Source organism: Ammospiza caudacuta, chromosome 9 (assembly GCF_027887145.1).
Source record: "Ammospiza caudacuta isolate bAmmCau1 chromosome 9, bAmmCau1.pri, whole genome shotgun sequence".
NCBI lineage: Eukaryota > Metazoa > Chordata > Aves > Passeriformes > Passerellidae > Ammospiza > Ammospiza caudacuta.
In genome coordinates this window covers 1,391,935-1,464,023 of record NC_080601.1, presented here as the reverse complement: position 1 = coordinate 1,464,023, position 72,089 = coordinate 1,391,935, and the positions used below count along the sequence as shown (strand labels likewise).

General features: G+C 42.7%; 1 protein-coding gene across 1 annotated transcript; it reads left to right on the top strand.

Moving 5' to 3' along the window:
- Positions 1 to 17,894: 17,894 nt before the first annotated feature.
- MYPN (myopalladin) lies at positions 17,895 to 71,869 on the top strand. Its single transcript, XM_058810574.1, has 20 exons — positions 17,895 to 17,972; positions 25,964 to 26,890; positions 35,036 to 35,211; positions 36,669 to 36,720; positions 38,711 to 38,858; positions 41,196 to 41,267; positions 41,500 to 41,641; positions 42,211 to 42,234; positions 44,216 to 44,332; positions 44,742 to 45,108; positions 47,136 to 47,642; positions 49,700 to 49,844; positions 58,616 to 58,837; positions 59,280 to 59,429; positions 60,272 to 60,351; positions 60,855 to 60,981; positions 62,618 to 62,825; positions 63,914 to 64,079; positions 65,971 to 66,104; positions 69,908 to 71,869. Exons 2-20 carry the CDS (start codon positions 25,965 to 25,967, stop codon positions 70,075 to 70,077), a joined length of 3,933 nt encoding a protein of 1,310 aa, XP_058666557.1. The 5' UTR covers positions 17,895 to 17,972; position 25,964; the 3' UTR covers positions 70,078 to 71,869.
- The last annotated feature ends 220 nt before the right edge of the window (positions 71,870 to 72,089 follow it).

Genomic DNA, 72,089 nt, shown 5'->3' with positions numbered 1-72,089 from the left:
ATGAAAATCAGAAACAGCATGATAAAGTCCCTTCCTATTGAGCCAGACTGATTTTGTCCTGCTACTCCATTCTATCTCTACCCCACTTACTGCATGTTAAAGCCCTTTGCTTTACAAGGAGTGAGATTTGAGAGGAAAAAAAAAATCCACCTTCCAGGCAGTGGGAATACAGGGGTGTTGGAAGGAAGGGAAGTAGGAAGATAGATGTGTTAGGGAAGTTGGAAGGTAGATGTGTTAGGGAAATAGGAAGATAGATGTGTTAGTGTACAGGAACAAAAACAGTGGAGGAAAAGATCCCAGCCCAGAGCAACGCTTGCTGATGGGGAGAGAAAAGAAACTGAAACATTTGGATATCAGAGGGCTGCTGGAATGAAGGGGGCAGCCCACAGTCTCTGGGACCAGAGCACCCCCCAGCAGCTGGGTGGGACAGCCTGTGGCCCTGTGCCCCAACAATTGTCACTGCGTGCTGGTTTGTTTTCTCTATTCCTGTGGTAGCACTCTGCAAGAGTAGCTGGGAAGAAAATAACACTGGGGCATAAACTGTGCCTGGTACATCCAAACTACATACAGCTGTTTCTGCTATTAGTTATCACTCAGAAATGTGGGACTGTTTTGCAACACAGGTATTTTTGTTCAGTAAAGACTATTGGACAGTACTCTGCAGCTTTTATAATTTAATTCAAGACTACATTTATGATTTCACATGCATTACCAAAACCCAGAGAGGCATGATTCTATAAGGTCTCCTTTGTGCTGTTAGCAACCAACAGATATTTGGTGAAGCAAGGGCTGAAATGTGTCAAAGTGGGAGTGAATCTATGACATTTGTATCAACTACAGTATAGGATTTCTCTGTTCATAAGGAGGATTAAATATTCACAGTGGTTAAAGAGTCTTGGACAGATGGAAAACTAAATTCTCTTGCAGATGTTCTTAAGGAGTTCCACAGAAATTGCACGTGAGCAGTCAGAGCTTGGAGTCCTCGAAGGACTGTAACTCTTAATTTCCTATGGAGCAAGTCTCAACCATGGCATTAGAATAAAAAAAAAAAAATTGTAAATAGAAGGTGAACTGTATGAGCTGAGCAATCAAATCCTCATAACTGTCTGAAAAATGGAATCACTGTTGCTCCCTACACACAATTCCTATGTAGAGAAACCCATGACTCCTCATGTTCCCACAGGTCTCCTAAGTCAATATTTACTTTATTTAGGAAAGAAAAATTGCCACAAATTAGTAATCTTTTGTTTCTGTTTACTGACACTGGAGTGGTGCAAAGTGCTGCCAATTTTGTGGTTGATTTTTTGGTACGAGTGATTTGGATGCTCCTATTTCACTGCAGAAGACTTTGGGTCAGTGTTCTGGGGATAATGTTTCTTTGTTTATTTGGTCTACCAGCACAGAACAAACTGCTTCCATTTAGAACTTCAAGCTTGCAAGGGGAAGCCAAAGCAGCTGAATATCTTTTGGAAGCAGAAACAGCAGAGCAGCCACTTGTGCCAAGCCTCCATTGCTTTTAGCTGTGCCTTTTTCTTGGACAGGGCAGGAGGGAGCAGCGATTCATCACCTGTGTCTGCCTGGTGAAGGCTTTCTTGTCATTCATGTCAGCACACCACTAAATACGATCACTGGTCCCAGTCAGAAATTATCATTTCAGGGCACTGGATGCTCCCCAGTCCACACATACAAACTTACTTTCATAGAAAATAGTGCAGAGATCTTTTCAGCTCCTGGTCGAGGTTCCAGAGCAGCAAAATGACTCCCAGAATAGACAGAATGGATTTGAGAGGAGTCCTAGAGCTCAGGACCCTGGAGATGTGAGTGAGATTGTTCCTGAGACTGTCTCAGGAAAAGACAGAGCATTTCAAGAGTGTCCAAATGCCACAGCAGCTTCTGCTCACCCCATGGCCCAGCGGGGACATGCAAAACCAGAAACATTACAGGAGAGCCGGCTTGAAACACCAGTCTGCTCAGAAAACAGTTACACATCCTATTTTAGCCAATAAACTTGTAAAAAAATGCTATGTCCAAATGTGATATAATTCTGTATTCTGCAAATACAAACAATTCTATACAAACACTATAAGGTGCTTCTAGCTTGTAGCAAACTCAGCCAGGCAAAATGGCTTTTTAACAGAATCAATATTACAAATTACATTCCTTTGATTAAAACTTATTTTCTTTTTTTTTAAATAAAATTAAGGAAATGAATGCTTATTTATCTCATGAACAAGTGGCTGCTTTGTAGCAAGCAGCAACAGGATTAAAAATCACTTTTCTGAGAGGCAAATGATGTGGTTTTTATCATATTCCCTGACCTCTTGTTCAAGTTTGAGTTTCTAAATAGTTCATCACCATTATAAACCTGTTTGTGTTATCTTCTGTGTTTATAATAACCACAAGCATTAAAATAGTCTGTTCATAACCATAATAGTCCTGCAGAATTATAACAGGCAGGAACCTAGAAATGTTCCATTTATAGCCATTACAAACACTTGTAATTTCCAGTGTGTTGTATCAGCAATGATCCCTCAGGAATCCAGTATTTGGGATTAAAGTGTCTGGACATTTTCAAATCAAATTTATGAACACTGTTATCTTCTGGCAAAGTTTTGGTCTAGGATAGTTAATAACAACACATACAGTTTTAAAATTTTCATTTTTGAAACTTCCCACACCAGTAGTTTTACAGCTAATTTTGACTGGATGCAGAACTAGTTGCCCAAGTAACAACAAAACAGATACTGTTATTATAATGATTTCTGATGTTTTCTTTAAAAAACCACAGCAAGTGATTTTAAAAGAAATACCATTTGACAAGTAGAATTAAATGGATTTAAAAATATAATTTAAGTATACATATTTTGAAGTGAAATTTAAAAGCTCAAGGATTATCAAATAAATTTATGTTTACAGTTGTATTTCAAGAAACTTAATTTTTTTTAAAATTACTTTTTGATAAATTAGAGATTCAAATTAGAGATTCTGCTCCCCTCCACCCCAGCCCCACTTACACTTCCCTATTCCCTCCAACACTGTAAATCCTATTCAGCAGCAAAATGCACAACAAATCCACTCCACACAGGAGGAACAGCTTTCATACCCACAGGCTATAAACATTGTGATTGAGACTTCTTGAGCTCTGTGGCTTCAAAATGGGTATTGGCATTTTGAAAAAATGGTGAGTAAAGACTTAGGTGACTGCCTCCAGTCATTTTAAATCAAACTGTTGGCCACTATGAAGGTAAACACCTCAAATGGGAATATACAAGTAGATCTGCACAGGCAATACCTTAGATTTTCAACAAAAATGTAATAAAATTTAAAGCTTATCTTTTTAACTATTTAATGAAAATATAGTCTTGGTTTTCATATCCTTTCCAAAATTTCCAAACTAGTAAATATTTCTTCATAAAATTTCTTCTTGATTTACCATGTTGTCCCGATTTAACATTAAGAGCATTACATCTAAAATTTAATTCAAATGTTGAATTTCCACAGCCCCAATCACCAATTAAGCATGGCAGAGAGGTTTTGTTGTGCTTTAAAAGGCATTTGCTAATCAGATTAAATGAAAAGCACTTACTAGGTTTGCATTTTCTTTCTAAGTATCACAGGTTGAACTCTTCCAATATTCTTCCTTTACTAAAGCAAAAGAAAAAAGTGAGACTCTTAGAAAAGGATTTCCAAAGGCACCCTTGCCAGAAAGAGAATTCCTTTCTATAACTGGTGGTGTAGCACAAGGCATTAATATATATCACTGATGTACCAGTTGATCTAAACTTGGCTTGTTATATGCATGGTTTATCAGATCACAAGGTATTTTAAATCCTGTGATAGATCTTTTGACTCCTTCTGTTGAGTAAATAATGTTTTGACTGGTAAGAAATTAGATGGTTCTGGAGACTCAACTGAGTAAGCAGAACCACTGGCCTGGGAAAGTATTCAGTCATATTTCTGATTACAAGGTGACTTATTTCAAATAAATTAGAGGTCTTATTTAAGGTCCTAAAAGAAAAGGCATAGCCTCCTTTCTTTTACTTATCCTCACTCTTTTTCTGTCTTCTGTATTTGTGAAAAAGTCACTTTGGCACAGCCAACCATCTGCTTGCCTAGTTGGAATGGCCAGTGCCTCACACTGCTGTTGCTCTGAGGGAATTTTCTGGGTCATGATCATGTAAGAGAGCTTACCTTACCTGAAAGCCATTTGTTCTTCAGCTATACAGAATGGTTCTGACACTGATGGTGTTTCCTAAGCTGGTACTAACAATTTCCTTTAATTCTCCTCTCTGTCACTTCTGAGAGTTTGCTTGTGCTTGTGTTTTGACATGAAAGATCTTTATTTCAAATGAAATCCATCAAATCTGTCAGTAGAGTCGTATCCCTAAACCCCCCTGGTGCTCTGGAGCTTCATCAGTATCTACAGATAACATTTTGCAGCACATCATCCACATTTGTACAGGTTACGCTATAATGCGAGTCAGTTTAGTGTTACAACGCGACATTTAAAGAGGGGAGGTGACTCAGTGGCCCGAGGGAAGCGTTCCAGACAGATGAGGCAGCGCAGGGACAGGGCCAGAGTCCCGGGAGGGGCCGGGATCCGATCCGGAGTGGGCACAGAAAGGTGACACTGCAGGGCTGGGACACTGCAGTGGGCACAGAAAGGTGACACACTGCAGTGGGCACAGAAAGGTGACACTGCAGGGCTGGGACACTGCAGTGGGCACAGAAAGGTGACACTGCAGTGGGCACAGAAAGGTGACACTGCAGGGCTGGGACACTGCAGTGGGCACAGAAAGGTGACACTGCAGTGGGTACAGAAAGGTGACACTGCAGCGCTGGGACACTGCAGTGGGCACAGAAAGGTGACACTGCAGCGCTGGGAACTCTGCAATGGGCACAGAAAGGTGACACTGCAGCGCTGGGACACTGCAGTGGGCACAGAAAGGTGACACTGCAGTGCTGGGATACTGCAGTGGGCACAGAAAGGTGACACTGCAGTGCTGGGACACTGCAGTGGACACAGAAAGGTGACACTGGAGCACTGGGAACTCTGCAATGGGCACAGAAAGGTGACACTGCAGCGCTGGGACGCTGCAGTGGGCACAGAAAGGTGACACTGCAGCGCTGGGACACTGCAGTGGGCACAGAAAGGTGACACTGCAGCGCTGGGACACTGCAGTGGGCACAGAAAGGTGACACTGCAGGGCTGGAACACTGCAGCTCCAGCCGTGCAATGGGAGCACTCTGGGGATGTTACAAATGAGAACCTTGACTAGGCCAATATTCAAGCAGCAACCAATTTATTAATTAATATGGTAAAGTATGAGCAATACAGCGCTGGGTACAGTGGGGGAAGTTTTCCCTCCAACTGCACACCTGTAGTTGGGACTTACAGGTATTTACAGGGGTACTCATCAGCTTTCTCAGCAGTTTCTATTCCAATATCTACTCATCAGCAGTTTCTATTCACAATGTTTATGTCACAATTCTATACACTATTGTGATTTAGTTTTCCTCAGGATGTATCCCAAAAGAAGAAAGACAAATCCCATCTGGTGAAGTCCAGCTCTCCAGATGTGTGTCCACCTTTTAATTACAAGGACTATAAATCCCATAACAGTGGTGACCAGCTTCCCTTGGTCAAAACTATAAATCCTTGAGTTGATGTTCATCTTTCTTTCTCAAGCTGTTTTTCTCTGTTTTGTTAAGGTGTGAGATAAGCATGTTTCCTTTATATATATTCCAAAGCTATAGTTTCAAGGATACAAGCAATATTCTAAAATTATACTTCAAAAGTTTATTATTGCAAAACTCTTTAAGGCTTAGCTACAAGCAAAGAGCAACATCCCTAGTGCTTTAATTCCAATGCTCCTAAATCAGCTAAGGTTAATTGCAAACAAAGGATAGGTTCAAAGGCCTTTTTCCATGCTTTACTTTCCTCAGTTATTATAAGAATTCGTCTTTATAATGGTCAGTCTCCACACATATCACAATCACAAATACACACATTGCCTGTATGTACCTGACACAAAACGCAGCTTGGTATTTCACAGGGATCGTACCCTGGCTGTGTTCTCATGTCAAAACGACCCCATAGCAATTCGAAGGAGGAACATTTTCACAGGGCTTTTCCCGTGTCGGAGCCGGCGGTCGCTGTGCACGGAGCGCTCAGCAGCTACAGCCCGGATTCCCCATTCCCGATTCCGGGCTGGCACAGGGACTGCCACGCTTTCCTGCTGCCCCCGTGTGTCCGGGAGAGCTCCCCTGGAGCTGCGGATGTAACCGGGCTGGCCCAGCTCTGTGCCCTTCCCTCAGCTCACCCTGCTGCACCTGTACTGCCATACACCACACACAGGCTCTCTGGGCATGGAGTTTGCTTCAGTCCCCTTCCCTCAGCTCATCCTGCTGCACCTGCACTGCCATACACCACACACAGGCTCTCTGGGCATGGAGTTTGCTCCTGTCCCCTTCCCTCAGCTCATCCTGCCATACACCACACACAGGCTCTGCTGTCCATGCAGTTTGCTCCTGTCCCCCGTACTGCCACACACCACACACGGGCTCTTGGTGCATGGAGTTTGCTTCAGTCCCCTTCCCTCAGCTCACCCTGCTGCACCTGCACTGCCATACACCACACACAGGCTCTCTGGGCATGGAGTTTGCCCCTGTCCCCTGTACTGCCATACACCACACACAGGCTGTTCTGTGCATGGAGATTGCTCCTGTCCCCTGTACTGCCATACACCACACACAGGCTCTGCTGTCCATGGAGTTTGCTTCTATCCCCTTCCCTCAGCTCACCCTGCTGCACCTGTACTGCCACACACCACACACAGGCTCTCTGGGCATGGAGTTTGCTCCTGTCCCCTTCCCTCAGCTCATCCTGCCATGCACCACTGCCATACACCACACACAGGCTTTCCAGTCCATACAGTTTGCTTCTGTCCTTTTCCCTCAGCTCATCCTTCCATAGAACCACTCACAGGCTCTCCCGTCCATGCAGTTTGCTTCTGTCCCCTTACCCCAGCTCATCCTGCCATAAACCACACACAGGCTCTCCTGTCCATGCAGTTTGCTTCTGTCCCCTTACCCCAGCCCATCCTGCCATAGAACACTCACAGGCTCTCCTGTCCATGGAATTTGCTCCTCTCTCCTTCCCTCAGCCCATCCTGCCATACATCACACACAGGCTCTGCTGTCCATGGAGTTTGCCCCTGTCACATTTTAGCAAACTGGTATCCCACCATGCTCTCCTGCCCCCTAAGCCACACATTTCTATGCAATCCACCTCACCAAGCTCTTCTCTCCAGCCAGCTCTCCTGGCCACCTGTCCTGGTTTAGGGCAAATTTGGGAGAAAACCCCCAAAGTGGGCCCCTCCAGAAAGCAAACCACATGGCTCCTCCCCACAACCGGGTTGGGAAGGATTCCTTGGAGAGAAGGGGAAAGAACCTGTTTATTTAACAGGCACAGCACCCCCAGCACACAAAGTGAACAGTACCAGATGACACCACTCTGAAAAAGATGACAAATTCACAAAGTCTCTCTGGGAGTGGTCGCTCTGTTCTCAGTCCCTCAGTGCTGGGGCAGCTGCTGCCCAGAGTAGGCCCCGCTAGGCCCAAGGTGCAAACTCTCGGTGTTCCCAGGGGCCAGCCCGGAGCAGGCTCGAGTGGGTCCAAAAAAGGGAAAGGAGAAACAGTTCAGGAAGAAATTTGGACTGTTTAGCTAAACTAGCTAATTAGCAGAAGCAAGAGCAAAGCAAAAAGCAAAAGCAGCACCATGCACTGCCCTGTCTGTATGTTCCGCCAGCCGTGGGGGAGTGGCTGATAGCAAAACCAAAACAAAACATTCGCTCTGCAGAGCCGTCTTGAAGGCACAGAACACGATATCCAGCATGAACAGAACACAGGGATGGGGATACAGCATCAGAACATCACCCTAGGACACCACCTCACTGAACAATCATGTTGCTGCTCCCCAGATTGTTTATCTGAGGTGATCCCATAAGTGCAGGTTCAGAGATGAGGGGGCTGTCATGGCACTACTGGTAAACACTGAAACTCTCATCTGAATGTGCCTGGAAAGCAAGAGGTCTCAAGAAATTATTTTTAAAATGTAGACTGTCCATGAATGCTCTCTCCTTTTTTTCATCTACCAACAACTTTTAAGACGTTCTAATTAGGGGTGTATCTTGTGAAGTACAATTTTGACAACTGAACTATTGAAGGTTTTGTCCCATTAAACATGTGATAGAGCTGGTATTTTGTACAGTTTTGCTTGTCTAGAACAGGTTGAAAACACCAGCCATTCTCATTCTGGGTGTGGGTTCTCCAAAATCCTAAAGGTCGTGATCTACAGTGCCACACTGGCAGCCTCAGCCTCCTGCCACCTGCCCGGCCCTCTGGGGTTAATTTGCTGTGGCCTCAGAGCCTCTGACACAGACCAAACAACACTGCAAAGACACTACCCCTAAGCAGAAAAAAGATACTGAAGATACCTATATTTTATATATAGGGTTCTTAGTTCAAACAGAAGTCAAGATTCTTTGAGCTTATTTTCCTCATTACCATGCAACTCACATTAATCAGGTTTCCACAAATAATTGTCACACTTTGTTTTGTTGTTTTATGTTAAAACCACTTGCAAATAGGCTCTCAGTAGTCTCTCTGTTCTTTCAGGGTTTGGGAATTTCTTTGCAAGGAGCCTGGGTGAAATTCTGCTCTCTTTTCTAGATGTATGAAGCCATTTAAGAATAAGGAGTGAACTGTAAATCTCTGTTTGACAAATGTGTAATTGGAAATAGAGACTGTGGTTACAAAATATGCCTCCCTGGACTGACTCTTAATCCACTTTTAAAAATACAATTCACAACATGTTGCTGTGTTAATCTCAACCCCAAGTCAAAAGCATTCGTGCTCCTGCCTCTGCACAACAGTAAGTGGTTAACAAAGGCAGACACTGCAGATGTCATATCTACTTAATACCAACTTAATATCAACCACAGAAATAGCTACCAGGAGAAAAAAAATCAATGTTTTCTACAAGTAACACAAGAAGAAGTCCAAATAATCAAAATAGAAATATATAATATGGTTTCCACTTAGCAATATTGTTGTATTTCCTTTTCCTTTAGATTTAGTTAAGCAGGTACTGCCACTCTGTATCAGCCACTCTGACAATGTGTTCAGTTGCTATTAATTATGGATATGAATTTATTATTATGACATGTTTTGGAGATGTATGTTCTAAAGAAGAGGAAAAAGAAATAAAAATTGATGGGCCTGTGTTTGGCTCAGTGCCCTCTCTTACACTGAATCCCAGGGAAATCCCAAGTCCAGTGGTGTGTCAGCTCAGAGAGGTGTTCACACCTGTGCCAGCATCAGGCTGAGGTTGGCTCAGCTGCAAACAACCCAGAAAATAAATGAGCCTTGTCTGCTACACCAGGGTCCCATCAAAAACAAGAGAAGGAAAGACATGTAAGACAAGAAATAAAGGGATGAAGTAAAACAAGATGGGGAAGGAGAGGGGTCATAGGAGGAAGGCAAATCTCACATATCACAAAGTGTCCCAAATTAGGTGAAGACACCAGAACTGGTATTATCAGATCCCTTCTCTGCTCTCTTTGGTCTAATCATGCCTTGTAATAGGGACAGTGAAATCCTGTAGTGTCAAAATGGATCCCCCAGTCTCTGGTGATGCTGGGAGCAGTGGCCCTGACTGTAAATCTCACACTTCAGTCAAGCTGGTTGTCAAATCAGCTGGTATCAGTGTCAAATCAAGCTTCCTCCTGCTCCACTTGCCTAAAGAAAGTCATGAATGGAAGAGCACATACCCAGTAATCAAACCCAGCTTCTGGTTATTAGTTTTAATCATTGTTTTCTGATCTTGTGTTTCTGTCAATCACAGTCTCCAGGACATTGAACTTTATAGATAGGAGCCCTCATTAGTTTTATCTCAATTTCTAAATTATTTCTAAAACCAATCTGATATAAGAGGTTGCAACCAACTTTTGCTTTTTTGGCAGCTACCAGTCTGTGTGTGTTGGTATTTGCTGTGTGCTCTGTGAGTCACTGAGGCCTCAGGGTGCTGACCACGGGAGGAAGGCTGGTGTGAGCCAAACTCTGCACCCAGACATGGTGCAGGGCCACTGCCAGGAGATCCTGTCAGAACCCATACATCCCTCTGGCTGTCCTGAGCAGCCCAGACCCTGCCAGGGGGCTCACAGACCCTGGCACAGAGCCCAGAATGCCCCTGTGGGTTTGATTGTAACCCATGGAGCAAATTACCAACCTTAGATGAAGATCTGCAGGCCATGACAAATTAAGTAGAATGACAGTGAATTTATCACAAGATGAAAAAGTAGATTTTGGGGTTTTTAGAATGGGGGTTCAGGGGGCAAGATGGAGGGATTTGGGTGTGTCCAGTCTTCTTCTTCTTCTTCTTAGCCTCCATCTTCTGCTGTGATGGTGGCACTTTTAGATTGGTTTAGAGTCAAGTTCACTGTCTAACATAGATGATAGGTATTGGAAAGTGATTGTAAATATTGTACATGTAGTTTTTAGTATAAAGACACAACACCACCCTGGGGCAGGCAGAGTGCCTCTGTCTGTCCTGCTGGACGGACCTTGGCAAGGCAGGAGAAAGAATTTTATAGATAAGGAACAATAAACAACCCTGAGACCGAGAAATGAAGAGCCCTGACTCTTTCTTCAAGTGCTGGGCTGGGAAAAGAGACTTCCCAATTTTCTTGGGGTCACTGTGAGCAGCAAGAGACCCTGAGACAAGATCCTACTCAGCCACATGAGCCTTTCCTGGCAGAGGGCATGCATGTTCTATTGGAACCATAGGGGAAACCTATCCACTTAAAATCTGAATGCTGGCAGCTTGTAAAATGTTGGTTAAATTACCAGCATTCAAACAAAAGTAATTTCCCTCAGAAAAGGAAGAATGTAGCAGAAGCTAAGGAAATATTAACTGTACAGGAACAGTGAAATGCCTGTGAACACTTTTTGATAACTCTTTAGTATCACAGGCATTTTTGAAAGGCTGATATTTTACAAGATAGCATTGTGCAAGGGCTAATAACAGACAAGAAAAAATATCAGAATTTAAAATAAGGACATGGTGTTCTCCCTGTTTTTAGACAGGGAATCTGCCTTAAAGAACCTGATGCTCTTACAACTGAGTAGAAGCTTTTTACAAGAAAAGGGATTTTACAAATCACCTTGTATAATTGCCACCCATAACATCAATTACTTCATGTCCTGGAGATTATCTGTCTTTATAACATTTTTCAGCTGTACCTTGTCTACTGCAACAAAGCAAATTACTGGTATATTTTAACCGATTGAATAATTTTGAAAAGCAAATAGATGGAATACTGGGGTACAGGAGATTGTGGTCCTGTGTGGATGACTGGAAGATTGCTTTCATTACTGTAGTTATAACTTTCTGGAAAAGTCTGACTCCTCTCCTGTTGATGACAGTGACAGAACAAACTCTGATTTCATTGGAAACAGCATCAGGACCCATAAATCACAAGTACATTTCATCTAAATAATGAATGACACTGAAAAATTATCTGGTAACACTTGGGCAATCCTCAGATGAAGTGAGGATTGAAGCTGCCTCATGCAATGATAAAGTCTGGTTTGGGCTGGGTGCAGAAGAAATAGGCACTCAAGGAATTTCTAACATCATTATTTGTACTTACCATAGAAAAGAGGTACCATTTCTATCATCCTTCTAATATGTCTCCACTTCTAAAATTAGAATCCAAATTAGGATTACACAATACATGGCAGACTCATGGTAAGAGATGTGCTGCATAGTGATATGAATAGAAAATACCCAACTCATCTTGCACAAGGTTTGTAAATCACTTGAAATAGCTCTTCCAGGAACATCCAGAAATTTGCTGTTAACACTTTTCTTACCAGAGGAACAATGGCCTCACAATAATTTATTAAAGTCTATAAAGGAGAAATAGGGCTTGCCACTGCTGTTCAGATTACCCAGCCTCTAACTGTGGTTATTAAAGCAGCAACACTCACTGATGCTTCAGGAAAAGCCATGGCTGCTCTTGCCCAAAGCTGCACAGGTAGGGAGCAATTAATTCACTGCCCCTGGAACAGCCTAGTCCAGCAAAAGGCAAAGTGAACATTCATCCTTGCCCAGCACAATGGTCACAGCCTAAGACATGCCATTAATAGAACAGTAATGATTTCATCCTAATATCTAGAAAATCAAGAATTTTCCATTTATGATAAACCCACAGGTTGACAAACACAGTTGGATAATCCTACTGAGGAATAACAGCCCACCAGCCATGTACAAAGTTCCATTTTAAACTCACCTCTTGTGAGTCTTGTTTGAGCTTGTGAAGGTAGTTTGGGCTTTGGGTTTTGGGCCAAAGAAGAAGGCTTTGGGCTTTGACAGCCAAGATCTGGAGGGAAATAGTGCTCATGTAATTTATTCTAGGACACTATGCCTCACTCCTGTGCCAGCCGGCAAAGACAAAGGGACATGAAGCTGGAGGTCATCATACTTTGAAGTGTTTTCTTTAGTGCTCAGTAGGCAAAAGCCTGATTTCATTTTTATTCTATAGATGCAGACAGAGGAGTCACAGTATTTTCATTGGCTTTGCACTGTTACTTACAAACTAGTGAATCTGAAATTCTCTGGTGTTGCTCTATCAAAATGCCAGCTCTGCAAGACCTGGCACATTGTGTAGGCTCCAACTTTTTGTGGTTCTGGAATTTTTGGCCTTGTACCATCTGCTATTACAATGGTCTGTCTGCCACAGCAAAGGCTCATAACTTTTTGTGGTTTCTCAATGCTGTACTTTCTACATAACCCTGAGCTTATTTACTGCTCAGATTATCCAATGATTTTGCAATTCTAGCATCTTAAACTCTGTCTTAAAGTGGAAGCTTTTTGCTTTTTTTGATCAGCTTGAATAATTTTGCTTATCATGCACAAACAGCACAATGACAGCAAGACTCCACGGTAAATAATTGCATCTCAGCAGAACTCCCCGTAGATTTACAATTATTACCAGACACATCAGACTTCATTTTCAAGCTGCAGACTTGGTACAGACACTGTCCAAATCACAGCAGCACAGGGTACAGCATCAACAGGCAGCTCCTGCAGCACTGTATGGCTCACATCTACTGTAACAGATACCATGAAGAATATCTTAGATCTCTATTCCCAATATAAAGTCACATCACACCCACCCAACCCATAAAATGCCTCACCTGTGCCCAAAAGAATGGCTGGCTTCACTACACAGCCTTTCCCTGTCTTCACCACAAACTCATGCTCTAAGGTATTCTGACAAATGAATTTGTGCTGGTTTTTGCTGGGGTAGAGTTCAGGAGTTTTCCACAGTGGCTGTGCTTTGGATTTGTGCTGGAATCAGTGTTGGTAGCACAGGGATGGTTTGGGCATTGGTGGCACAGGGATGGTTTGGGCCTTGGTGGCACAGGGTGTTGGTGGCACAGGGATGGTTTGGGTGTTGGTAACACAGGGATGTTTTGGGCGTTGGTGGCACAGGGATGGTTTGGGTGTTGGCAGCACAGGGATGGTTTGGGTGTTGGTGGCACAGGGATGGTTTGGGTGTTGGTAGCACAGGGATGGTTTGGGTGTTGGTGGCACAGGGATGTTTTGGGCATTGGTAGCACAGGGATGGTTTGGGTGTTGGTAGCACAGGGATGGTTTGTGTGTTGGTAGCACAGAGATGTGTTGGGTGTTGGTAGCACAGGGATGGTTTGGGTGTTGGTAGCACAGGGATGGTTTGTGTGTTGGTAGCACAGGGATGGTTTGGGTGTTGGTAGCACAGGGATGGTTTGGGTGTTGGTAGCACAGGGATGGTTTGGGTGTTGGTGGCACAGGGATGGTTTGGGTGTTGGTAGCACAGGGATGGTTTGGGTGTTGGTAGCACAGGGATGGTTTGGGTGTTGGCAGCACAGGGATGGTTTGGGTGTTGGTAGCACAGGGATGGTTTGGGTGTTGGTAGCACAGGGATGGTTTGGGTGTTGGTAGCACAGGGATGGTTTGGGCATTGGTAGCACAAGGGAGGGATGGGATGCTGTGCCAAAACTGGAGGAAATGAGCACTCACAGATCCCTCAATCTGCTACAGAAGGTGTTGGCTACAAAGCACCACACCTAAAATGTTTCCACACTAATGCACACAGTACTAGGAGCAAGCAGGAGCAGCTCCAGGCTTTGGCCTTGCCCCAGAGCTTGACATCATTGTATGGGTGAAACCTGGTGTGATGAGTCTTGTGCCTGGAATTCCCTGTTGGATGGTTGCAGGCCCTTCAGGTGGGAGAGGCAGGGCAGAAGAGGCACTGTATGGAACAGAAGGGCTGGAATGCACTGAGCTCACAGCTGGCAAGGGCACAGCTGAGGGGCTCTGGATAAAACTGAGAGGCAAACAAGTAACAGAGATGTCATCCTGGGAGTCTCCTATAGACCTCCCATGCAGGACAATGACAGTGACAAACTTTCCTTTGAGCATCTAAGGGACACTTCCAAATCAACTGTGGCCTTATGGGGGACTTCTACTTGCCAGAAATGAACTGGTACAACCTGGGCCACAAAATTCCTAAAAAATCCCGGATGACAACTTCATGGAACAGGTCCTGAGGGAGCTGACTTGGAAAGATCCCCTCATTGACCTGCTGCTTGTCAACAGAGAGGATCTTGTGAGCAAAGTGGGGATTGGGGCTGTCTTGGCCACAGTGACCATGAAGTGATTGAGTTTAAAATCTCTGTTGACAGGAGGGAAAGTGCCAGCAGAACTCCAGCCCTAGCATGAGGAGAGCAGACTTCAGGCTGCTCAGGGAGTTAGGAAGCAAGGTCCCCATGGAATATATTTGTGCAGGTGATGGGGTTGATCTGTGCTGATTGCTTTTTAAACATCACCCCCAAAGTGCACAGGAGGAGCAGCTCCCAAATGCTGAAGCTAGGCTGGTGAGGGAGAAGGCCAGCTCGGCTGAACAGGAATCATCTCTCAGAAATAAGGCAAAAAAGGAAAGTGTATCCCCAGTGGAAGCAAGGCCAGCAGACGTGGGAAGAATCCAGATATGCTGCTTGCAGCTGTAGGGATAAAATTCATGAGGCCAAAGCTCAGCTAGAGTTGAAGCTGACAGAACTCCAGGGGACAATAAAAAGGAGTTTTTTTCAAATGTAATTGTGTCAGGAGGCAGTGTAGAGATAACACCAGCCGTTCCAGGATGAGGCTGGTCACCTCACAATCAGGGACACGGACAGGGCAGGGCTGTTTAATGCACTCATTTCCTCATTTCCATGGATGATGGACCAAGGGGGTCTCGGTGCCTTGAGCTGGAGGACCATGACAGAGACAATGATCAATTCCCAGCTAACTCTGACAATGTGCAGGATCTGCTGCTCCAGTTGGATCCCTACAAATCCATGGGACCTGATGGGCCCCATCCAGGAATCCACACAGAACTGATGATGTCATCTCAAAGCCTCTTCCTGATTTATGAGCTGTGTTGGGAATCCCAGGTAACTGGAAGCTGGCAAATGTCGTCCCAGTTTTCAAGAAGGGCAAGAAAGAGGACCCTGGAAATTAAACCTGTCAGTGTCACTTCAGTGCCTGGCAGTGTCACGGAGAAGATATTCTGGGAGGCATTGAAAACACCTGAAAGAATGCAGTCATTGGTCACAGCCAGCACAGCTTCATGAGAGACAAGTCCTGCTCATCAAATCTGATTTCCTTTTAGGACAAGGCAGCCCACCAAGTGATCAAGGGAAGCCTGTTGATGTAATCTTCCTGGATTTCAATAAATCTGAAGTTTTGGCACTGTCTCTTCCAGGATTCTTCTGGACAAAAGGTCCATCCCACAAACACATTACGGGATGGGTGAACAACTGGCTCACGGGTCTGGTGCAAAGGGTGACAGTGAAGGGTGACATCAGACTGGTGACCTGTCACTAGTGGGGTTCCACAGGGCTCCATCCTCAGCCCTGTGCTCTTCAACATCTTCATGAATGCCTTGGACACAGGACTGGGAGGGACACTGAGCAAGGTTACAGATGATCCAGAGCTGGGAGAGGCTGCTGACTCTGCTGAAGGCAGGGAGACCTTGAGAGAGACCTCAACAGGTTAGAGGACTGGGCAAGCATCACCCATATGAAGTTCAACAGGGAAAGTGCTGGATTCTGCACCTGGGACAGGGCAAGCATCTTTCCTCTGTGATGATCTGGGTGCACAGCCTGAAGCTGTGCCTGGATTTTAGAAAAAGGTTCATGACCCAGAGGGTGGCTAGGCCCTGGAACAGGATCCCCAGGGAAATGGGCAGAGCCCCAAGCCTGACAGACCCTCAAGGAGGGTTTGGACAATGCTATCAGGCACATGACTCTTGGGGATGGTCATGAGCAGGATCAGGAACTGGACTTGATGATCTTTATCAGTCCCTTCCAACTCAGTTTACTCTGTGATTCTATGTGAAAGTCTTGCTTTTATTTGCTTGTGTTCACAACTTTTGTTTCATTTATTAAACTGGCTTTATCTGAGTCCATAAGTTCCCTCACTTTAACTTTTCCAATCCTCTCCCCTCCTGCCAGGGGTTGGGGTGAGGCCCTGTGTGGGCCTTTGTTACCAGCTGGGGTTAAACCACGACAATGTCTTACAAAAAGAGAGGGAAATAATAGTTTTACACGAAATAATTGCCTTTCCCTCTGACTTTCCATACTGTTACAACTCATAAAATAGCATTCTGAAGAACTGCATTCCACAGATGAACTCCTTTTGTAGCACAGGTGCTCACTTGATAATGTTTTGAGAGGTCTGGGAGAAGGTCAAGAAGCCAGCTCTTACATCATTTGCTATGAAAAGGCTTACATATCAAATCCCCATCATGAATGCATAATATTTTAGTAATCTTTTAAAATCAGAATTGTGAAAAGCATTTTTAACAAGATATCAACAACTGAGCAGCATGATGAACTGTTTAAAATTACAGGCCACTTTTTGTTGCTTGTGCATAGGAAGAGTAGAAATTAAAATCTCATCTCTGTGTTTACCAAGTGGTGTTGTAGGTTTTGGCCAAGTCGAGGTTTTAAGCAATGAAATTCTATATAGTAACAGGGTTTCTCTGTGTACTGGTTCAAGTGTGTTGAAGTTATCCCACCTATGTTTCTTCCTCAGTTTTATTTAGAGCTTCGTTTCAATTGCCTCTTTGAATTGCTTTCCCCCCAACAGCTCATTTCTGTGCCTTCGGTAACAGATGTAGAAGTTCTAGCCCTTTGAAGATCTGTAGTTAAGGGTCACCCTGAAGGATTTCTGCGCTGTTCACTGTGTCTATTAAACTGAACACTCCATACAAGTCAGGAGTATTTTACTATTTAAATAACACGTTTGCTAGGTTTGCCTTTGGAGTTGCAAAACGTTTATGTTGTTACCAGCTGATGGGTTTCCCTGTGACTGAAACCTTTGAGTTCTGATGGAAACGTAAGGAAAGAGCGATAACGAGCACTCTGAAAAGGCTGAAGTGCACAGCAGCTGCCAAGAGCGATCCAATGCCACTCCAGAGGCTCTTGGATGAATCAGCAAAACCCACAGATGCATCCATAGGGGCTGTGGTGTGAGTGGGGAGAGGGCAGTGGGTGCCCAAGGTGCTGTGGGAGCAGTGGATTCCCTGTCCAATGAGGTGGAATGCTCCGCGGGCACATGGTTCACGCTGCTCAAAATAACTTGGGACCTGCACACTGACAAATGCTGCTGCTCCGGTGGTGACAGGTTGTCCAGCTCCTCACGGCCATCCTCACAATAACCAAGGTTAACTCCCCTCACTGGATGGACTCCTAACTCTTTCTGTTCCTGAGGACTCGAGAATCCCCTCGCTGCCTTAACTTTAGCCTCGCACTTCTGGATAACTCTCGGCGCCACTCACTGCCACGCTGGGCAGCAACACCTGGAGCAATTAAAAAAGGTAATCCCTCCTTCCCAATTTCAGATTGGTCTGCATTTTGATTTTGCAGAGTGTAGCAGCAGGGTTTGATAAGCATGTATATTTGAATGCTAATTATAGCTGGTGAGGCATATACAGGGAACAAGCACGTTTTAAACTAACGTAGATTATACTGAGGTATGTGCATTGCAGGGAAAGGGAAACTGTGTTCTGCAGCATTATAAAGGACCTGAATAGCAGTGGTGGGGTTCTCAAATCCCTCGGAGCCAGTCTGACTCCTCTGAAGAGTCAACGAGACTCTAATGACCTGAAAAGTTCCTTGCCGGGACTCTTTCCTCTTCCTGCTCATCTTCCCTTCATGGAACAGCGGAGGAGTGAAATATACACATTCTTGTACTCAGCCTTAAACCAAGATGCCACCATTTGGTAGTTCTTCTTAAGCAAAATCCAGCCTAATTTAATGCGACCCCCATAGTTAAATGCTTTCTATTTATTTAATTATTTATTCTGTCATGTAAAATGACCCCCGTGGCTATATTTAGTGCAGGGAGATCTGCTCTCTGGATTAATGTACACAACAGCTGCAGAAACAGTCCTGCTAGAAGGGCATAGCTCTCACCCTTGAGCTCACTATCTCCTTTGCTCTCTTTCTCTCTCTCAGAAAAGTATTTGACTGTCAGTAGCAAATGTTTGGCCCAATATATTGCAACATTAAGCAGTAATCAGAAGCCCATGTTAAGTTACCAAATAATACATCAACAATTGACAAGAGAACAGAGTAGCTCCTGAGCATAAGTTAACAAAACATTGTAGAAATCATGCTAAAGACACTGATTACTTTATCAGCAGCTTTGTTTCAGTTTGAGGTTTACATTTGTGAACATGCTCTAGAGTTTAAGAGTGAAAACAAAATCAGCAAGTGTTAATGGAACAATTTCATAAACTTCAGCTCTGCTCTTCTCCCTCCCCTACACCTCCTGAAGGTTCCTAAGGTCAGGATATTTCTTTGGTTTTGTCTGTCTTTAATTTTTTTTTTTTTTACTTTCAGAAACAGCTAACAAAATTAAACAGCAATAGTGTGGTAGTTCCTGTAGCTGAGCAGAATAATATTTACATATCAAAGAATATTTATGGTCAATTCAGGAGATAGGTCTTGTACATGGCAGAGTACCAAGCACAAAGGGGAACTGTGTGATCTGTGCTGGTTTTTATTCCTGTGCATTCTTTAGAGATTTTACAGCAGGTCTTGCTGTGGTACTGAAGGAATGTTTTTCTATCCACAGCTGAAAACTATTAGTAGTCAAGGCATATTTGCACATAAACACAACATTAAGATAATTTGTCAAAAATACACACAGTACCATAAAGGTAATTGGGCAATGCAACCTCAATTGTAACCTAAACCACAAGGTGAGGGAGGAAAGAAAAAAATTAAGTTTACTTTTCAGTTTAAAGCTTAACTGGATTTGTGCTTGTTTTCATAAACAAGAATGGGCAAATTATTCCTGTAGAATATAAACCTCATTTAAACATTGCAGTTTGAAAATATGACTAAAATATGAAGGCTTTTATGTTACAATGTTCTTAGGGAAGACTGTTGAAAAAACGTAAAAAAGGACAGTGGACAGAAAGAAATATAGTGAGACTGTGAGACAAGAAAGGCACAAGTGAAAAACCTGAGCAGAAAAACACAATTCAGACTTCTTTTGTGTCTAATTTAACACTGAAGTTCCCTTTTCCACTGGGAACCTGCATTTGTAGAAAAACTGACTCTCATTTCAAAACCAACCAGCCCATGGATTTGAGATGTGCAAATGCCACGTGCTTTCACAGCCCTGCTGTTTCAGGGTGCACACACCGGCAGGGCTGCAGCCAGCAGCACCCGTGTGTGAGTCCCTGGCACTGGTGCCACTCACACACAGGGGACGACAGAGATTTCTGCTCAGCTTTTGGGCTGCGCAAACTCCCATGGCAGTGCCAGGGCAGGGCTGGGATGTGTCAGCCCAGGCTGAGCCTTTGAACACTGGAGCTAAGCTGGAGTTCAGTCCCAAGCTGAAATCCTCAGCCACGTGCAGGTGTGGATTTCTGCTCTGCTCCCACACACTGCCAGCAGGAGCCACAGACACGGCTCAGTTCCGATCATTTGGCTCACAATCCATGAAAATGCATTTGAGTCTAGCAGAGTGGTGTGTGTGTGTGTGTTTGAACCAGGATAAAATGAATATTGTTACCTGCTGGTTGTATTTTCATTGAGGACTTCCATGTGTACATTCAGCATCAAATTGTGGATCTCTGCTGCAACTCTTTTTTGGCCTTGCATATAAACTTTTTCTCATATGGGCAATCCTTGAAGGAAAGAGGACACATTACTTGAATCAATAAAAACTTGTCCTGCATTGAGAGCACTTGAAGTTCCCTCAGAATTTGTTCTCATATCCGAGGCCTGGCTGCACAGGGCATTGGGAAAGGAGGATGGACAACCATTCCAAGCAGGCCTCAGAGACATCACCTGTCTTCCTGCTGAACTTTTAATTTAAAAATCAGTTGAAAATGTACTTGTTTCAATGAGATGTGGTTTCTTCAGGATATTGTTTGCCTTGCAGTTCAAGGAGAATCACTGAGGAGGAAACGGGAACCTGAGACATGGGATAAAGGGTCTCAGTTCTCATTTTGACGACTACTAAGGGACAATATTAATTATGAAATAACGAAGATCTTTTGTGATCAGAGTGAAAAATCAAAGGTCTTGTCATTATATGAGAGTACAAAGGAGATGTTGACAAAGTTAGAGAGCTCTTAATGAGCTTTTCCTTTGAAGCAGAGTTGAGTATTTCCTCCTGCTCAGGGTGTCCAATACTGTACGGTGAGGTCATGGGCCAGGGCATGACTCCAAGTGCACACAGGGCTCCTGCAGTGTCTGCTGCAGAATACCTTGGAGAGAGGATCGATCCCATCCCATTTCTGAGGGATTTTGTTTCCATGAGAAGTTGTTACACTCCTGAGCCTGGAGATTCCCATTTTCCATATTTAATTCCATTATTGAAACTGGGACTCTGGTTATCTGGCTCAGTGCAGGGAATGGAAATCAAAGCCACTGAAGTGTCTAGAATAGAAAAGTAAAGCACCCTCTTGCACACAGCTTTCTAAACACCATTTAAAAATACCTCACACCCACGCCCCCAAACACACAACCTCAGTCCTCCACCCCAGCCCAGCCTTCCCTGTGTCTGGAGCCTCAGCCCCTCTTGCAGCAGCCACAGCTTGTCAGCAGGCAGCACAGAAAGGGTGACAATGGCAACTGCTAAGTGAGAATTCCTGCAGGCCCAGAGAATGTGCCTGTGATCCTCCAAGGTCTGCAGGCACAGCACTTGTGTCAGCTCTTACCTTGTTTTCCACAGCTGCAGCCATACAGCTGCAACACCCCCAGAAACGTTAAGCTCTCTATGGGTAAATGCAATTTATGTGCAATTAAATTAACCATGAAGCAGACAGAACCTAGAATATTTGCTAAACTTTCCTCTTGGCACACTGAGGTGCTGGGCATGCAGAGTGCTGCTGTGCAAAGGGCACAAAGGCCTCTGGGCAGAGCAGGATCAGAATCAGAATCAGAATCAGAATCAGAATCAGAATCAGAATCAGAATCAGAATCAGAATCAGAATCAGAATCAATCAGAATCAGAATCAGGAGTTTGTGTGCTTGCTGCTCTGCTGCTGGGGTTTCACACAAAGGCACTCCCAACAGAAGGAATGGGAGCTTGAAAAGACAGGAACAACCAAAATTTCTCCTTTTAACTTCTGAAACACCAAGAAGATGTTCCAATGCTTTTTGCATCAAATATGCTAGTTAATAACCTCTTTATTCTGATAGAGAGAAGGAGAGTTTGAAAAATTATCTTTAGGGCATCAAGCATTAGAAGCTGTTCTCACCGAATAGAATGGAGACATATCAGATTTATCTGGGATTCCCTTAAGCTTGCTGAGATTTCACTAGTGCTATTTCTGTAGGAAAAACTCAGATTCTTTCAGTGGTGACTCAGGAATGAGTCTAAGAAAACTCAGACAAGAAGAAATGAAAGTGTTTGGTGTCACACTATGCAAGACCCCTGTGGTACACATTTCCTCCCTTCCATGTCAGGATTTTCAGGTCAAGCCACTGCCAAAACAAACTTTGGAAACTTATTCTACCTTTGTGAATGTTTAATCCTAAAGATCCCTTGGCTAATAAGAGAACATTGCCATCAGCAGAGGCTCCAGGAAACTCAAAGCTTGTTCAATTAGTTGCCTAATGGAAACTGAATTAGCAGAGTGAAGAAATTCCTGGAATCAGTTTTGTGTGTGGCATCCTCTGGTGCCTTTCAGGACAGCAGGAGCCCAAGGTCACTGCAGTTGGTGTGCCAGGAAAGCCAAAGATGCCCTTGTGCTGTGGTTTGGTGCTCATGAGCCGGTCAAGAGTGGAGAACTGCAGGCTGCTGGTGGCAGTCACCCCATTTCCCCTAAATAAAACCAGTTCAGAGACATTACTTGTAACCAACACTCGCTGAAACTTAACATTTTCCATTAAATTAAAAATACAAAATAATTCCAAATATTTTGAAACTTCAGTAGACAAGCACTGCCTCAAAGTGCTACATTTGACTAGAACCCAGAGACTTCATTACTTTAAATTGAATAAAAAGTTATCTTCTACACAAGCTGAAAATAGAGAAGAGTTAGATATAAAATTCTGAGCCTGGGTGAGCTCTAAAGAAAAGTGATGGCCCTCTAAGTAATAAGAATTTGGCATCAGATTAATTCCCATGAATATCTTGATTCCCAGCTCTAGAAGGAGAACTCTGCTCCCTGTTCCCTCTTCTGCTCCAATGGGCAGGAGGAAGGAAATTGTTGCAGCTCCATTGCTGGGGAACTGTTTGTTTTCCTCCCTTTGCTATCAGACAGTGGCTTCCTCACTGGGGTTTTTCAAGCTAGAATTATAAAATTATTTTGCCTGAACACATCTTGGAGAGTAGCTCCTTCTGTTGTAGTAATACTCCTTAAGCAAATTGGCAGAAATTATTTCTTTCATGTTTCAATGCTTTTGATTCATCAAAAGATGAAGAGAAGACATGCAAGAACAAAGTGTCAAACATACCCAGGATGAAGTCTCTCATAACCGTGCTGAACACACAGGTGCTTTACTATGGTTTCCTGCAGAAAAGCCACACTGTGATTAACAAGCTCTGTTCAAACAGACATAGCACTGTGAAATAACACTTATGTCTGTGCAACACAGCAAATGAAACCCTGAACACTCTCAGTCAGACAATTTTCATATACTCTTTAGACAAAACCATTAAAGGAGTTCTTCATTTGACTTCAGGTTTTGATCATACTATTCCTTCCCTCCTTAGAGCATCCAGTGTCTCTAAAGATCTGCATCATCTTTTTCCAGCTCTGATGACCTTTACAGGCACTGAGATGAAGATGTGCCATTCTGAAATGCTGCAGAAAGAGTGGCCAAGAAATGCAGCAAGCTAAATTTTGCCACCTTGTAAAACACACACTTCTCCAGCCATGTAAAACACAGCCTCTCATTGTGTCCTGTGAAGCTGCAAAGAGCTGCATGCTCCAATTCAGCCAGAGCCCCACGTGGAGAGGTTCTAGGCTGCAGTTCATTCATGGGACAGGCCTGTCCTGCAGGCTGTAAACTCCCCATGGCAGAATGTATTTCAGCTCCAGGGAGCTGAAACTGTAGCTTTGGCAGTGACCTTTAGAGCACAGAGTCTGTGATCAGCACATAAACAAGCAAAGAGAGCCCCTGAAACACGTTCAGCTGCACCGAGGGGGCACAGCTGCCCAGCAAGTGAAAGCTGAGCAAGCAAAAGCACTTTCCACTGAGCAGGAGCTTTAAGCCTCATGGAGAACTCTTTGTACTCTTAAGAGGTTAAATAATAAACTCTGTGCAGTCATGAAACAGCTCACGATGTTATCTCGTGTGGGATTCCCAAATCAGTGTTCTCTGTGTGCCACAGCTCCGCTGAAACACTGCTCCAGATAATGGAATGCCAAGTGTTCAGTGGGTATCACAGAGCTGGCTCAGTGCAGGGACTCCATGGTGTGCTAAAAGCCTGCAATTTATATGGCATTTTATTTCCAGCTACAAATTTAGCAATATTTTGATCGGGTGCCTCTGTAGTCTTAGTGATTTTCTTTGTTTATTACTACGAAAATAAAGCAAAATCAATAAATATAAAATGCCCAATGTTTACATAAGGAAGAGGATTTCAGTATTAAGAAACTTGCCTCAAGCAGAGGGATTAAGGTCTCAAAATGCACATCAGATTATGATAGCTGGGTGTCCATTCATTGAAGAAGAATAGAAACAGTTTAAATTGAAACCTTCCTTTTTGTAAATAAGGAATAAGGGCTGGCACTCACATTCCTGGAAGAAATACTGCAGCAGTATGAGACATTACCACTTCATTTGTTCTTAAGCATCCCTTTTCCAGGGACAACTGTCCCAGTAGAAAGCCCAAAGCCTTTCTCAGCAGCAATTCCTTTTTAACTTTCCCTTCCCTGATCACTTCAGCTGCTACTCAAAGCTGTGAATGGAGATGGCCAATGCTGAGGCATGGATGTTCTCTTGATGTCAGGACAGGAACAGAACCTTCTGCAGGGTGACAAACCACACAGCTTGGGGCAGGAACACCTGAAACCACTGCAGCAAGGCTTACCACACCATAAACAAAGCAGGAGGGAAATAATGAGCACTGAGAGACAGATCCAGGGAGATCATGAGCACTGAGAGACAGAACCAGGGGGATAATGAGCACTGCATACTCTGAGAGACAGATCCAGGGAGATCATGAGCACTGAGAGGCAGAACCAGGGGGATAATGAGCACTGCATAATCTGAGAGACAGATCCAGGGAGATCATGAGCACTGCATAATCTGAGAGACAGATCCAGGGAGATCATGAGCACTGCACAGCCTGAGACACAGATCCAGGGACCAGTCCTGCACTTGTTTCAGTACCTGGGAGCAATCAGCTCTCTCAGTGGGGTACAGAGTACTCATTTGTCTCCCTATTTAGGGCACCAGAAGAGGAGGGTGTTGTCAGGGTGTCTGAATCCCTCTGCACTCACCATGGCTCATGTAAATAAAGGGAGAACCCCACACAGTTACACTTGTTCAAGTATCAAAGGGGATGCTTTAGCTTTGCTTACCAGGCATGCAGGTTAAGTTTGGCTTCCTGATGCTCTCATCTCATGTGGTACATTTTTTCAGAATCAGGACGGCCTAAGAACATGATTCTGAAAGCCCTGTAGTACAAATTATGTTTGCCTCAAATAATGACACAGTTCTCTACTTACTTTCAATAAATAATGGCATAGTTCTCTACTTACTTTAAATAGCTTATTAGAAATAATGCTGGATTTAAGAAGCTGTGGAACATTTAGCACCATTATACCTTCCTATAATGCAAGAAAAATTGTCATTATAGAATATTTTTGTTTTTTTCCTTCCTCCTCACATCCGTCTTATGATTTTGAGGGTTCATTTACTTACTCCTTCAGTGCTTTTCAAGCTAAATTTACTTCACTTTAAAGTACTGTTATTCTCAACAACTTTCAGTCCCTGAAATATCCAACACTTCATCTAATCTGGTGAGATTGTTTCTTAGCTGAGGAACACACGTCAGCAATGATGAAGATTTGACATTGAAACTCAGTTAATAGCTCTGTAGTTGAAGTTTTGCCTTGAACAGAGTAGAAAACACCCCACTCTCAGTTGTTTTATGTGAGGTCACTGACAGTGGAAAGTGATGAAGGATGAACTTTGCTGGCTGAAGGCAGAAGGAGCCTTTAACACAAGGCCATCCTTATGCTTCAAGTACTCCAAGTGCTCCCAAGTATTCAGCACACAGGTGCAGTTTGAAAATGTTGTGTTCTGCTTTCCAGAAGCCTGTCATTGTGTTCAATCACAGTAATTGCTATTGATAAGGCGTGGTCCTGTTTGTCCTTTTTGTTGGCAGCATGCAAGACGACAGTTTAGAAACCTCCACTTCAATATCTCAGCTTCTGAGAGAGAGCTATTTAGCAGAAACCAAGCACCAAGGGAGGAGCGAAAGAAGCAGGTCAGAGCCAGTTTCTCACAATTTCCACTATGGCAATGCTTCTGGTGATTCAGATGAGGTAGCTGCCCAAGATGACCTCCCAGATCTGTCTGCCTTTTTGAGCCAAGAAGAGCTTGATGAAAGCGTAAACCTGGCAAGACGAGCTATTGATGAGAGCCCGCTGGAAACGAAGCAGGATGAGCTTCAGGGCCCCCCAGAGCAGCTGAATGCCACGGGGAAACACAAAGCGATGGCCCAGCCCGCGGCTCTGGAAACAGCAGACAATGGCCCGCGCTCCGGCTTCTGTCAGGAACGCGTCAGAAACACAAAGGGGTCCAAAGGGAGCTCCCAAGACCTAAAGAAACACCACCTCCCTTCCGAATCAGAGTCCAAAAAGGAATTCCTGAACAAGGCAGCAGATTTCATCGAGGAGCTCTCGTCACTTTTCAAAGCCCACAACTCAGAAAGAATACGGCCCCGAACGTGCAAAAACTACAAGAGCAAAATTGAATCCAAGAACAAGTCTGCTCAAAAAGGCAGCTCTAACCCGTCTCTCACATCAGAAAACAGAGAAAGGCTTTCCATTCCAACACCTCAAGACTTGGAAAACAAAGCAGAGAAAGCTTTGGAACAAACAGATGATCAACAGGCAGCACACCTGGAATCTCTCAGTCAATTAACAAGTGCAGAGCTGAAAGCAGAGTCAGAATCTGCCTCTGTATATTCTGATGAGCCCCTTGGACAGCCACCACGCTTTACTCAAAAACTGAAGAGCAGGGAAGTTCCTGAGGGATCCAAAGTGCAATTGGACTGCATTGTGGTAGGAATCCCAGCACCTGAAGTCAGGTAAACACATTCTGCACTTGTCATTTTGTATTTCTGTAATGGTAGGTGTGTGCAAGCGGGGAATACCTTGCTTGGGAACAATATTATTTCTACTATGTTCCAGTCTAAACTCACTGCTCTTATTAACAGTTTAGAGGCATTCCCATGGTGGAGCCATTACAAATGTTGTATTGTGTTCAGCCCATAAACTCATAGAGGAGTCTGACTAAAAGATAAAACAGTGCCAGAAATTAAGGTTTTTGTTTTTTTTTTTTTTTTTTTTTTTAACAGAAAACAAACATATCCCCTAGATATTAGGGTAACTCTCTGCTTACAAAGCAAGACTCTGAACACTTCTTTTGCTTATTTCTCCAGGCACTTGCCTTGATAAATCCTTTTGATAATAAAAATGGCAGTAGGATCCCTGGAAGTCAGAAATTATTTTCCCCCTTTTATCATTCATAGCTTATCATGCAAAGACAACAAGTGAAATCATCTTCTCTTGTGGATCTGAACCTGTACACAAACTCAGTCTGGCTTTCTTCATACTCGGAACAGGTGAACACTGAATTGCTTGTTCATAGACTGTACTCCAACACACAATGTTCAATTCAGGTGTTTTTCCAGAAGGCCACAGCGCTGTCCTTATCCCAGCGGTCATGTCTGTGCTGTTGACATACATAAAAGTGACAAGGTGCTCATGTCAGCCAAGTTTAGGTGTTTAACAACCCCCAGAATTAGAAGCTGACACTGTGGAGTCACCGCAGGCTCACGAGGGCAGATTGGAGAAGCCAGGAGTGATGGCTCATGCTGCAGATACCCAGGGCTGAGCAGAATGCCTGCACACCCCATTCAGGAACCACTGATCCCACAGAAATGGAGGATGGATATCTTTGCAACTTGGGTCCATTTGTGCCCCAACAATCCTGAAGGTTTTTAGTTGAAATTTCTATTTCAACATTTGATTTTGCTAATTTTGATTAATTACATAAGTGACTTATGTGAATACCATTCAGTACAGGAGCTACCACACCTCTGTAGAAGAAGTATCCATCAGATATAGGAAATGAGGGACAGGGAGAAAGAAATCCCCTAGGGAAAGTTAGTCCCAAGCAGTTACAGCTTAAGAAAAAGATCAGACTCAGCTTTCAGTTTCACAATTTTAACTAAAAAAATAAAAGATAAGTCACAAGGGGGGAACTCTGAACTCTCTCTCCCTTGTGTTTTGTGTGTATGTATGTGCTATATTAAGGAGAAAGCTGGGAATGTTAGCTGCTGGAAGAGTTTCCTGATCATAATTATTTATTAACAAAACTTTGTCATGTTCCTCAAAGATCCTTTCACCTCCACCACTGTGCAGAAGTAACACTGAGAGAGGGTGCAAAAATTGTCACTTGGCTGAGTGATAAATATTCACATGCTTCCATGTGTGGTGGCCTTGTTAGTCACTGCTGCAGCACAAGGAAACCAGAAACCAGACTGTACTTTGGGGTTTGTGTGCCATTAATCATGGGGACCAGAAGAATGTGGGGTTTTTTCCCTAAAAATAGTGCTTATTTTTAATCTGCTTCTGAAAGAGTGAGGGAGGCATCTTGCTGGCCATAGCTGTGGGACTGTGAGCAGAACTCTGCTCAGAATTGCCAAATGTCTTGCTTGGAGGGTAAGAGTTTTCCAAGCTTTATGGTGAGTTCAGAGTCTGTGGAGCTGGGCAAGGACAGAAGGATTTTAATAGGTAAAAGAAATAAAAAAATCAGAGTCCCAGGAAAGGACCAACTGGCAAGGGAGCAACTGCTGAAAGAAATCTCAATGACCTTTGACTTGAAATGGACTTCTGAGGCACAGAAAGGGACCCCAAGGGCCTTAAATGCATCTATTAGACACAATGACAAAGTGGGAGTCACTGTGGGAACCCAGAGCACTGTGAAACAAGAACAGGATTCAGCAAGCTCTGCAATGCAGTTAATCAGTCAACACCAGGAGCAGACTGATGTAATGGGGATTACAAGAGAGAAATTAGAGACAGGATATTTAGAAAGAAGCTGATCACAGGGATAGAAAGGACTGGAAAATATGAAGGGCAGATACCATGTTTGAAAGCAAGATAGTACTAAACCAAATTGATGTAAAAGATGGTGTAAATGACATTTGTGATGGATCAGGGTCAAAATACCATTTTGGTCATTCATCAAATAACCAAAGCATGGCAATGATAAAGCATTACAGGTGTGGTACATAACTATCCAGCACAAGGGCTCACTGAGGGAAAGAAAACTGGATGGTGGAGCAGGGGAAGAACTGGGGAACTGATCTGAAACACCAGGGCATGGAAAGCCAAGTCCTCCGGGCTGAATTCAGAGAGACCTGCCCAAATGTTCTTAAAGGTAACTCAGCCTTAATGCAACAAGCCCACAATTCAGAGGAAGCTCATTTGGCCAGCCTGTCTAGAAATGTGTGTGAGAAGTGACTCATTTTTCAGTGTGACAGCACAGGATGTGTGCCTCAGCTAGCTCCAACCTCAGCTGGCAATTACAGAGCACTGCTGCAATTCCTGCTGGTTGCCTTGCTCTGACTGCACTGTGGGCTAGAAACAAACCTCGAGAGAAATGCAGGGTGTACTTCCAAAGTGTTTGATGACCTCCTTCTCATGCTCCTTCTATGAGTAATGGTAGGTGTGACATTTACTCCCCTCTGTGAGGAGAGCACTCCTTTTTCCCTCAAGTTCAGAGGTGCCTACATTTTTCCAAACTGTTTGGCACATCACTCTCAGGTTAATTTTACTGATGAATCACATTGCATGGTTTGGCATACACAGCTATGCTGGAAGTGTCATGAGGATTTAATGTTCTAAAAACAGGCTGTATGTCATAAGGTTTCTATGAAAACATTCTTTAACATAGGCATGCAAAGCCTAAAAGCTGCATTTTACGCTGCTTTGTTTGAGGAGACCAGACCTGCAAGTAATCACAGATTTTTAGAAACTCTGAAACCCTGCAAGATTAATTAAGATTTTTCTCCCTGGCTGCCAAATGAAAGCATTTCTGTTTTAGTGCTCTGTCTATAGCCAAACTTCTCTTACATTCAGCTGCAGTCAAGTGAGTGGATCGGGATCTGGGATGAATTTGGCACGGGGATGGCAGTGCTGTGCTGAATGTGAGCCTCCCTTGCAGGAGGAAGCTCTCCCTGCAATCCATGGCAGGGATGAAATGTCAGTGCAGAGCTCTGTGCTCAGCCACGGCACGTAGCTCAGGGCCAGGGCTGCTGGGGCTGACATTTCATTGCCACCACGTACAGTGTTCTCATGGGAAGTGTAAAACCAAATGTGAGCAAGGAAGGAGTAGCTACACCACCCCAAAGGTTTCCGTGAAGCTTTACTTCACAGGAGACCACTGGTTCTGATTTATCAGCATTACAACCAGACAGCATCCATACAACACGCTCCTCTTTCCAACTTAATCTCAAAATACTTGAACATTATGCTGAAAAGAGTCGCTACAGAACACACTGCACACAGAACTAAACACAGGTTTATTCCTGAAGTTTTAAATTACTGATGCTGCAAATTTGGGACTAACCAAAGGAAAAAATAACTGCAAAAACCCCAATTAACTCAATTCACAGTTTGAGTCTACTTAAGGAATATAATACTTGTATACTAACAAGGGAAGTGTAAAGATTAGCTTACATGGTGTTTTAAAATTTGCTTGTAGGAAAATTAAATTGTGCCTCACAAAAGGACAATACAGACTTAACTCTGCACAAGCACAACAGGTTAATTGGAAAAGCTGATCAGTAACACAGTGAGTTCTACATTAATGGCAATTATATCACAGCATTTTGTGTCATGTGTTTTGCCCAATGTGCCACTTCACTAAGGAAACACATTTAAGTGGACACAAAAATATAATATCACTGTAGTATGCAAGTTATTTTAATGTTCTGAAAGGTGCTGCTGGAAATGAAATCGAATTCTAGAGCATGGGTATTCTCCTGAATGCTTATTGATGTCTGCCAGGGCTCACACACTCAAACAAGGCTACAATATAAGGAAGAGGCATGGGGTGGGAATATAAAAAGACATGAGTAAGTGCCATGACTCATGTCCCAAAGTACACAGTTGCCTACATGAATTACACACCTAAAAGGCAACTTGTACATTTCACATACCAAATTTGTGCCTGCAGTCACACAGCTGCATGGACCTTCTCTCCTGGTAATGTGACCGTTTTCAGTGATCACCAACTGCAGCTCTTGACAACAACAGTAGAATAAACCATAATGTAAACAGAATTTTTAAAAATTCTCTCTTCAGTATCACAGGAATCTTATGTAATTCCCAAGTCTGGACCTTGAAAAGGCACTAATAAATGTCACAGGATATTTTCAATGGACCCTGTAATGCACATTACCATGGTTCTCCCTTGGGGCTGTAAACATTTCCTCTGCTTGCCCCTGGTGGAGTTGTCCATCTATCCCAGGCAGGGGAGGTTTCTGCCCTGGATCCCAGCTATGAGTTATGGTGTCTGTACCTGTGTGAGGACAGCACTGAACAGAAAGAAAAATGTGATCCTCACTTCTGAGGAACCTGTCAAAAAAACCCCCTTTGTATCCAAGTATTTGTGGTAAAAATTCCAGATTTGGGCAAGCCATCATGGGCGAAGTTTAAAATAGGTGTAGCTGCTCCTTCTGTTTGAAGGGTTTTGTGTTAGAGGATCTGACAGAACTGTGACAGAGTGTGACCACTAAAAGCTGATCAGAAGAAGGTAGAAAGATAATTATTTTTAAAATAAAGGAATTTTGAATGGAAAGGCAAACCAATAGTTTCAAAATAAAGATAACATAAATAAAGATTTGTATTTTCAAAATAACTGTTAGCAAGGAACCATACAGTCTAATCTATTGGAAAATAATGATAATGGTACTGTGACCATTAAATTCTTAAAGGGAGAGGTAGTTCATAAATTATGATTTTAAGACCAGTGATTTCACATTTTTAGAAGTGTTTTTAAGTGCTGCTTCACACCTTGGGGAAGAAGTTAAAGAGACTGGTTACACACTCCAGGGCAATGAGTGAATATACACCCAGGTGTAGAATATACACACATGTATAGAGTGTACACACAGGTGTGGAATATACACACAGGTATAGAATGTACACACATGTATAGAATATTCTGTACACACAGGTATAGAATATACACACATGTATAGAGTGTACACACAGGGATAGAATGTACACACCTATAGAATGTACACACATGTATAAAATATACACACAGGGATAGAATATGCACACATGTATAGAATTTACACCCATGTATAGAATATGCACACATGTACAGAATGTACACACATGTATAGAATGTACACACAGGTATAGAATATGCACACAGGGGTAGATTATGCACACATGTATAGAATATGCACACATGTATAGAATGTACACACAAGCATAGAATATTCTATGCACACATGTACAGAATGTACACACATGTATAGAATATGCACACATGTAAGAATGTACACACATGTATAGAATGTACACACATGTATAGAATATGCACACGTGTAAGAATATACACACGTGTATAGAATATTCTATGCACACATGTACAGAATGTACACACATGTATAGAATGTACACACAGATATAGAATATGCACACATGTACAGAATGTACACACATGTATAGAATATTATATGCACACATGTATAGAATGTGCACACATGTATAGAATATAAACACAGGTATAGAATATGCACACAGGGGTAGATTATGCACACATATATAGAATATGCAACATGTAAGAATGTGCACACATGTATAAAATGTACACCCATGTAAGAATATGCACACATGTAAGAATGTACACACATGTATAGAATGTACACACATGTATAGAATATGCACACGGGTAAGAATATACACACGTGTATAGAATGTACACACATATATAGAATATACACACATGTACAGATATACACACATGTATAGAATGTACACACATGTATGGAATATGCACACAGGTATAGAATATGCACACAGGGGTAGATTATACACACATGTATAGAATATACACATGTATAGAATATGCACACATGTATAGAATGTACACACATGTATAGATAGACACACATGTATAGAATGTACACACATACATAGAATATACACACATGTATAGATATACACACATGTATAGAATGTACACACATACATAGAATATACACACATGTACAGATATACACACATGTATAGAATGTACACACATACATAGAATATACACACATGTACAGATATACACACATGTATAGAATGTACACACATACATAGAATATACACACATGTCCAGCTCATTTTGCTGTTTTTTCCCTCAGTGTCACTCTGGGCCAGTGCCAGGAGAGCTTGCTGGGTGAGGTGGGTCTGTGATCTGAGCCACAACCCCCAGGGTCTTCCTCCTCCTCCTCCCACCTGTGCCAGCTCACCTGGCACCCCTGGATCTGTGCTGCTGGCACTGCTCCCTCCTGTGGGAGCACAGCTGGCTCTGCAGCCTCCAGAGGTTTGGTTGGTGGCCACTCTCTGCAGCTTCAGCGTCTCCACTGGGGTTTGGGAAGCAGCATGAGTGGCTGCTGCAAGCTGCCCGGAGTCAAGTGCACTCCTGGGAATTGTCCATGGGCAGGAGGCAGCTGAGGGCAGCTCTGGGTGAGTGAAATTCAGGAATTCCCTGCGTGCTGTGAGAAAGCTGAGTTGGATGGCTCAGACTCATGGGCACAAACAGGGCCTGCTCTTCTGCTCAGCTACACAATCAGCATTTAGTGCTAGATCTGTGTTCCTCCATACTTGAGGCTCCTTCCTCAATTCTGTGTTTTACTTCAGTTATATTCTGGGTTTCTGCTGCTATGGACTGCTTAGAGGTTTTTTTTCAATATATTAATTTGGTGTTTTCTTCATGCTTAATTTGTAGCACAAAGTTTTTAAAAAGTTCTGCAACCGACTCATCAAAAAAATTTATTCATGTTTTCTGAAAATATCTGAGATGGAAATATATTAAAGTGCCTCATAGTGTAAGACAGGAGGTATTCATTATTACAATTTTTTACTTAAAAACCTATCCATATCCTTTCTATAAAAATCTTATTTTCTGTAGTACCACTGAAATGTTGACAGGTTCTTTTACCAAGGTACCATAAAAGATGGATGAAATTATTAATAATTTTTAACTCAATTGAATAAAATATATTGCCAGTATGACAGCCCTCACCCTCACATGCAGCAGATGCAGTAGCTAATCACATGTAATTAAGATAGTCACAGTAAGAAAATACAAATACTTTAGTGGCATTTATATCTATCTATATCTATCTATCTATCTATCTATCAATCTATCATCTATCTATCTATCTATCTATCTATCTATCTATCTATCTATCCATCCATCCATCCATCCATCCATCCATCCATCCATCCATCCATCTATCCATCTTCATTAGAAAAGTTACAGTGAAGATGAATGCACTCAAGTTTGGCTTTTCAAATTCAGCTAGTTATCTATAACTATAGGTATTTCTGAATATTATCTCAAACATTGAACTCTGGATCTTGATACACAGCACTTCATCTTCTTTATAAAGCCTAGATTTAATTTGAGTCTGTTTCTGCAGACCCACCTGCTTTGTGTGCCTCTGTTGTGCCTTGTAACCAGCATCCATCAGTGCTGCTCTCCCTCCTGAACAGATCAACTCTCTCACCTTGTGATACACTTCTGCCATCTTTTATAAAAAGCAGGTTGTGTTAAATATATCACCAAACAAAGACAAATTTCAGTCACATTCTGAATTAACATGAACTTAAGAAACACAAGTTTGAGGGATATTTGTTAACTTAGAGTTAGGTGATTTTTGCTGCACATTGAGCCACTACACGGATCTGATTGTACATCAAGAGAAATTCAGAGCTGGATTGACAGTGTTCCAAGTTCAGAGCTCCTTCACTCTTTATTGACTATTACGAAAATCATCCATGTTTTATTCCTATGACTGTTGATTCAATACTTACCCGCAGTACTCTGTCAGAATCTCCAGGCTAAACCTACCAATTTTAACCATCAGAAAGACTTCAAACATTATCACCAACTTGTTTGCATTGAAGAACAATTTCTTTTTGCCTTGCAGGTGGTACTGTGAAGGGAAGGAGCTTGAGAACTCACCAGACATCCAGATCATCCAGGCAGGAGAGCGACACTCTCTGGTCATTGTTGAGGCCTTTGAGGAGGACACGGGGCGCTACTCGTGCTTTGCCTCCAACATCTATGGAACTGACTCCACCTCTGCAGAGATTTACATAGAAGGTAATCACACAGCTGTTCCACAAACTGATGGTTGAAACTAAGATATAATTATGTGTCTTGTTTGCTGACTGTGATAGTTTTGTCATTAAAAAAACCATAGCAGGAGTCAACACTTTCCATCGTTACCAAAATCATTATTATTTTCCTGTAAAACACTCTTCAGACAAGGGACCAGCCCTTACATTTTATTGTGTTACTTCCCAGAGGTTTTATATATCTCACTGCAAGATTCAAGTCTAAAAATACTCAGATTCTGAAACTACCTTGTATTTTTTGTCTGTGGAACTCTACAGAAGTGTAAGAAACTAAACTTTGTGTCTAATTCTTATTAATCCCTTTTCCCTACAGTCATTATTGCAAATTGAATGTAGGACAGCTTCCTCTTAACTCTTTCTTGGGACCTTGTAACCAAAATAAATATGCCATCAATTTTATATTCTCCTTGCCCAGTAGATGCTGTAAATCAAACAGAATATATATTTGCAGGTTTAGTTGTCCTTTCTTTCTCCTTATGCTTTTTACTGTACATAGTAGACCTAAGAGTGGTCTATGTATTATATTTCTTTTTACACTTTCTTGGGTAAGATTTGAGATTGAATCCATTATTGTGCTAGCATGACTACAAACTTAAAATAACCACATAGAATTTTTTTTCTTTTTCTCTCAGAGAAGCATACTATGGGCACCATCACTGAGCACAGTGGGGCCATTCACAAATTAAAGCAATACCCAAAAGATGAATTTAGTTTTGCTACTATTCTCCTTCCATGACTCTAAGTTGACAGGGAAAGGACAAATCCTTTTTTCAGCATCTGCCCTGCCCTGATCAGAGGGAGATGTCTGTGCTTGGCAGGGATTTACAAGGCAGGGGCCAAGGTGGGTGCTGGATGGGAGCCAGGGCTGTGGGAGATGCTCACTGGCAGGAACTGCACAGAAAATGCAAATTCCAGCACGGTGAGGGCAGAATCAGAAGTGTAAAATGTCTCAGTAAGTGACAGCAGTCAGAAAACAGAGAGAGGATCTCCTTCACACTGTGGCACAAGGCACCAGCTGGAGAACAACAGCCACAGCTCCAGGTCTCTCTTTTTCCTTTCAATCTGGTGGCATCGGGTGTCTGAGAGAAGAGACTTGTACTCAGTTCACAACAAATATGGGCTAAATCATAGTGGCATTTGAAAAAGAGCCCAAGGAACACCCAGGTATTCATTCCCTCTTGGATGTTCCTCTCCTTACTTCAGCTGCACCTGCTCCCAATGTGCCTCATCCCAAGAGCAGCAGCTCTGCCCCTTGCCCAGTGTGGGACCTGTTCACCTCTCCTGCTGTGGGGCTTCTGTCTGGGCACAGCTTTATAACACACACCCATGGAGGGGGCTACAGGAAAGCTGGATGAAGGTTTGTACCATTCAGAGAGAAACTCAAAACCTCTCTGCTAAATGATTTTTTTTATTTTTTCACAGGCATCTCTTCTTCTGACTCTGAAGGTGAAATCACCAAGGACGAAATGGATCAGTAAGTTTAAAACCAACTACACCTCCCAAATTTCTTACAGTAAAAACCCCACTAGTGCAGACATTTCAGCTTGCAGCTGCCAAGACATTATCATTCTGTTTAGGATTAGTTTGGGTTGGTTGTGTTGGGTTTTGTTTGTGCACTTGTTTGCTTTACAAATAGTATGGAACAAACACCAGTTTGCTTTTGTGTCCTCAACTTTGGATTAAGAACCGAATTTTCACTATTAAATGTTAATATAAAAGGAAAGGTGTTACCATAAATATTGAAATTCTAAAATTGATTTACTAAAACAAAAGGCATTTGACTAGATTCAGCTTAAATGCTGATTTAAGTGTCTGACTTGGACAAAGAATGCAGTACAGTTTCTCACATGAAAATACACAAAGTTTTTGGCAGAATATAGGTAGATTGATGATTTAGATTTAAGATGAAGAAATTAATAGACATGCACTAGAGTGAACTGAAACGGTGTGAAAGACTATTTAATTATAAAAAGAAAATATGTCAGATGTAACCTAAAATCTGGGAAATATTATTTATTCATTTCTTTATTTTTCCTAACTGAAATCCATCCCCTGATGATTTAGAACTTGATACAATGCTGTTAAAAATCTTTCAGAATCAAAGTCCTTCTATGAACTAGAAAGGGAGTCAGACTGCTTGAAAACTAAAATAGTCAGTCTTTTATTTTGAACTCCTTTGTATGCACAGATTCAACATCAAAAGCAACCAGTCCCTGATAAAAGAGGCCCTAATCAGATAGATTTATGCACCCTCTTGGTTTTTTCCACCACTAAGGAGAATTACACTCATTACAAATGCCAGTTTTTAAAATGCAAAGAGAAGACATTTGCAGTGTATTTGACTGAACACCTCAGGCTGACAGCAAATCCTATTGTATGCAATTTAAACTTCAAGGTCATAAATTACTCCAGATGGAACTGGTTCATGGACTTTGATAAATGTTAGGGGTTTTATAAAACTTAAGGTTAAGAAAGTCTCAGATTTGGGATGTACTGCTAATCAGTTTGGATGAATTGTGAAGTTTTCCATTCCAGCTCAGCCCTGTCCAAATGTCACAGGCAGGTTTTTTTTTTGTTTTATTTTTTTTTTCCAAATTCACCTCATTAGGTGTCAATGTAGGGTTGGCCATGATCCTGATCACTTGATGGCATCTCTGAATCACTTACCTCATCAAATTGTGAGGTAATTTTCTTCTCAGAATGCTGCTCTGACATCACAGTGGGATGTCCCCAAATGATCACATTATGAAAGGCCAGTTTTGGGTGCAATGTCTTCATTTCTGCTCAGCTTCCACTGCCATCACACCAATCTGAGCACCTGTAACTAAAGGGAGCTCATATGAGAACAGGTGCTAAAAGAAGTTCAAAAGAGAAATCAGTGATCACAACAGCTGTACCTTCACTCTGAGTAAAGCACCCTCTGTTTTGAAGGCTAGATTTTCTGGGGGGAATTCAAACTGAATAAAAAGACCAGCTGTTCACTGTCTTCATCATTTCCCCAAAAAGGGTCAGCTCTTGTATTTCCATATATAAGCAACCACAAAGTGAAGAGGTGTCAATCTGTACACTAGAACTGATGATATGTTGATCAGAAAGCATGTCTCTCTTTTATTTTTGAGCAATTAATTACTGAATCTGTATCCAAGCAAACCGTGGTATTTGCATTACCTTAGAGGCCCCAAAATGGAAAGCAGCAGTGTCCTCTGTGAGACCAGCATTGCTCTCTCTTGCTGCTGTGAGCTGGTAAAGCCACAGCTGGGACAATCCAGGCCAAAAATGAGATCTCAGAGCGCCCAGGTGCGCAGGCAGACTGACCAAACGCAGCTGTACAGAGCACGGCTCAGCCTGGAGCAGGAGGAGCTCAGCGCCAGCAGCGAGGCTGTAACTGAGACAGATGTGACTCAGGGACACACACACGGCTCTGGCCTCCCGTCAGAGAATTGTTCTTGGTTAATGTTTCACAGCAAACCAAAGCCGGCCAACACCTCTGTGAACGCAGCGTCTCCTGCTGTCAGAGCTGCAGCCAAGCACCAAGAAAGCTCCAAGGCCCCGGCAGCTGAGCTCCAGCCCGTGTCTGTCCTGGTCCAGACTGTGCCACCGCCAGTTAACCAGGTAGGGGGACACCTTGGGGCATTTCTAGGACTAAAAGTGAGCTCTTAACAAAGTCTTTCTTCTGCAGTTTGGGACTGAGAACGCCAAATTTTCTAGCATTTGCTTTGCTGTTGAACTCCAGCTTTTAGCCTGGCAGCCATCCAGACACTGCACAGGATCCAGGTGTGTTCCTGGGGCTGCACAGGATCCAGATGTGTTCATTGGGGCTGCACAGGATCCAGGTGTGTTCCTGGGGCTGCACAGGATCCAGATGTGTTCCCTGGGCTGCACAGGATCCAGATGTGTTCCTTGGGCTGCACAGGATCCAAGTGTGTTCCTGGGGCTGCACAGGATCCAGGTGTGTTCATTGAGGCTGCACAGGATCCAGGTGTGTTCCTGGGGCTGCACAGGATCCAGATGTGTTCATTGAGGCTGCACAGGATCCAGATGTGTTCATGGGGCTGCACAGGATCCAGGTGTGTTCCTGGGGCTGCACAGGATCCAGATGTGTTCATTGGGCTGCACAGGATCCAGGTGTGTTCATTGGGCTGCACAGGATCCAGATGTGTTCCTGGGGCTGCACAGGATCCAGGTGTGTTCATTGAGGCTGCACAGGATCCAGGTGTGTTCCTGGGGCTGCACAGGATCCAGATGTGTTCATTGAGGCTGCACAGGATCCAGGTGTGTTCATGGGGCTGCACAGGATCCAGATGTGTTCATTGGGGCTGCACAGGATCCAGGTGTGTTCATTGAGGCTGCACAGGATCCAGGTGTGTTCATTGGGCTGCACAGGATCCAGATGTGTTCCTGGGGCTGCACAGGATCCAGGTGTGTTCACGGGGCTGCACAGGATCCAGGTGTGTTCATTGAGGCTGCACAGGATCCAGGTGTGTTCCTGGGGCTGCACAGGATCCAGGTGTGTTCATTGAGGCTGCACAGGATCCAGGTGTGTTCATGGGGCTGCACAGGATCCAGATGTGTTCATTGGGGCTGCACAGGATCCAGGTGTGTTCCTGGGGCTGCACAGGATCCAGGTGTGTTCATGGGGCTGCACAGGATCCAGGTGCATTCCTGCAGCTCCGAGGCTGGAAGGGCACCTGGCTGTGCCCTTCTCCCATCCCAAACTGCCTCAGGCCCCTTCCAGCCCAGCAGGATTTCCTCTCCCTCCATGCAGAGCTCACTTGAAGTCCTTTCCTTCCAATGAAACTTACTTTAAGCGGAATCGTTTCACTGCTATGTTCGCTTTATATGTAAATAAACTTGTTTGCCACATAACATTTTACTTTCCACATCAAAGGAAATGAACATTACCATGTTCTAATTAACGCTACCATGTTCTAATTAACATTGCCATGTTCTAATTAACATTGCCATGTTCCAATTAACATTACCATGCGTTGGGAGTGCTTTTTGTTGCAAACTGACAGCACATTCACAGCTGTGAATTCTTTCCAGGTAGGAAAGAGTGCCATACTTACTTAAAACCAAAAAGTTCACAAGTTTCTCACTTTCCAGTGCCTTTTCAAAGCTTACAGCCCAGGGTTAGGTGGTAAGCAATGAACAGATACTGAACAGGGGAACCAATGCACGTTTGCTTTTGATTACAATGAGAACAGAGCTAAGAACAAATAGAACTAAGTAACACGTTTCCAATTTGAAAGAAGATGCTTAAGGGTAATAGTTATCTGAAAAATCACTACTGTTAAACTTTGTTGGCTGATAAGGCACCATCTGTGTGTAAATTTGGCTATTTCCTGAGATACTGAATCATTAATTCTGCTGCTCTGAGGCAACTCCCGGTACACTAAAATAAAAAATTGAGTATTAAATACTCAATCCGTATAACAAAGTTTCCCTGCAGGAAAACAATTCCATTCTGCTCCACTGAGTAGGATCAACAGGTTGACATCCCACCTCTATAAAAGGTTTGGGTTTGGCAAAGGAGAAGAATTATAGTAGCAGTCACACATGTGACTTAACATTTCCTTATTAACATCAATAACTATTCTGTAGATTAAGGATTTTTAAAAGAAGACTATGACCAAGCAGACAACATATATTTGCCTTATTGAAGTATGAAGAAAAGATGTTCCAATACACTGTGCTAAAGCTTTTCTTGCCATGATGAACTGAGTAAGGCAATAAATTAATAACATTTCTGCTGTTATCCCATCCAGGAAGATCACCAGCAGCTGTCCACAACAGAATTTCTGTTCATTGCATTAGGTATTTTGCTTTGGAATTCATCCACCAAAATCTCTTTTATGTCATTCCAAAAGCACATTTCTCTTGTATGTGAATAAATTCAATAATGTCTGCACACCTCAACATCATCTTGTGATGTTTTGCAATCCACAGGCTCAAAGCCCCACTAACTATTTGCAAGGACTGGATGGAAGACCTATAATTGCTGCTCCTGTATTTACAAAGGTAATTTCTTCTGTGACATATTTGAAAAGTAGAGGTCAGAGAACTGTAAAGAGAGATAACTAAAAATGAGCTGTCAAAAAAAAAAAAAAGAAAAAAAAGAAAAAAAGGGGAAAAAATATGCTTTTCCTAAGCCATTCAAGGGTTTAAGTGGCTTTATTAAATCTTAGTGAAATCAGTGTTACATCCAGACCATTAAGACATTTACTGACTGTCTATTCATTTTCTCTAATAGATGTTACAGGATATTTCAGCTTCTGAGGGGCAGCTTGTTGTTTTTGAATGTCGGGTGAAAGGAGCTCCTTCCCCAAAGGTTGAATGGTATAGAGAAGGAACACTGATAGAAGACTCTCCAGATTTTAGGATATTACAGAAAAGTATGTTTCTTGTGTGAAAATATTGTGTCTAATTAAATACAGGCAAGCAACAAAATTGCTAACATAGCAACACTGTGAATTTCTTGTTACAACTGTAATTTTAATTTTCAAATGCAGTCAGAACATCTGCCATTTCCTCTAAGTCACTGAAATGCTAAAATTGTGAAAATTCAACAGGAATTCCTTAAATACCACACTAAACCTAAGTGAAACAATGGTTCATCATATCTTGATTTCATGCGGGTCAGAGTTTCAGAAATTGTCTTCAAGACAAAATAAAATTGTGCCAATACTGGAAAAAAACCCCACCCAGCTACTTGGAGAATTTATTTCCTATTCCCAAGTTCCCAACAGTGTTCATAAGTGTTCACATTGTTCAACTGTGCCTTTGACATATTATTGAGTAAAAGGCCTGGCTGTCTTCACCTCCCCTTAAACAGAAAATTGGATCAAAAAGAGTATTCCATCTTATTGAGAAGGTTAAACACTATATATAGTGCTTAAGGAAAAAGAAATATTGGCAAAAATAATTATATTCAATCTAATAATTCTGTTCTTCTTCCCTTTAGAACCACGATCTATGGCTGAACCAGGTGAGGTTCATAACTTTTAATTACATAAATGTGGTGGTTTAACTTTATAAAATATTAAATATAAAACTTCGTTATTTAATTAACATAGTTTCTTCTTTTCCTCATGTTCTGTAGCTACTAGTGGCACACATTTCACTGTAGGCTGTTCCACAAACATGTAACTTGAATTAATTCAGTCTCTTTTGCAGAAAATGCTTCCACTTTGCTTAGACCCAGTTTTACCTCTGGATTTAAACGAGCTAAAGATTAATAAAATGAATGTATGAGGGTCCCCTGTACATCTGAGGTCCCGAAGCACAGGAGATGAGGTAGAGCCGAGCTATTTTTACCCAGTTTACCAGTCAGGGAACATTGCACCAGATGCTCAGCCATGTCAGCCATTCCCTGCGCTCCCGAGCGGCGAAATGTGAGAGCAGCACCCCAGGTGTGGCACCCCTGGCATCAGCAAATCCTGTAAATGTGGCTGGGCCTGCTGATGCCAAGGACCAGGGCAGAACGGGCTCTGCCCCACAGGGCTGCAGCACGGGAGCCCTGTAGCTCTGGCTATTTCTCCATGACAGATTCGCTCTCCTCATGGCTCTTTGCCATCAAAAATATGAAGTCGCACCTGTCAAGATGCAAAATTATCAAAGAAAAAAAATTATCAAGTCAGTACTAATCCTTATGGAATACAAACTTCTGTGTTCTCCTTGCCCTATTTGAAACATTTTTACCCCAAAAAGAGTCGTGAAAGAAAGTGCCTGTGTCTGAGAGTGAGGAATATGAAGACGGAGCCTCTGCCAGAAGGCAGTGCCACTGTTCTGTTACTGTGCCGTGGCATCACTGCTGAGTAATGTGAGGCACTTTTTAGGGGATAATCAGCTGGGTGCAGTTGTCACAGCCTCATCACCCGCTGCTCATTCAGAAGGAATCTGGATTTCCATGCATGCAGTGGTTGGCAGATGCCAGCATGATAAACTAGATACTATAATGCCTTAAACTAGTTCTGTTATCATACTGCTATAATAAACTATTATTCTCCTATAGTTGATAGGAAACAATCTCTTTGTTGCTCTTGGGTTTTCCTTGGTGATGACATGAAACAATCAAGTTCAAGTGTACAAAAGTACCCATAGAATATTTATCCTGTAGGGGTTTAGCAAAGTCTATTGCACAACTGTAGAAAAATAGCCACTGAGTAGGTGAAGGAATTTTATCAGCCCACATTTAAATTCACTTTAGATGTTGCTGTCCCTCCTCCTCCCAGCTACTCAGGCAAACCAAAAGACTTCAAATCCCATCATAGCAGGTATTTATAAGCTGGCACTGCTGCCCAGCCTGGTCAGACAGGAATGGCATAAACCCAGACTGACTTTTCTAGATGGAATATGGTTTTACCTAGTACAATTTTGCTAGCATATTTTTGGTGCCCTTTAGTCATCTTCACAAAGAAGTCAAAAGTTAACTTTCTGTAAGCACAGTTAGCACTACCCCCTCTATCTGCAAATCTGTACTTTTGAAAACAACAGGCTATATGTATGATATGAGGTTTATATTTATCCCCATTACAGAGTGACTCCACTTGAATTGTTCCCAGTCAATTATAATTAATCTTTCAATCATCAGAGATGAAAAATACCTATATTTTAATGAGCTGAGAGTGTGGAGTACACTATATATTTTTCCAAATTAAATTTTCAGTTCTTTTAAGTCTGTACTTCATGTTAGGAAAACATTTTCTAATGTTTTCCACACTCTGCTGACACCTGTTCTTTGCTTCCATTGGGCGTGCTGGAGCACAGAGGGTACCAGCTGCTGCAGACAATGCTGATAGCAGCTGCTGCACACAAAGGCTGCCAAAACTGATAATACTGATGGAGCTAGAAACAAAGTGAGCAAGGTGGAAGTCCCTAAGGAAATCTCCCCAAAGGCAGTCAGGGTTCTGTGTGTTTGGTCACTGCACGCTCGCTCCAAGTGCTAACCCTGCTCCGGTGCTTTGCAGAGGAGATTTGTACTCTGGTTATTGCTGAAGTGTTTTCAGAAGATTCTGGCAGTTTCACCTGTACTGCAAGCAATAAATATGGCACAGTGTCCAGCATAGCTCGTCTGACTGTCAAAGGTAAGAGCCAGTGAGTCCTTTAAAGCTCCTGGTAAATCCAGCAGAGCTGGGATTTGGGCTGTGTGCTGTTGGCTCCAATGCAGCTCAAGCTCTGGCACTGTTCCTCGTAAGTAAAAAGTGTGGGAATTCTCTGGGGAAAAAACAAATACAAAAAAACAAATACATCTTTGTATTTCAAAGATGTAGGGGAATAATTCACTGGGGACATGGCTGAAGACCACTGACTGATTTTCCAAACTGGAGCAGTGTCCCTTTCCCCTCTACCTTTACAATATTCCCTTTTCAAGGGAATTTGTTCTCAAACAAACACGGTCAATCAAGCCAGTGCAACAGCTGGAAGCGAGTGCTTTCATTTCACTATGATTTCTGGCACTTACACGTCCCAAAGGTCTGACCTTTCCTCTTCCAGCTCCCGAGGAGAGCAGCAGCACTGCTGCCATTCACACGACGTGCTCCATCGACTTTGTGGCCACCGAGCACCAGGCTGCCCCCCAGGCTCCTTCCAGCCTCCACAGCCAAGCCCCCAGACCCAAACTGGAGGGAGTCCTGGTGAACCACAACGAGCCCAGGTCCAGCTCCAAGGCAGGGCTCCGCGTGCACTTCAAGCTGCCCGAAGATGAGAAGGGCAGTGAATCCTCCTCAGAGGATGGACCCGGCACCACCAACCAAAGCAGACCCAACCACTTCCCTGAGAAGATAAACGGACAGCCAGTGAAAACACCAGAGCCAGCATCACCATCCAAGGAGCCTCCCCCAGTGCTGGCTAAACCTAAGCTGTAAGTAAACAGAAGTCTAATTCTCAGGAGCATCGCTGAGATTATTTAGTGTTTATTGACCACAACACTATTGCACCAGAGTGAAAACTCAAATGCAGGATAAAGAGATTACATGGTATTGGCCTAGCTGACCATAATCTTAGAAAACAAATTCTCCAGCACTAGATTATTTTTTCTGCATATCTCTCTCAGGAAAAGTGACCTCCAATTTAAAAAGAAAAATGTTTTCCCTTTGAAATGTTATTAATTCCACAATGCTTTCTGCTGCAATCAAGAGGTGAAGAACACTGATCTTATGCAGGCAAAATAAAAGTAGGTTCTTCAGACATATCTCACTCAGTTCTGGGTATGAAATGCTGCCCAAAGCAGACACACTCAGGCTAACACACAGTACAGACTGTCATCCCAAAGGCCTCCTGACTCGTGTGTCCCACAAACGTCATCTCCCCCCAAAACAGATAAAATACTTGGAAATGCTTGATAATGGGAACCCACTTGAGCTAAAAAGTGATTGGTGCACTGGGAGCTCAAGGGGAAATTTGAAGAAGTAATGTGGTTTTCGTAGAGGACAATTTATGGAATTCACACTGCAGTTTATTATGAGAAGTATTTTCAGCATTTTTTCAACCTCCCACACGTAATTTAACAAACATCTTCATTTAATTTCTTAAATATGCAGAGGCTTTTCCTGAGAGCTCAGGAATGACTCCATCATGTAATTCCCTGGTACTCTCAAGCCAGGATGTAATTCCATAGCATAAACATTACAAGGAGAAGACAGAACTTACATTCCTTGTGGCAGAGGGAGAACTCGGAGCACAGGGTTTGAATTGTGAAGCCCACATTCACAGCCCTGCACACTTTCTGAGCTATAGTGAGTTTTGGGGGGACAGAACCAGTATTTAAGTGCCCAGTGCTTGCACAGAGCAGAATTTCTCTCAGCTCCCCCTCCCAAAAAAGCTGTGTTACAAAGAATTGCTTTATTATGCAGATGTATACATGAAGGGCACAAAATCAGGCCCACAGAACTACTAACTCCACCATTCTCCTTTATGAAAGCTTGAAATTGCTATCTTTATCTGCCTTTAATGTGGTTTTTGTTTGGTACATTGTATAGACAAAGTCTTTTAACTAAAACCAATTATGATGAGCATGTATTTGCTTTGTCAGGAGCTGTTGTGCTTGGTCTCTATATCCACATTTTCCACTTTTTATCAATAGATATTTAATACTCCACAGTTTATTACACAATCATTTTCCATCTCTTCCATGTTTTTTCTGGTTTTGGAAGGGAAAAAGCTCTCCTGTTTTTCATGTGCTGTATTTCCATAGACATAATAACTAAATAAACCTCTTGACAAGGCAAAATTATTTTCCTTAACTTCAAAGTAAGAAAGCCTTGAAAAACTGTCTAGTAGATAGCATCTAGAGAAACAACAACTGCATGGAATGCAAGTCCTCTCTGAGTTACCCACTCCTGCCTGTCACTGAGTGCCAACACCACGTAAACCCCATTGGTAGCATATCCTGTGGTGGATTATTACACAGCTTTAGCTGTCAAAGTGCTGGTTTCAGAAACCATTTCAGCAGGAGGTAAATAATGCAACCTGGCTTACAAACTCTCATTTAAATTATGATACACCAAATCTCACTCTCAGTTACACAAGCAAGGAGCTACTACGGTGACTTTGACAGTGATATCCCTTAAATATCTTTGAGCAAGATTTATATTTATATTTATATTTCATATACTAAAATGTAAAAATTATCTTCAATCAAACAATTTGTGGACAAAAAGCTTTGGTGCCTCTGGCAAAGAAGGGAACATGAAGGAAAAGGTTATTTTAGTAGGAAACTAATATTATGCTTCTCTCGTAATGTTAGAGAATATGCCATGTAGCAGTTTCCTGCCTCTTACTGCATGACAGGACACTGAATTTTCCTCTCTGAATTCATACACACAAATGCAGCCAACTGGCTCACGTGGGGCTCGTAACCAATTCTGTTCATCTTTATTTTCTGTGCAGTGACCAGAGCCAGCTAAAGCAGCTCCACAACCAGGTCCTGCTCGAGCAGCAGCAGGTGCACCAGGCGTCTCTGAGAGAGCTGTCCTTCGCCAGCACGCTGGTGAATTCTGCCAGCGCCCTGTGCCAGCAGCCCGGCTCCGTGCTGTACAGGCCGGGCTCGGCCTCGGGCTACGGGCGCCCCAAGCAGCCGCCGGGCAGCCCCTGTGCCAGCTCCTCCTCAGGCTCCCTGGGCAGGACGAACGCCACGGAGAAGCTCCCGGCCAACGCGGCGCGGGCCTCGGGAGGCCTCGCGGGCCGCAGCGAGCAGCCCAGCCCCAGGGAGGCCGCGGTGCCCCCGCTGCCGCTGCCTGCCCTGAAGCAGTTCCAGCCCCAGAGCGTGGCCCCTGCTCCCCTGTCCCCCACGGCGCGCATCCAGAACCCCGTGGCGTTCCTCAGCGCTGTCCTGCCTTCCCTGCCCGCTGCACCATCCACCAACGCCATGGGCCTGCCCAGAAGCAGCCCGGCCACGTGAGTAGCACCAACCAGGGGCGCAGAAACAGCGACAACGCTCAAGGGAAGCGGGACGTGTTTCTGTCCGGCTGTTCAGTGGGGAGCGTCCCGGTGCAGGGCAAATTCTGGAGAGAGCTCACTGGCTGGGGATAAAAGCATCAAAAGCACCATACGGTCAACCCCAGGACAGGGAGTCGCTGAAATGCAAGTCTTCTGCAAAATAGAAAAGTGGGATATCCAGATATTCTGGGCATTTAATCCAACCTTTACACCCAGTAATTCTGGAGAGAGCTCACAGGCTGGGGATAAAAGCACCATACGGTCAACCCCAGGACAGGGAGTCGCTGAAATGCAAGTCTTCTGCAAAATAGAAAAGTGGGATATCCAGATATTCTGGGAATTTAATCCAACCTTTACACCCAGTAAAGAAAAGAAGGGATAACACCTGCCGCAATACAACACGAAATGGCGCTGAGACGTCCAAGGCAAAAAGGGCTGGTTTATTTCTGGACCTCGATATTTATAGAATTCCAAATGTGACCATGGATTGGAGGATGAAATTGCCACCTCTCCAACCACACTGGTCCATCAATTCTCTCCTCCTCCAGAAAGGAATGCAAAACAATCATTATTTACATGAAAAGTGTGTGAGAAACTCCATTAGAGATGTAAACATCAGAAGGCTTAGAAGAACTTTGGAGGAACAGGGTGACAAATACCTTCTGTAGAAAGAGAGAATTGAAGACGGAGAGATGTGAGTGTACAAACAGATATACAAGAGTGTGGGGGCTCAGAGGTTCATAAGACTGTACTGGTGTGAGAGAAGATGTTTCATGAGCTTGCAGGATAAGTCACTCCAAAGCTCTCTGCTTACACCAGGTATAAAAACATTCATACCTATTGTAAGCAAGAAGTAAAGTTTTAAAGGTATCTCATACTGCAAGGGTTTTTCTAGTCCAGGTGAATCTAAGAAATAACTTCTGTAAAGGTATTTTTCTGGTTGCAGTACTTTCAACATTTGAGGTCCCCCAGAAAAACCTCAGGAGAGTTAATGGTTTGCACATAAATAATTTAATTAAGAGCCAGCAGGATTTCTATGACAAAACAGCTACCGTGGTAAAGCAAATAAGGATGATGATGTACTGACAAAGTGGGGGCATTAGGATTCTCTTCTTTAGTGGTGGAGCTGAAGCAAATTTCCCTTTTGTGGACTACGTGAACTCTGCGTTAGCATGGCTAGCACCTGTACACTGGTACAGCTGTTTACCAAACTGTTTACCAGAGAACTCCAAATCCTGCTCAAAGCAAGGAATATTTTCCCCTTTTATCAATGGTACAGCTCAAGGTAGTGGTAACCACCAGCAAGTCACAATCTCCTGGCTATCCTGCTGATACCAGATCAACCAAATTGTCATTACAGCAGAAGAATGTGCTCTGTGTCTATAGCATTCACCACTCTGTGTGCCAAGAATCCTGCCTTCAGACCTGTACTCTTTACTTAACTTTACTGAAATCAAACACACATCTATAAAAACAAACAAACAAACAAAAAATAACCCTGCTGATATTGGGTGTCATGAAAGGGTGAGAGAAATTAAAGGAGTAAAAGTTCATGGAAAGAGTAAATGATCAGGGAGGATGTGAGATAAAGATCAATGAGATGTGAGATAAAGATCAATTGTATTAACTTTTAAATTATTGCCTGATAGCAGTCAAATGTGCACGTTGTACACCTCAGGTAACACCTACACTCATTTATTTAGCATTTACTGTGACATCATTATTGCAGGATAAATATAAATGGCACTTAGATGTTTATTGCACCATTACAACCCTTACTTTCTTTAAGATTTGTGTTTTTAATTTCTACTGCATGGGAATGGGATTATTTTACACATTAAGATAGTACCAAAAAAAACCCAAAAAACATATCCTGTATTGTGCTTTGGCTCCTAAGTGAATAAATAACACAGGTTCCACCATAATGTATCATAGCATACAGGTGACAGTATATATATAAAAATATATATAAATACTGGTTGCTGCATGTTAGTATCAGAATTTTCTTTTAATAGCCCAACCCAGGGATTAAAGAAAAACCTGAAGCCTCTGCCATTGGCAACAGAGGATTCCATTCGGGAAAACAAAGCTGCACTTGTAAAGGACCTGGAGAGAAAACTGCATTTCAGAGAGGATGCTAACCAGCAAAGTGGTCAGCAGGTAAGAAAATCAGGTGTTATAAAAGTAAATTTCACTCATGAACAAGACACATATGATGATGGTGTGGGAAAAAAGGTGTTGGTGTGGGTGAGATGCTGCACAGCTTTGCAGGAGGAGCTTTCATGTGAGTGCTGGTTTGGAACAGCAAACTGGAACTTTAAACAGAAAGCATGAGGGATGCAGCTGTAGAAAATTCACTTTGTGACTGAGCAGCATTTCTCAGTTCTGATCATCTCAAAGGCTGGTATGAATGTAAAACTCCTTTATTTTCATGGAAGCTTCTGGACATTGGCTTTTAAATTTTTGCTTTACAAGTTGCTCAATTCATTGCACAAACACATTCATACACTCTGTTTTAAAACAAAGTGTAATGTAACAAACCAGTTTAGGATAAGGTTTTTGTTCTTCTTTCAGTTGAACTAAAAATGGGCTTTCAACTTCCAAATGTATTTCCAAACTTCCAAACTTATATGAATTGACAGGGACTTCTTGGAGAACTTTTATAAGAATTTAACAAAATAAAAAACCTTTTACAAAGTTCAAGGAACAAAATATCAGTTCCCTCTTCATTGGAATCACTGGATCTGCGCACTGTCTATGAAACTAAAGAAGAAGTAAAAAATTAAATAGTATTTAGAGGTTGAAATTACTAAACCTGAACAAAATGATCACTACCAGTGTCAAAGTTAGTTGCTGACAGCAAAAGATATTTATACTCATACTTATTTGTTATTCTATATGAGACCAAACCTAAATCTTGATTCTCAAATTCCTCAAACACTGGAAAAGTTCAAAGGTGGCACTTGTGTAATTGTTACAGTAATTAGAATGCCAATGGCAATGAACTAAAACCAGTAAAGGTTTCCTCATTTTCCTCTCAACTCCCAACTTTAATCCCTTCTGACTTTACTCTTCTCATCTGAGAAAAGCCTACTCCAGCAAATTCAAGTCTGAGTTTTCTCCTCAATGAAGGCAGTGACTATTTCAACAGATGCCAGGATGGAGAGTATTTTCCAAAATTCCTATTGTTTTACACTATACAGCACAGTCAGCATCATGACAATAATAGGCTGGAGTGCTGCATTCACACCCATATATTCTGTCCTTGTTTTTCCTCTCACAGTTAACACAGAATTAAAAAAGGAGACATTTTCATTCCACACATGGAATATCTGTATTAAATCAATTATTGTAATGGTAGGGCAAGGCTTACTCTGTCATAAATACAAATGCAAGTCTCCTCTGAGTGAGAGATCACTGCAAAATGGAGTACAGAATCCAGTTAGAATCTCAGATGTTGGTTTCCTTGTATTGTCTACATACTACCTTAAAATTTCCTTCTCAGAAAATGTGTCCTCTGGTGTATTTTCATTTAGAGCATTGTACTGGGACCCCACATTTCAATGGCAGAGTTCATTCCCACTTACAATACCTGCAGAGCACGCAGGGATCATCCAGAACAAATGCTGCAGATGACAAGCCTGTGCCTTAAAGTCCTGGTATTGTCTTGTACTGCTACATAAAGGGCAGTAATGAACAGGAGGGATCTGCATTCTGGTGCTCTATTTATTATCTAAAATTGACTTTCATATGAAAAATGTTCAGCTCACAAGATGGGATTTTCCTAAGTGTCAGCATTATGCACTCAGCAGGATATCTGATAATCCAGATGCACTCCTTCTGTTTCATCCAGTACATCATTCATCACCAGCAATAAAGAGATCCAGCGTCAGAGCAGAGCTGGGAATTTTGCTGATGCTGCAGGAGACAGAGCAGGTTCCTCTCTGGGCTTCCACAGCCATGATGACCAGGAGGTGCTGACAGAAATACAAATATGACTTTGCCAAGATTCTAACTGCAACTTTGATCAAGTACATGCAACAACAAGCTGTCGTTTTCACCAGAAAAAAATGGCCATGCCCCTCATTTCTGCAGATGGTGGCAAGTTCTAGTGCCAGGTGAAACTTTGTCACGGCCAGGAGTGCTGAAAAAAATGTGATCCAGTTACACCCAAACATCTTCAGGAAGATTTGCTCAGTTCTTTCCAACAAAAGGGGCAGCAATGGCTTTATGCAATCCCAGGAAGGTGTTGGGACAAATCCCAGGACAGAGCAGACCTGACTCAGTGTCTTCCTTGGCCTGAATACAATTGAATTCCTGACTCTGCCCTCCCTTAAGGACAGGCTTCACTCCTTGCCAGTGGGTGTGTGTTGCGTTGGTGCTGAACCAGGCTGCTCAGATAATTCAGCATTCTTTAACAGCAGCAGAAAAATGTGGAAATCCCACCTTTCAGAGCAGCTTCTGTAACAGGGGGCCTGAGCTAGAAAAGCTAGGAAGAGAGCTAGGTGGTAGAAAACCACCTCCTCCAGCCCCAAGAATAAAACTTGAGACTTCAGGCACCAAGAGCAGGCCCCCAGCTAGCAGGACATTTCAAAGAGCATTTCACCTCAATGATTAGGGTCCTCTCAGGAAGCTGTTAGCATTTTTTCTTCCAGATTGTGATGGAGAAAAGGGACAGAGGCAGACTGAGACAGAGAAATAACAAGATAATCACTCTACTGCCCGGGAACCAGGACAAAAATCTCCTGCATTCTTGTCCTTGCTGTGGTGGATGTCTCAGTATTTCTGCAAAGTGAAAGAGGACAAGAAGGACAAGGAAGGTCCCATGCACTCCCCTCCAGCCCCAGAATGTTTTATTGGCACAGAGCTGGGAGTTTCCTCGTGGAGGCTGACACTGGAGTGCTGTGAGAGCAAACATCCAAGTCTCATAATCTCAGTGAGGGTCAGGAACTGCAGCCCCTGAGGAAAGGAGCAGCCTGAGCTCCCCTCCCCAAATTCTGCCTCTCCAGTCCATGGGGCCTTTCATCTGCCCTACAAGTGAAATCTTCAGCCAGAATGAGTCATGTAGAAACAAAAATATGTGTGGGGAGAAAAGGAAATAAGGAGACTTTGGCAAATGGAAAAATATAAATGTCTAATGGAAACTAATTATTTTCCCCTGGTATTTGAAAGCATTCACAGGCTTCACCAATATAAATAAATCTATAAATGTTTCCTCTGTTAACAGAGGAAATTCAGCTTCACAGGCAAAACTTTAGAAATTAATGTTATTACCTCCTCAACATTTTGTTATACAAATAACATAAAATAGAAAAATTATGTCATTAAACCTCAAAATCCTGTACAGTAATAAAACTAAATTAATTACTCATGCAATAATAAAGGACAGCAGAGTTAAACACCAGGGCCTGGTTTATACATTTTGGTTAAAAGAGTTACAAACCATGCTCACACACCTGTGTCATTTACTATGAAGAACATCAGGTTGTAATGCTGATTGGTTGTGTTGTACATAAGACTCAGATTGCAGCCTGATTTTTAAGACATAGAAAAACCTACAGCTGTTTAGAAAATTATGCACAGCCCTCACATGAATATCCTTCACCTCTGCTAGAGAATGCTTGGTAAGAAATTTCAGAGCAGAAGAGAAGCAGGGTTTGTCCAAAAGCTTTTTGATCACTAAAAGCCAAGGGCACATGCAGATGCCAGCTCACCACACAGGCCCTGACTGCAGTAATGCCCCAACACTGATCACACAGAACCACTGGATCTGCTGCTTTTGCCTCCCAGTGCTGAGAGGGAGCAGGGAGAGGAGAGAGACCCCAAAGTGAGCAGGAGATTTCAGGCAGAGCAGCCCAGATTGGACTGTGGAGTTAAGGAGTGGTACAGCTTGGAAACAGATGCTGACATGCAATACATGCCACTTTCTTAGATAAACTGTTACATGGATTTAGAGTCATCCTGCCAAAAAGGCAATCTAGTAAAACTTACAAAACTGGGATTAAATTGGGAAATTTGTCTAGTGTTGGCGTTAAGTTGGCAACAGAATTGTTTTTACATAGTATATGGTAATCAACATTTGAGTAGAGCTCCCCTAGGCTTCCTGTTTGTGGTAATTTCCATGAGTTACTATCCTAACATCAGATTATTTTGACTCTACAAGCTTCTACTAATTTGTTAGTATGTATATTCACTGAATATATATACTAAATGTATGTGTATTCAGTGAATCCTGCTAAAGATAAATTAAAATCCTGCTAAAGATAAATCTGAACTACAACAGATGCAGGATTTTAGAACTCATATTCATACAGAAAGGTGCTTAGAATCTAATGGGAATTACTACACTCTGTGCAATTCCCCTTTTTTGCCAAAAATCTTCCCAGGGAGCAGAAAGGCCTAGGTGTTAAATTACTTGACAAAACCTAGGAGAGCATGATCCAGCTCTGCTCTGTCGCAGATTTTTGTGTTACCTTAACAGCTCCCTGAGCTTCTTTAGGTCTCAGTTTCCCACAGGTGAAATGCAGATGACAGCCCTGTGCCCTCAGATTGTCAGGAATGATGGTGATGGGGCCAAACAGATCCATCACAGAGACAAAATGCTGTGAACCTGCACCTTCAGCAAGGCTGGCACGATGCAGAGGAGATTTTGTTGGTAGTGCAGGACAAGCACAGCCCCCAGCAGCAGCCACAGCAACATTGCCAAGGCACAGCAGAGCGAGCAGGGGGAAAGCTGCGTTCCACTTCTCTGTCTGCCACACAGTTCCACCAGAGCAGTACCAAACCACTTCAGATGCACATTCAGCAGATTTTCTAGCTTTGCTTTGGCCAGTTTTAAGTCCTTTACCCTTCAAACTACACTGTGACAATATTAATACAGGCACCACTGCCTACTCCCCTTTTGCACACCGTGCAGGCTAAACAATGTGCATTAGATGCAGCAGAAATAGCCAGGTTTCCAAAGCTGCAATCTTCTCAGCCTACAGAAATATATACAATTATAGATGCATTATATGCATTATACTTTGCACAGAGCACTACACCACTGAAGAGGAGCCTGAATTTTTAGCTGGTAGCAATAATAATTTTAAATATCTGGCTACTGTACTGAACAAGTGTGTGAATTACTGCCTGTAAAGGTTTCATGTTCTAGGCAAGCTGCCAAAAAAGGAGCTGCAATGCTACACTTCTGAGTCCAAACCAGAGCCTGAACCTTTGTGCTCCTTCCCTCAGTGTCCCCAGTATGCTGAACTGTAGCCCAGTTTTACCATTGTACTCGTGGCTACATGGGCTTCTTCTTTGTGTGACACTTGGTGAAATATTTGTTTGAACCACAACAACTCTTTGCCCTACACCATTGCTGTAATCACATTCAGAAATAGGTTCATGGCTTCTGTGATAAACACAGATCTTCAGAAATCCATATTAACCACTTCTTTCTGTTCTTGCCAATCCTAAAAGAAAACCTACCAAACAAGCAAAAACCTCCAAGGTTATTCTCTGTATACAGAGGTGCATTCTCACTTCTGTCAGAGATTTCTATTCTTTATGAGAAGTTTGGTGTAACACCTTCAGCCTCTGAATGTTGGTGTTCAGATTTTTCCAGCAAAATTAACTTGGTCCTGTTGGTTTGGCTGTAAATTGATACAAGCATAAATATACACACAGAACAGGTTTAGAAAAGCAAAGACTGAAGTGTGAGGGCAACACACAGGGAACAGGGGCTGTGGAACCCTGACTTCAATGTCTTTAATTCAGAAGGTATTTTTGAATAGAACTCCTTCAGACTGCCCAGCTCCCTGCAGTGACAGCCCTGTGCTGATGGTGCAGCAAAATGCTTCTGTCCTCACAAAGTGTCCCTTTTGTGCCTCTTTCTGTATACCCAGGGTCACATGCAAAGAAAAGTGGGAGAAAACCTGTCCATGATTCACCTCAAAGGGTCCCATGAAATGCATTCCTTCCTCTGTTGTATTTTCTTCTGCAAGCAGACATTTGAAAAGGAGTTAGTGCCCATATTTCTAAATGAAGTAGTCTGTAAGAAGTTAATATCCTCAGCACATCAGCCAGGAAAAAAATCATACATTGCATTCACTTTTTAGGACCTAAAGCAGACTCAAGGTTAATTTGGTTGCTTACAACTTGAAAATGATTGCTCCAAGTTTTATTTATGTTAGTTGGTTAGATCACTTAACACAGATCTGCACTTTTTGAGTAGAGGGAAAAAAGATGTAATTGTTTCTATCAGCATTATCTGGTTTCATCTGTAGGCCATCATGGCTCCAGCAACCATTCACTATTCATTTCTCATAACATACCATGACTTCTTTTGGACAGCAATGATTCTAGAAAAAAATCCATATGAAAAACTGCTGACTAAACTCAGCTGCCTATAAACAATACCGGAATGTGCCATCAGCTTGCAATATTTCAAAATTTAACTCTGTTCTGCAGCACTTTGCTCTGCACATTAACGTGATGCCTTCAAAGTGCAATGGCAATGCCTTTCTAGCCCATTTCTTACCTCTGCTACAGCAGCCACTCCCTGATTGTTCCGTGATTCTGCCTTCCTAAAGAGAACAGGGCTGTTCTCAGTGTCGAGGGTGAAACACCAATGGCCCAATTTCCCTTGGAACACTGGAACCAGTTCTTGCCACCTGTGTGGGAAAATGATCCATTTGGTTGGTGAGGAATCAGAGAAACTCCAGTTCTACCCTGGCTTTAATGAGATGAGAATCTGATCTCAGCAGCAATTTGCTGAGAGCTGCTGCATGAGGGCAGGGAAGCTGAGGAGATGAAACTCTATCAGGCTGTGGAGATGAAACTCTATCACCCCCAAGTCTTACAAACTCCTCAAAACTCCGCTGCAATATCTAAACTTTTGGCCACTTGTGTCTCCTTGGTCTCCCGAAGAAAGCAGGAGAGTTTGTCAGCTAAAATTTTTTGCTGCCTCCATCTTTTCTTCCTTTTCTCTGGAAACTGTTGGTCAAGAGCACAATCAGCAGTGAGATGGAATGGCCAAACGATCAGGGAGGTAATTGCCAGTGTTTTGGGATAACTGCTGGCTCTTTAATTAACTTCCTATAGGATTTCAGACAAGGTGCATCTTCTGAACCTTGTTTTTTCAGCAAATTGAATATACCTAAGGATTGGCTACACCTTTATTTACTGCTTTCAACAGTAAATAGAAATTTACTAAATAGTAAATTAAATTTACTACATTTTCAATAGAAGCAGGAAATCTCTGGGCTTAAAACCTGCACAAATCCAGGTCTGAGCAAACTGATTTGTCTTCTGCAGGTAATAGAATATTTCCCCCAAAAATTGCAGTGCAGCTGCAGGCTCCACATGCCCAGGACAAACACTGCTTTGGAGGCACAGACTGAAGCTGGCTCCTGCTCTGAGGCTTCTCAAGTCACAGCAAGAGAAATGTGGTCAAATGCCTCCTGGTCTAGACAGGAGATTTCCTCATGCAAAAGAGCAAAGTGATAAGACATTTCTGATTGAATTCAGGGGATCAGGAGAAAGTTCATAATCACATCAAACTATCTGGAAATGTTCATTTATGTAGGAATATGCTGGGTTTAGTGCTTAATCTTTTAAGAATTTTGCATTCTCAGATACACCAGCTAGAAATCTGTCCAAGTTTAATCTGATGTTAATTACTCTGAAAATATTTCCCTTTCTTCCTAATTTTCTCTTTTAGTTGGTATAGTTTTCCTTATTTAATTATGAATGAAAATATACAGCATTCATTTCTATAATTAGCAGGTGACTAATACTTGAATGCAAAATCCTCAAAACTTTGGTATGTTTTAATGATTTCTTTTGATCAACAGTGTGCAAGAGTATAATTTTTTTTTGACAGGGACTTAAGAGGAATTACATGTGTGATTTCTTTTGCTGCCTGTGAAAAAACTCAGTGTCATTACACTGTGCAGGCTCACTCTGCAGTATCTGTGCCTGCAAACCAAATTCAGTTCATGATGTCCTAGCTTTACTTAGGCTTTTTTATTTTCACTTGTAGAATTAGTCTAAAAGTGCTGCAAATACCCCAGTGTGCAATACTTTTTTCTTGACCTAGAGATGGGGCAACTGAGAGGAGTTTTAAAAACTACTATTTCTATTTTCAGTTTCATGAGAAGGGCGAGACAATACAGATGTTATAATTCACAGCATCACTATCAGAAGCCAATTATTTCCTAATTACAAGTGTTTCTTAGCCTATCAGCTTTTGCCACACTATGCAGTAAATGCCTTAAAGGCAATAATCTAAAATTATCCCTTCTAGGTCCTACTACAGTGCATCTTTCATAGTTCTATTGCTCCAAAGTATCTAGTTTTATTTGTAAGGCCATCTTTTGAAACTTGTTTCTGGCTCCACTTGACTCTCAACAATATCTCTGTCACAGACACATTTTGTGAAAAACCCTTTCCTTAGGATTTTTCCTCCTGAGAAGCTGAGAGGCCTCAGGAACAAAATGTAAGCACTGATTATCTGCTGCTGTGGAATGCAACAGGTGCATCTTTGATTAGTCCATGTTGGTTGTTTCTGATTAATGGCCAATCACAGTCAGCTGGCTCGGACTCTCTCAGAGTCACAAGCTTTTGTCATCATTTCTATTCTTTGCAGGCCTTCTGATGAAATCCTTTCTTGTATTATTTTAGTATAGTTTTAATATAATATATATCATAAAATAATAAATCAGCCTGCTGAACCATGGAGTCAGATCCTGCTCTCTTCCCTCTTCCTGGCACCCCTGCGAACACCACCCCACATCTCTGCCGTTCCACGGCATTTCTAAGTCAGCATTTTTATCTCAAAGTTTGCACAGTGTCAGGCCCTGAGCTGTCTCCAGCTGGATTTGCAGTGCCAGGCCCTGGCAGTGTGCTCAGGGCTGTCCCTGTCCCTGTCCCTGTCCCTGTCCCTGCAGGAGTACAGGATCTCCAGCTTCGAGCAGAGGCTGATGAACGAGATCGAGTTCCGCCTGGAGCGGACGCCGGTGGACGAGTCGGACGATGAAATCCAGCACGAGGAGATCCCCACGGGCAAATACATTGCTCCCATCTTTGATAAGAGACTCAAGCATTTCCGGGTCATGGAAGGATTCCCTATCACCTTCACCTGCAAAATAGTTGGAATTCCTGTTCCCAAGGTAGGTCACTCTCGCTGGGACTGCGAAGGAGCAAAACCCAACTCCCCAGCAGTTTCTGTTCATCCCTCCTAGGCACGTGGTTCTGTGGAGAGAGCTCCCAAATAAATCATTCCCCCACCTTCCTAAAAGCACAGTATCTGCTCCTGAGCATGCAGCAGGCCTTGAGTGCAACCCCCTGACTGCAGGAGACAGAACTGCTCAGCCCCAGAACTTCCAGAGAGATGAGATCTGATCTAAGCAGTAACGTGCTGAGAGCCAAGGAAAGAGAACCTGGCAGGCCCGGCTGTGATGTGCAGCTTCCTGAGCTCTACCTGGAATCACTGTTTCACATTACAACTGACCTGCAAAGGTCATAATAGTCTAAAATTGTATTAGCTGTCCCTCAACTTCTGTTATTTTTCTAGTCCCTGTTAAGTCACGGGGGCGTGTCTGATCACCACAGGTCTACTGGTTCAAGGATGGCAAGCAGATTTCAAAGAAAAACACACATTTCAAAATGAACAGAGAAGAGGATGGAACGTGTTCTTTACATATTGAAGCTGCTACTAATGATGATGATGGCAACTATACAATTATGGCTGCAAACCCACAAGTAAGGTGTTTTATTTTCTTTTACAAAAACGCTTGTTTCATCTTTTTCTAATATATATTAAGAAGAACATAAATTAGGCCACATGCTTTGACATCAAGTGGTGACTGTATCACAAATCAGGTGCTTCAGAGCACAGGAGAGGAAACCATGTACAGATGACTGATGAAACTACTCCCCTGTTACACAGATGGTTAAAAGCACTAAGGACATTTTCCCATGTTAGTAATTCCTGCCCGATCCCCTTCCCACTCCCTGTTGCTGGTAGGTACCTTTGAGATGTGCTGACAAGACTGACATGATGTTTCAGGCAGAAAGAATAGAGCAGGAACAAACAGTTAAATCAAATTTGGAACTGTTACTAAACAATATTCTTTATTCAGGATGCAAAGATACGGATCTGCAAATAGTCTCATTCCCTTATACCATTCTCCTTGACCCCATGTGCTAGCTTAGCTGTTTATTTAGAAGTACATTCATCAGGCAACTTTTTCCAGTTTAAAAGTTTCTCTTTTTTGAAATTATTTTTCTGTTCAGTTTCCATATGGCTGCATTTTAAAGCAGGCCAGTACAAAGGTACCAGCAGACGGTACCTGTGGCATGAATAAATAAAATCAGCAGGGACAGGCACCACTGCCAAATGCATTGGCACAGCCTGGAAGAGTTTGGGAAAGCCCTGCCTCAACTGCAGGCCGACAGCATTTGCTTTGGGGAAGTGGTGTTCTCACTATAGCTCAGCTGCTTTGTAAAAATAATCCTAGTGCACTGTAAGGCTCAATATTTATACTTTAAAACGAAATAAGCCGTTAACCAACTATTAATTGTGTTTCCATTGTGAATTGCAGGGGAGGATCAGTTGTTCAGGACACCTGATGGTTCAGAGTGTCCCTTTTCGGGGACGAATATCCACAACTCAGCCTCACAGGTGAAAGAAAAAAGTCCCGCAGAACTTCTTTATCCTTTTTAATGAAGGCATCCAAAATAGCCACTGCATTCATTGAACTTCAGTTCTCAGTCATAAAGTGGAAATAACAGCAGCAGTTCCCTCCCAACAGGTCACTTCTATGTGTTTGAAGGGCATCCTCAAATACAGGGAAGTCTAAGTACGATTTCATTTACTTGTTGTAGTGGAGCTAAAGGCAAGGGATGGATTAGCAAAATGAAATTCAGCCAAAAAAAGCAAAAATAAGTAAAGGCTGGCTTGGGAATCCAAGGCTACTACATGATATAGTTAACTGGATAATCTTTCTAAATGAAAATATGCAAGAATTAAATTACAATCAGTCCATTTCTTCCTGCCCTTTTATGTAACTCAAGCTATCTCTCCATCCTTTTCCTCAATCCTTTTCCTCAATTTCCTCCTTTTTTTTAAGCACTGGGGGGAAAAGCTTGCCTTCCAAGCAGAGCCATGTGATTTTTGCTTTGCAGAACACGGCCCCGGGTGCCGGAGGGAGACAAAGAGGCCGTGCAGGAACGCTTCTTCAGGCCACACTTCCTGCAGGCTCCAGGGGACATGGTGGCACACGAGGGGCGGCTCTGCAGGCTGGATTGTAAGGTATTGACTGCTCCTTCTGGTCACTCTCACTTTACCTCCCTCTGTACGTGCAGTGTTCTCACGTTCTTGAATGCATGCATGAGCTCCATTCAAAGTCTGGACGCTTCATTTTCAAAACTATTTCTTTATGCCGTTGTCTCTGAGCTGATTCCAGGGATTTCTTTTGAGCAAATATTCCATGGGATGAAGAACACAGAAAACACAACCCAGAAACAGAAGGCTTGTCCAAATTACTAGATGTGCTCGCTGTGTCTTTTACCAGTATGAACTCCAGAAGTTCTGCTCCATTACCAGACTCTTAAACATAACCCAGAATAGCACAAAACCATGAGAAAGAGAGGATGCAGCAAAGAAAGAGGATTGCTTGGTGTTCAAACAAATGTTCCCATTGTACTGGACTGAATTAAGATTAGTACTCCCTGAAAAGAGGGGATGCAGTCCAGTTCATTTTATGCTTCCCCAGCATGCACAGAGGCAGGAACATCCCAATTTACTGATTGAAATCCTGGCATGAAAGAGCTGTCAGAGGTTAGAGTACACAGAGTGAATAGTGAACACCTTCAGGAGAATCATCTGCCCCAAGCTCTTCTGGAACCCTCTATGTCCCTGCAGTGCAGCAAAGGTGGCAGTGCTGACCCTGACCAAAGAGGGGAGAGGCTCTGAGGCACAAGTTAATGCCCTGAGGATGAGCAAGACTCATTATACTTAATTTACGATGTGAAGTTTACAAGGAGCATGCCAGAGAATTTGGTTATTCCCAGCTCTGCTGGCCTGGCAGGGCTTGTGAGGCCTTCAAGCATGCCTGGCATTGCACAGAGCTGGGAGAGAGCAGTCCCCACTAAGAAAATTCCACTTCCCTCTGTCTCTGCTTTGTAAAGTGTTGTTTGGAAAGCAGTATTCTAGACATGAGTAAGTACTGCTCCCTATTGAAAAGGTTTTTAATACTACAAAACAGTCTAATCTTGCAAAAAACACCTAATTTGTAGTGCTCTACAGCATGCAAGTTCAACAGCTATGAAGTATTATATCATTCTTCATCAAATTTTACAAAATACAAAGTAATTTGTATTTAAACTCTTTAAACTCTGTAGTATTTTACATCAAGGAATTAGATTTCTATTCAGCACCAAAAAAAGGAAAACTAGCTAATTATTAAGAGTTTTTTGTGAATCTCATATTCTAATTTCATACTTCAAACCAAGTTTCTTCCTTTTTGACTAAGAAAAATGTAGATATTTCATGCATTTTTAAATCTTTTTACTCGTTTGTTTTCTGGGTTTCTCCCTTTCAGACGCACTCAGCAGGGAAACATAAACAGAAATAATTTCAGCAGAATATAGAGAGTCTTTTGTGAATCTCATATTGTCATCTCATGTTTCTAAGTTTCTTCCTTTTTGACTAAGAAAAATGTAGTTATTTAATGTATTTTTAAATCTCTTTAGTTGTTTGTTTTCTGGGTTTTTCCCTTTCGGAAGCAGTCAGCAGACAAACAAATCCCGAGACATAATTTATAAAAATAAATTTCTGGTGTAGATTTTGGCCCGACTCAGTGGCATTTGCAGGAAGGGCTGGCTGTGAGGTTCCCCAGCTGCGTGCCCCAGTGGCACCCAGCCTGGAGGTGTTCCCTGTGTGCCAGGTGAGCGGGCTGCCCACGCCGGAGCTGACGTGGCTGCTGAACGGCAAAGCCGTGCTCCCCGACAGCAGGCACAAGATGCTGGTCAGAGAGACAGGGGTGCACTCCCTGCTCATCGACCCCCTGTCCCTGAGTGATGCTGGCACCTACACCTGCCTGGCCACCAACAGGACAGGACAGAACTCATTCAGCCTGGAGCTCACCGTTGTAGGTAAGGAGCGCTGGAAAACTCACCTCAGTAATGACGTTATCTGCATGCGTTTCTTCAAACTCACCTACAGACAATTATAGTTCATAGTTAATAAATAGTTGATGCACTAAGAGTAGGAAAATCCCACAGCTGTAGACACAGACATGTAATTTTTACCTGTGTATTTCCCTCCCCAGCTGATGAGGGAAATGTGTCGCAGAAATCTTTTATGGAAAATCCTTTCCTTAGGATTTTTCCTCCTGAGAAGCTGAGAGGCCTCAGGAACAAAATGTAAACAATGATTATCTGCTGCTGTGGAATGCAACAGGTGCATCTGGGATTGGTCTCATGTGGTTGTTTCTAATTAATGGCCAATCACAGTCAGCTGGCTCAGAGAGAGAGCCGAGCCACAAACCTTTGTTATCATTCTTTGCTATTCTATTCTTAGCCAGCCTTCTGATGAAACCTTTTCTTCTATTCTTTTAGTATAGTTTTAAGGTAATATATACCATAAAATAATAAATCAGCCTTCTGAAACATGGAGTGAGATCCTCATCTCTTCCCTCACCCAAGAACCCCTGTGAACACCATCACAGAAATGCACCTGGTGCTCAGATGAGTCCTGCTACTAAGAGAGTGCCAGAAGAATTCTGCCTCATTATCACCCATCCTCACTTTCTCCCCAGAAAATCCTTAGGGTTTGAATTCATAATATATATGTTGAGGTATTCCAGATTTCAGCCCAAATTTTATTGGTTTAAAAATGTTTTTAAATAGAAAAAAATTAATCTGAATATTGCTCTTTAATAAAGCCTTAAAATATGTGAGATATTGAAATTTATAGATCTGGCATTAATTTTCTGCAATGGTAGTATGTTTAGACTCATTAGACATGCATATATTCTTTTATGAACATCAGTTCTGCCTATTATTTACTTTATGTTCCCTTACAGAGGCTGTATCATGGCAATTCACTTCCCTTCCAACATCCCACTACAAATTCACAACCTATTTTGCTATCACAAGAATAACTTTTAATCATGCTCTCCCATGCTATTCAAAGAGAAACAAAGAATGAAATACCTGTTGTTGAATAATTCTCTTTGCAGCAAAGGAAGTCAAGAGAGCCCCCATGTTCCTGGAGAAGCTTCAGAACTGTGGAGTTCCAGAAGGCTACCCTGTCAGATTGGAGTGCAGAGTTGTGGGAATGCCACCTCCCGTATTCTTCTGGAAGAAGGACAATGAGACCATCCCATCCAACAGAGAGAGGATGAGGTACTGTGACACCGTGCCTGAATTTCCTGTGCCTGGACCAGCAGCTTCCATGAAAAGTCTGTGCTGAGTGCAGATCCCAGTGCTGGGCAGCAGCTCCTTTCACCCACATAAGTTGTACAAGCCTTGCTTCCCCGTGGTTTGTTCCTTGGTTCAGAACAAAGGCACGACGCTGCCGTGCCTCAGAGAGTGGGACAGAGGCTGCAGGCTGCCAGGGTGCTGGATCCCCTTACCACACACACCCTGATGTGGTACCTCAGTGCCCTGCAGGTGCTGGATCCCCTTACCACACACACCCTGATGTGGTACCTCAGTGCACTGCAGCACCTTGTTCTCTCTAAGCTCTGTTTTCCCACTTTACTTCCAACTAGGTATGAATTCAAATTCAGAACAGTTTCAGTGCCCCAGAGCATGGATAACAGAGAATTTATCATGTCAAATAAAGAAACTGAACAAAGTTGGTCACAAACAAAGGTAAAGCCTTTTATCCATGCTTACAAAATACAACAAAGTTCAGGTTCACCTCTTGCAGCCAAATGCAGCACTATTTTTTAATTTTTGCAAAAACAAGAGCTGATGAAATAATGTGCCTGGCTGTAATTAATGATAAGTGAAGTGTTTTCTTTTTTTTAAATATTTCTACTTCAGCATCTATCTGATTTTTAGTATTTTATTTCACTTGGCTCCAAGTATCAACTTGCTGCAGTCACTGGATCTTTGAGATCAGCTTCAAGAAGTCCCCATCCCTTCCCACACAGGCTGTGAGTGCAGCAAGCTGCTCAGGGATGGACACCAGGCACAAGGAAAGCATTCTTAGAAAACTCTTTTATGGTCACCACCCAGAGACTCTCCAAAATCCCCACCTAACCCTGACCCTCTGCAGCCTACAGGCTCTATGGTTTGGGCCCTGTCCTGTTTAATATTAATACCTTTATAATCGGGAGGAGGGAATTGAGTCTGCCGTTAGCAAATTTATGATTACATACATAAAGATGTTCCCCTTTCATAGGGATCGTGGTTCTACACACACACACATGTTGTAGTCGCTGGAAAATCAACAACTCTCCTAAAATGCCACGTTTCCAGTTGTTTCACAAAAGGTTAGAAAACAAATTTTGCTTCAGCTGAGCAGAGGAATGGCTAAGGGAAACCTTCCCAGCCCACAGGAGCAAGGATAAAGGCTGTGACAGCTCTGCTATCCCAGCCAGCTGAGAGCAGAAACCCCAAAGGCTCCAGTGGCTGTGACAGACCCAGGGCAGCATCACCCCTCCTGTCCCTGTCCCAGCTCTCTGGTTCCTGCCTGAAGCCAAGAGAGGCTTCTGTAGCACAACAGGGACACACAGCAGCTCCTGCACCCCAGCACGAGGCAAATTGTGTAGTGCTGGGAACAAAGGGTGAAATGTTCCCTTTTTATTGGAGCACAAAATGTCCTCTTGTCCTGCACGCCCGTGGTTTCGTTCCAGTTCATATGGAAACAAAATCTCAAATTTCAGAACATCCTGGAATTTCAAGTGTTCTGAAGTGCTCATCTCACTTCTGTTCCTTTATAATGAGAGAAGCACTTGGCTTGATAAAAAGGACGAGGCTCAGCCTAGAGAGCAGGGGAGTCTCAGTTCTGTTACATCCTGCTGGAAATTGCAGCCACAAAGCCTCAGATCACTGGAGAGCCAAGGAAGTGAACAGTGAAGCAGGTTTCTTTCAGAGTGTCAGCCAAACAAATCTTTCTGATTTTCCCACTTGGTCATTTTCTCATGGAAATGTATTGACTGTAGACCGCTGCCTCTTTGGGAGCAGAGATGGCAACATTTCTGCTTCATATTCGATATACATTTATTAAAATCTGAAAGCGGACGTGCTCGTGAGAAGTACTAATTCCCAAACACTTGTTTTCCAGCATGCACCAAGACACAACGGGGTATGTGTGCCTCCTGATCCAGCCTGCCAAGAAAGCAGACGCTGGCTGGTACACCTTGTCTGCAAAGAACGAAGCTGGCATCGTCTCCTGCACTGCCCGCCTGGACATCTATGGTAGGTTGGATGAGAACAGACATTTTAAAAAAACCCAAAAAAGCAAAGAGCCCGTGTTTTCAAACTCATATTTCCAGTTTGGTTTTTAAACCCCAGCTAATATGAGAAGTCACCGGCGCATCTCTGTCAGCCTCCTGCCACCTTGTGGTGGTATGGGCAACATGGAAGGCTCGAGAGAGGGGAGGCTGATTTAAGAAAGGTGAAACAAAATTTAAAATTCCCTTAGGTATCTAAATGCTGAAAGACATAAATTTTCAAATGAAAGGTTCAAGGCACAAACAGGAAAAATACAGAAATCAAGAAATGCTTCCCAATTCCAACCACATTTTCTAAGATAAGTAACTCATACCCCAAAGTGAGTGACAGAAGTAATTTTTCTTTGGGCTATTTTGCATGGGTGGAGTCGAGGGATGGTAGGTGTGGTCTGATATTTGCAACTCTGCATGCAAAGGAAAATAATAATGACTTCAAGTAGAAACAAAATTGGGACTGCAAGAAAAAAGGAGCCTCTTTTTAAATTATTTCCAGATAGATAGGGTTAAAATTCAGCATGGAAAGATATGTCCTGTCAATGCTTAACATGTAGATTGTTGTCTCCCACACTAAGTTATCTGAGAGCATTGGAGCCTGAACCTGACTTCCATTTTCATACCCTTTTCATTTTAACTGCTGACAGATATGTCTCTCTAATTGGGGGGCAGACCCATATGGATAAACATTGGCAAAGATAATATCATTTTCCCTTGTCTGAAGCGTTTTAGGGATAGCAACTACTAGATATTATGTAATAAAATATTTTTACAAAATTTTAGCATATGGGAGCATGTAGAATTGTACTTTAAAATTACCGAATATGTGTCTTTGGAATACATTTCTTTCAGTATTTAAAAAAAATTCTAGAAAACATGTTAGTAGTTGTAACTACTACATGGCAATAAAAATTGCAATCACTTCCTTGAAGAAAAGCCATCCAGAGGATGAAGCAGAACAGAATCACAGCCCTGGCCACTTTGTTCATCTCTGTTCATGCTATGTATGTTTCTAGTTCTGATTGCAAGGGCTCTGGAGAAGGCTCCAAAGATTCAACCACTAAATTCTGGACTTTGTGAAATCCATGCAAACACTGCCACTGAACTGAACAGGGATGAAATCTTATCTGTAGACTTCAAGGGAAAATTGCTGAACATAAAAACAATGCCAATGATAAGATTTGAAAGAACAGACCCTAACCCAGAGAGCTCAATGCTGTGCTCTCCTCAGGGATGTTGGGAGCAACTTCCCGGCTGTGAAAAGGCCAATCACTTGTTTTTAAATTGTTAAAAGTTGAATAGTAATAAAATGGTTATGAAAATAGTAATAGAATTAGAGTAATAATAATTTGGACAATTTTGATTAGGACAATATGAGGCAATAAAAACAAAGGTTACGGATGTCTGGGTACCTTTTCCTGGGCAGCACAAGCCCGAAAAAGGCCCCACGTTAACAGAGGATTGACCCTTAAAAGCAACAGCCTGTTGCATATTCATTCACCTCATCCATGATGCATAAATTCCATTCAAACACAGGATTCTGTCTGGGCAGTGTCAGCTTCTTCCTCCTAATCCTAAGGCACCTTCAATCCTTAGCCAGGCAGGAAGAAGTCAGCTTCTTCTGATAATGGAGCAATAAATTCTCTTTCCCTGAAAGATTCAGGTGTCCTGTGGCTGCTATCTGCTGCAAGCACCTCATTCCTTTCTTAAAATAACCCCCCACTCACATAGTTCCTATTTTAAATACAAAAGTTCCCTTTAACTACAAAACTACATTTATTAAATGCATACATTCTATGTCTATTAAATATATATTTATTTAATATTTTTACATATTAAATATATAATTATATATTATATTGAAATGTTAATGCAGCACTACTAATCAATACTAGAAAATACAGATAGTAAATAATGTGTAGAGCCATATGAGGTGCACTTGTGACATGGGTGTGTGGATGGGTGTCCATTGTTTCTCCGGTGTGTGGATGGGTGTCCATTGTTTCCCTGGTGTGTGGATGGGTGTCCATTGTTTCCCTGGTGTGTGGATGGATGTCCATTGTTTCTCTGGTGTGTGGATGGATGTCCATTGTTTCTCTGGTGTGTGGATGGATGTCCATTGTTTCTCTGGTGTGTGGATGGGTGTCCATTGTTTCTCCCGTGTGTGGATGGGTGTCCATTGTTCCTCCCGTGTGTGGATGGGTGTCCATTGTTTCTCTGGTGTGTGGATGGGTGTCCATTGTTTCTCTGGTGTGTGGATGGGTGTCCATTGTTTCTCTGGTGTGTGGATGGGTGTCCATTGTTTCTGCCGTGTGTGGATGGATGTCCATTGTTTCTCTGGTGTGTGGATGGGTGTCCATTGTTTCTCCCATGTGTGGATGGGTGTCCATTGTTTCTCCCGTGTGTGGATGGGTGTCCATTGTTCCTCCCGTGTGTGGATGGGTCTCCATTGTTCCTCCCGTGTGTGGATGGGTGTCCAGTGTTTCTCCGGTGTGTGGATGGGTGTCCATTGTTCCTCCCGTGTATGGATGGGTGTCCATTGTTTCTCCCGTGTGTGGATGGGTGTCCAGTGTTCCTCCCGTGTGTGGATGGGTGTCCATTGTTTCTCCCGTGTGTGGATGGGTGTCCAGTGTTCCTCCCGTGTGTGGATGGGTGTCCATTGTTCCTCCCGTGTGTGGATGGGTGTCCATTGTTTCTCCCATGTGTGGATGGGTGTCCATTGTTTCTCCCGTGTGTGGATGGGTGTCCATTGTTCCTCCCGTGTGTGGATGGGTGTCCATTGTTTCTCCCGTGTGTGGATGGGTGTCCAGTGTTCCTCCCGTGTGTGGATGGGTGTCCATTGTTTCTCTGGTGTGTGGATGGATGTCCATTGTTTCTCTGGTGTGTGGATGGGTGTCCATTGTTTCTCTGGTGTGTGGATGGGTGTCCAGTGTTCTTCCCGTGTGTGGATGGGTGTCCATTGTTTCTCCCGTGTGTGGGTGGGTGTCCATTGTTTCTCTGGTGTGTGGATGGGTGTCCATTGTTTCTCCCGTGTGTGGATGGGTGTCCAGTGTTCCTCCCGTGTGTGGATGGGTGTCCATTGTTCCTCTCGTGTGTGGATGGGTGTCCATTGTTTCTCTGGTGTGTGGATGGATGTCCATTGTTTCTCCCGTGTGTGGATGGGTGTCCATTGTTTCTCTGGTGTGTGGATGGGTGTCCATTGTTTCTCTGGTGTGTGGATGGGTGTCCAGTGTTCCTCCCGTGTGTGGATGGATGTCCATTGTTTCTCCCATGTGTGGATGGGTGTCCATTGTTTCTCCCGTGTGTGGATGGGTGTCCAGTGTTTCTCCGGTGTGTGGATGGGTGTCCATTGTTTCTCCCGTGTGTGGATGGGTGTCCATTGTTTCTCCCGTGTGTGGATGGGTGTCCATTGTTCCTCCCGTGTGTGGATGGGTGTCCATTGTTTCTCCCGTGTGTGGATGGGTGTCCATTGTTCCTCCCGTGTGTGGATGGGTGTCCAGTGTTCCTCCCGTGTGTGGATGGGTGTCCATTGTTTCTCCCATGTGTGGATGGGTGTCCAGTGTTCCTCCCGTGTGTGGATGGGTGTCCATTGTTCCTCCCGTGTGTGGATGGGTCTCCATTGTTCCTCCCGTGTGTGGATGGGTGTCCATTGTTTCTCCCGTGTGTGGATGGGTGTCCAGTGTTCCTCCCGTGTGTGGATGGGTGTCCATTGCCCCCCTGAGAGCCCAGCCAGGGTCTCTGGAGCGCGCTGTGTCTGTGTTTGTGTCGCTGCAGCCCAGTGGCACCGGCAGATCCCGCAGGCTCTGAAGCTGTGGCCCGGGGGCAGCCGCTACCCCTCCGTCACCAGCCAAGGACTCGACTCCTTCTGTGCCTTCCCTGCTGCCGAGAGCCCCGTGCTGTTCTCAGCCCCCAGGCACAAGCTGGTGGAGAGCGAAGAACTCTGAAAAACAAACACCCCTTCCAGGTGCGCCTGCGGAGGTACTCAGAACTGTGAAAAATAAATAATAAAAACAAAAAGAGGTACAACTCACCGTGCTCAAGGTTTACAAGCAACTTGTTTGTAATTAAGTGTTCTGCTGCTGCAAGTGCTGCGAGTAACATATGGTACAAGACTTTTGCATATGATTTTAATGCAGGATAATTGTGGTATGGAGTGTTGTGCAATAAATTCAGTACTGTGTAGTTTGCTAAGAATTACATGGTAAACATAGTTTTCAGCACCTAAAAGCCAATACCACTTTTACTTCTTGAATTCGAGCTACTGCACTGTAGCTGCCATGGTAAAGATTAACTGGAATACTGCCAGTGAAAACACTGACATTACAGTAACACCAATCCTGAATGAGGGTAAACAACAAGACTTTGAATGTAACTTAAAAAAACATGCCAAATAATCACAGAGCACAAGTTAAATGGAAAAGATGTAACTCATTTTTATATATGATTATTATTATTATGCCAGCCTATTCTAAAATTTTTGAACTCCAGACTAGGTATATATAGCAATTCATGTAGGTACAGCTGTATACCCTGAATATTTATATCTGTGTGTGTGTGTACTCTATGAACTGTGTATTCTTGGTGTAAGGGTTCAGAAAATAAGGTACAAGGCATGTGCATAAGGCACATAGGAAATGGAAATTCCTCTTGTCTGAAGCATGTTCTCTTGAGCCCATAGCTGAAATTATTTACCAGATGTGCTTCATACTTTTTTCTTCACCATGTTAGTGATCCTCTGACTTTAACATGGATGATACCAAACTTGTCACTTCATGGCTTTCAAATATCAGTTTCTTTTTCCTAATTTTTAATGTGCATCTACCATCTAACTCATTTTATAGCTAAATGGAAAGGAATTGTGACCTGGTAAACTTTTACCACCATGTAGGAAATTATCACAAGTGTGGTGTCTAATAGGAAGACAGAAAATTCTGTTAATATACAAGAGTTAAGAAGTTAAGCAACAGTCATATGCAAAAAGCTAAAAAAACCCAACAGTAGTAATAAATAAGGCAAATGATTGAAAAATCTACAGAAGGTATTAAGTGACAACACTTAATGATTGATTTAAATATATTTGGCATCTATACAATTGCATCAATACCCCCAGCTGTTAAAATCTGTGAATGTTTAAGATGTTTTCCTGCATCTTTAAATTACTCCTAACCCTCTCTGTAGACATTGGTTTCAAGCACTCCTTACTTACTGCTTTCAACATGGCTGCAGAATGCCACAAAGTCATGATCAAAGTCACAGAGATGGAAAAAAGTTTAACAGATGCTTTCATTTTAGACTATTTTTGGGGATTCTTAAAATTTAAAATATTAACTTAAAAAAAAAGTCCATATGCAAAGAAAACAATGAAGAGTTATGTTAAGAGCAAAAGAATATTGGATATAGCCAGAGACTGAGAAAGAGAATGTCTTTCATTGAGCTTCCCACAAATAGAGCTTCTGCTGTTTCCTAACTGTTGATTCCCTCAGGATTTAGAGGAAGTGAATTTCTTGTGTTGTTTTACTTCCCACCTGAGTGAACACCATAAAACAACACCATCATTATAACTCTCATGCTTTTGTTAGGAATCTCAGGCAACTCAAGCCTGGACAGACCAGAAAGATAAAACCCAGAATTATCCTAAGGGTTAAAACAAGGTACAGGGGTTTCCAAGGGAAAGCAGATGTTGCCCACATTGTACCTCTTCCCTGGCAAACAAAATAAAACTCATGGCTATTGAAAGAGATGCATTGAGTTAAGTGACTTCAGTAATGAGATGCAAACCCTAAGACATTCTGTGGGTCTGATCTTCTAGGACAGAGAATCTACTGCTCCTGTTTCCTTCTTTTGGTTCTTAGAATGGCTTAAGGATTCCAAAACTACTCCCAAAATTTCAAGTTTCCCACATTAGTTACTACTGTTGGAAAAACAATCCAAGAAAAGTTATTGGATTTTGCTTGCT

Bases quoted from the DNA above. Each gene is read 5' to 3' on its own strand.
- MYPN (XM_058810574.1), top strand. From the start codon at position 25,965: ATGCAAGACGACAGTTTAGAAACCTCCACTTCAATATCTCAGCTTCTG. The intron at 38,859-41,195 runs GTAGGGGGACAC...TGCAATCCACAG, and splicing joins TGCCACCGCCAGTTAACCAG to GCTCAAAGCCCCACTAACTA. The intron at 41,268-41,499 runs GTAATTTCTTCT...TTTCTCTAATAG, and splicing joins CTGCTCCTGTATTTACAAAG to ATGTTACAGGATATTTCAGC.